Here is a 72089-nt window from a genome sequence, read left to right on the forward strand (position 1 = left end):
AATAACAGATATACAGTAGATTATAGGGTACACAGTACATGTCATATTTAACATTCAAATATGAATAACCTTAAATAGCAGGCACTTTTTACTGGATAGTGACACTTCTCTTACATGTTTATAGGTTATCAAAGCATTAATTATGGTACATGATTATGGCTTATGATGCGTTATTAGAGCTATAAGCATGCAGAGCGTTGTTACCAAGTTATAAAAAGAGTTTATTTACTTTTTATGAATACAGGGTTGATAAAAAGTGTTATCCAAAGTCATATGCTGCTCAGATATTTCTCCCCATCAAAGAACCCCAGTAATCTCACGTGTGTCCTCTTAAGTCACACATTGTGGCGAGATATGTCAAGTTAATAACACTCATATTTATCTGCTAAAGACAAGAACTGTTTAAGTAATGCTGTGATTACTATTATACTTTGACCCTGGCCAGAAATATCTCATGTCTCCTTTTAGTCTAACACCATGTCTCTTAAGGAATTTTAGGATAATCACCATTAAGTCTCCAAAGCCACAAAAGACATTTTGGCAACATTTGAGCAATAAAATTTTTCCAGTGGAGAATGATGTGTTTAATATTTTACTCTTCCTGTTTCCCAAAAGTTTTTTCATATCTTGGCCGTAGGAACTGTAATTATTGTGTGCAATCGACTATTGAAATCAACTCCATCGATTCCCGTTACTTGAAACTGGAATCAGAGTTGACTGTAAATTTTCTAGAATTGAACAGCTCTAGTGTGTGCGTAAGGAGTAAACTCTGAGGCCTGCTGAGCCCTGCATGTGTTTTTATGTGGAAGGCACAGCCGAAGAGATCAGACCCAAACCACAGGATATTTTTGACCTTGGGGGCAGAAAGAGGAGGGGACAGGCAGAGGAAAGAGAAGAGTGTGTGTGTATCTGGGAGCTGCTGTGGGAAAGCAGCTGGACAGCCTCCAGCACCTCCCTCTGTTAACCAGGCATGAAATTCCTGCGGCAGCCTGCAAAGAGACAGTGTGCGTGTTTGTATATGTGTATATCGTGTGTGTGTGTGTGTGTGTGTGTGTGTGTGTGTGTGTGTGTGTGTGTGTGTGTGAGTGAGAGAGAGAGAGAGAGAGAGAGAGAGAGAGAGAGAGAGAGAGAGAGAGAGAGAGAGAGAGAGAGAGAAGGAGAAAGAGAGACAGAAAGTAGGAAGTTCCAGATACAATGACAATGGAGGGTTCATGTCACCAAAAAGACCAAGAACAAGAAAACTAGTGAACAACAATGATGCAACCCATGGAATGTCAAACGGTGACAGGAGAGAGGTAGCAGAAAGGAGAGGAAGAGAAGACACTGCTGGGACTTCCTAATGGCTTTTGCACACTTCGGAAAAGTGCTGACGATGCCCTATTCTAATGATTTCGAGTAGAGTCCGAGCTGGAGCTGTGATAAAATGGTGATAGAGTGGAACTCAGTAAGCATTCCTCACCTGCCTATTCATCTCTGTTTAATTGAAAAACGAATGGCTCTGACCTCTGCTGACCTTACACGTTCATTTTTAACTCATCAGACAGACAAGAGCCAACAACTATTTGCTATAGGCTTTTTTCAGATGCATCAGTGCTCATCTTAACACCACACCAGACATTCATTTTTTTGTACAGAGCAACAAAACAATGGGCCTCATTCAACAACCATTCTTAAGAAGAACTTATTTCTTAAAACACACTTGTACAGTTTTCACAAAGATTCTGACATTCACCAATGTTTTCTTATTTGGGATTTGTTCTTAAATAGAAACTGAATCTACGTACACTCAAGAGCACAAAGGTGTGGACAGTTCTGCGCTTTAAGAAGACGTCATGAATCTGATGTAGACTTTTTCTTAGGACCTTTCTCAAGAACATATTTAAGAAAAAACTTTGGAAGATATTGATGAAAAAGGCTGAATTTTTCTAAAGGCCTGAAGGTCTATGGGACACCTGCATGGCCTTCTAAGCTTTGTGATTTTTTTTAAGACAATTGGCTATCCCACATCCTAGCTAACATTAGTTACCTCACTTGTTGTGTCATTGTTCATGTCATTGTTATATCATGATATAACATTATATCATGATATTTGTCTGTACAACGATTGTGAAGGGTTTTATGGTCACAAAGATCTAAAAAAGTGTGTTTTGGTTTTGATAATGTGCATCTATGAATTTGGGGGGCATAACATCTGTAGGAGCAGTGAAGGGAATAATATATTTGTTTTGCTGTTGAGTTCAAATATCAAGAATCCTTCTCCAAAATCATATAGTGCTCTTTAACCACTGACTTAATTAAGAAGTAACAGTAGAGTCAACTAGTCTCACCAATCTGGTACCAATTCTGTGACCATAAAATTCACTCTAGGCCTTCTGGAAGCCCTACATGTAGAAGCACCAGGTCTATGCCAGGGCTCTTTACTGAAAGAAACAATGTAAAACATCTACCAGGTAAATGTATGTTAATATGTCTGTTACAAGCTTCAGATAAAACATGGAATGTCTTTTGCAGGCCTCAAAGTCCATGTCTTATCTAGAAGAGCTAGTTACTGTTAGCTAGTCACTGTTGGCTTAGTGCTAACTTCCAACAAGAATCTCATGTAGCCATTAGCAGAAATTAGCAGTGTTGTAGACAACTGCTACAGGCCCTCAACATACACAAACAAACCTTGTTATAACTCTATTTTTGTCAGCCAGATTACGTCAGCTAAGTAGACCTGCCCTATTTAGTTATTTTCTCTCCAATCTCGACCTGACTTTGAACGGCTGGGGTGGAGGTGGGTGAGAGGGGCGACCATAAGTGGATTTAGAAAATCCCCAGTGGAAATTACACCTCTGCATCAGTATCATACTGATCAATATCCAACCAAGAGAGGATTTTCAGGCTGATTCATGGGTAAATGTATGCTGAGTATTTTACATACATTAAAAAGGCAACACAAGACTCTCGCTAATGCACAAGCAAATATCTATTTCAGGCTGCTGAAAGCAGGTTTGTTGATGCTATACTTATACTTCATTCACAAAGAGAGCATGACTCATGTCAAAGCAATCTATTCACTTCTGTAGCCTATCCATACCTCCACTCATTCACACAGCAACCACCTCTCATCCTCTGAAGAGAGCTTAAAGCTCACATAACATTTGGGTAATTACTAAAAACAGTCAATAAGTTATCATAATACAAGCATGCCATAAACTGTATACAGATTACAGGAAGTACAGTGTTCCAACAGTGCATAAACCAGAGGTCAACAGTCGCTCAGGTTCATGTAACGCTTACTTCATGTTGCTCAAAATAGCCACAGACGCTGCAAATGATATTTATACACCTATAGACTAATTTCAGTGTCAGCTTTAGTCCTTGAGCATGTACGAGAGTTTCTGAGAGCATTATGGGCTGTATACTGTTACATTAGATATATCACAAGGACGGCTCAAGGAGACATGTCGCTGCACAGGGAATAGGCTGAGTGAGTCAGAAGCCTGGCTGAAAAAAGCAAGATTTTGTTCTGTTATCCCTCAATGCCAGGTATCCTTTCATCAATGGAATAAGATTCCAACAATACACTTCTGGCTGAGGTATGGTGGCTCATTTCAGCGAGCCACTGACTATATTTAGCTGGAAGTGAAAGAGACTGTTGTACTGTTTCATTTATTGACTTGCCTATGTGTCCGTGAAGGGGATCAAGTTTAAAATCATTCACTTTCAATATACAAAAGTGGAGAAATTCAGTTTTCTGCCTACATCTGCAAAAACAATAGCTACTGTGAACAGAGAAATGATGCGATGCATAAGTTATCCACATCTCCAGCAGTAAATACACAAGGCTACAAAAGTTTACTTTTTCCATAACACTATTTGAATAGTTATGTATGTACTGAATTGACAGGGACAATACAGATGAAATCAAAATGCACAAGATGTTTTATAATGACTGAACATTCAATTGTGTCACTACCAGAAGAATCTTATACAACTGAAACTTGGTAGGGACCATTTTAGCTCATTTTAAGCATAAATCAGCACATGACTAGCAAACACAACATCATGATATTTCTCATTAAAACACAAAAGAGTTTATTTATTTGCAGAAAATATGTGTTTCAATAGTGAAAATTATTAATGTCACACCATGATTTTCAGATTTTGGGACACATTTAGTTCAAAACAATGGGATCTAATTGCTCACCATGTGGACATGAGGGCCAGAGATGTAGTCTCACTTCCTGCTCTAAAATGCAAAGGTGTGGCTAAATTAAGGCTCCGCCTATGGACTAAAACTTTTCGTGTTTCAGTAGTGACATGAAAACATGGGACAGCATTTCTTTTGGATTTAAACGTGAAACTCATGATAAATCTAACAACATAAAAAAATTACATTTTTTTTTTATCACAAGTTAAAATTTAGGGGTTAAGGTTTGGTATACCACTTCCCAATAGCAAGAACCCTATAAACAACGACCATGTATATATTTAGCTTACTACTATCTCAATTGATGCCTTGGTTTTAAACAGATCATAACGTAATGCTTGTTAAGTATTTAGACATTAGCTATTTATCTAAGGTCTAAATACTTAACAGTTTTGGTAGAATGGTCCAATGCAGAGTTTATAAAATGCACATAATTTAGAGCAGCGGGCTCTTCCAGAATACATCCATCCATCCATCCATTTTCCAGAATACAATTAATGCCTTCCAGAATACAATTAATGCCTTATCAAATATTGTTTTAAAATATTGGCCATTTCTAAACATGATCCCAACAGTATTTGTAAGCAGTTATCTGCATATACCAACATGAATAATGATATTGATGCACATCTACTTTTAAATTAGCTCAACACTAAACAAAATGTCTAGCGCTTTCCAAATGATGCAAAAAAACAGTATACACACACACACACACACACACACACACACACACACACACACACACACACATATATCATGGCAGAAATCATGGCAAATCTACTGAAATATCCACAGCAAGCAGATGAAGACAGAGCAAACGATAAATGTGAATCTGGGTTTAGCTGGTAGACCTTCCAGCCTGTGCCACCGAGACGTGCTGTGTTTGCTCTCAGTGATGGGCTGTGGCACTGACGGATGCATTGTGTACACTAGCAGTGATGAGCAATGGTGGCCTGCAAAGGGGCTTCAGTCAACACTGGCTACACAACACAAACACAAGCGAGGATCTTCTTACATACTGTACCTTTCAGGAGCAGGGGCCAACGCAAAAGCAAAGAAACACCCCAGCATATGAGTATGATTCAAACAGACATACATATTCATAGCTAAACACTTTAAACCATTACGCTTAACTATAACTTTTTCCAATATTTTTCAGCAGTATGCTTGCATACCATTCAGAGAACAACCGTGACTCATTGTGGCTTGCCAGCATTGGGTTTTGTGAAGCATTTTTAAATGGAATCACATTTTGAAAGAAAAGCAAAAAAAAAAATTATAAAAAAAACCCACCAGAGCAGAAAATTGGCTTGGACAATGGTTTGATTGGAATACTATTAACAGTGTGGTTGAATTCGAGACCAGGCAGAGAACCCTGTTGTTTTGCACTGGAAGTCACCACAATCCAACAGCTCGAACTGAATTCAAAGACATGCATGGTTATTTGAGGACAAAGTCCTCAAATGCACTGAAATTTAACCATCCGCTATGACTAACGCTCATAACCATCGCAAATCGCAAAAGTGCTTGTTTAGCTGCGTCGGTGGCAATTTCTGTCAAAACCCCATGCAAATACTGTGTGTATTTTCAGAGCTCCGGGTTGTTCTGTTTTTTCCTTCAATGAAAGTTTGTTGCTTCGTTTGCATTTCACCATTGCATCACCTGGCATATTTATACTTCTGACCTCCACTGACTGAGTAAACACAATGGATTCATGATTTACTGTTTTGAGGCTCAGTGTGAGTGCTCTCAATTCTGTTAGTACACTGTAATAAATCTCACATGCTTGACTATTATATTACCACGATTTCTTTGAACGCTTGTACCTTAGAGTCACACAACACTGGCCTTTTAGCTATCACCTCATCTATATCACTTTCAACATGCAGGTTTGTAATTGTCCTCTGGGGAAAAGTCTCCACAGTGCTATAACTCCACACTCAGTCAGCCAGCCACCACAACAGCCTTCCGGCAAAGGAACTCTCCCTGATGGCTTGCATGTTTTCATGGATGACCTGGGATTAATAGCTTTGAATTGAGTCGCACTTAGAAAGATGCTGTGACCTTAGCATAGTTCTTGTCACTTCTTGTGTATGAAACGAAACGACGCCTCTAGCCAAACAGTAACACAATGAAGCGGAGCAGACGGGGATCCATTGTTTTGAGCTGGAGGACAGTTTCGTTGGCTGGCCGACTTGAAAGCGTGCAGGGTTACAGCAGTGCAGACTTGCAGACACCGTGGCTGGGGTCCAGTGGTAAATGGAAAACCACAGCCTCCGGTCCACACAAGTGCAGAATGAGTCACAGGAAGGAGCCGTGCACTTGCAGAACTCATTAAGCGAAATGTAAGGCGTATGGATTTCCTATGTCAATAAAAATGGCTTGGCAGCCCCAGCAAGCCCCCCTAGTGAATCCTGGAGTAGCACACAAGCAGCAGAACACCACCGGGACTGCATTGGGAAGCTATGAACTTGCATCTAATTTGCGAGATCAAACATGCCCTGAATAAATGATTTAAGAAAAGTCCAGTTTTCTTCTCCTTCCACAGATCATAAATAACAAAGACAGTGAGCTGGAAAGTACAACATCTTTTCAAAACACTACTTGAAAAAAAGAAAAACATTTGCAGGAATTCCCGGATGGCTGTTTTGCTCAACACACACTGGACCACTTAATCTTTACATGTAGGTAAGTTTTGAAAAATGTTTGTTGTTTAACAGGTTATTGAACTAAATAGGTAGTAATCCAGGAACCCTGTAGTTCAACCTGTCTAAGGAGGATGATGCTTAGTTACTATTATTTGTATTCTCAAGGCATGTTTGGGATAGGGCTGTACTCTGTCCTCAGCTGTTCTCTGTTCCAGAATGGGCGATTCATTTGTGTGCAACAGTGACCTCAAGTGGGCATAGACTCAACTCACTCTTACCCTTCACTAAAGACCTAAGATTATCAGTATTGGCAAAATCATATATCATGAAGCCAAATGTGCAAATCTTACTGCAATTATTTAGTAGGCCTACAAGGCCAGGCAAGCTAAACAATACTGAAGGGGTAAGACAAAGGACTATACAAACTGTGCATACTAAACACTAATTTCAGTTTCAGGCACAATGTGTCCAATCTTAATCATAACTGTAATAACAGTGTAAAAAATATCCAGTGATAATGGATTAGTACTACTTTTCTGACAATCAGTCTGTTTATTTAGGTTTCATTTATCTCATGACAACACTTTCCAATATTGGGAGATATGGTGCTGCTCAGTCTTGCTGTTTTTTTTTTTTAATGCATCTCACTGCACTGACCTAATGCAGTGCACAAACAAATTAAACCTCAATGTTTTGAAGCCCATTCCTGCAAAGTACAAGAGGAAATGTCACCTATATTTTTTTCTTCTGTTTCTAACAGCTATATGTCACAATATTAATACTGACTTCTAAAATGATTGACTTAATATGTCAAAGAATATGTTGTTTTGTCAGATAAATGACAATATCTTGAAATAATGATGTATTGCCTTAAAATGTTGACTTTTTAAAGTAATTATTTCAGAATAATGTTATTTTTATGAGATAATAAATCACTATTTCAACATAGCAAGTCTGTAATTTTATACAGTATGTAAATATTTTGAGAGAATAAGTAATTGTTAAGATATATAAGATTAAACTAATACAAATGAGAAGCAGTTATATTATTCACCTGACAACAACAGGCTTTCATGGTGAAGGGGGAATCACTGGTTGTTAGATACAATAATTTGGAACGGAAAAATAACCCCAGTAGTAAAATCCCATCACAACCTTTAGGGGCAGGCCATTACGGGTGTCCACAGAGATAGTGAAGTGTGTTGATAGTTTCCATCTCTACCTGATCTGGAAACACTACAGTGTATTAAACATTTAGGGAAAATTGCCACTTCTAAAATGAAAGGACACAATCTTTCATCTTTTGCTCTATACCTTTCAGTATACTTCAGTACAATGCTTACAAACTTCTAACTGACATGTTTGCCAAAAAGCTTCTCTAACCATTTCCCTTTATTAAGAGACAGATAAATATTCAACGTTTATATGTCATGTCTACTCAGCGGCCCCCCCTTTGGGCATGTAGCACTTTAACCCAATAAGAGTTGCCTCAACAAATAATGACTAGACTTGTGTACTTTTCGATCTGTTATTGTGCATTTCATTCTGGTACAGCATTTAGATTACAGTGAACCTTTGCAACTGCAATGACAAGGACTGCACATGAAGTGCTTTTTGTACGTTGTACAGCTGCGTAAGATTATATGGGTCATGTCCTGTTCTCTTCTGAGATTTACTCTTTTGAGATTTACTGCATCGAATTGCTCTCAGTATGTACTGATAATGAACTTCCACTTCAATCACGGCATCATCTTCTTTATTTCCGCTAATAGCTATACTGACCACGCCTATTACGTAATCAGAGATATTCAGAATCGAACTGCGCACTGCCCCTCCCTGCATGTTTCTGAAGTCAGGCTTATGGTAAGGATGTTCAAGCTTTAAGAGCATTAAAGCTCAGAGTCATGTAAACATATCAGAGAAAGATCAATTCTGTGGCCAACACATTATGACCCTGTCTCTGAATAACTTCTGCCTTTAACAGACCCGCATCCTACATTTTTCTTGTATTCTATTCTTGTACGCTGTGGTCCACCTATGTTTGCTTGCCTTTATGGACCAAAAATTCATCATTCATGTATATATTACCTTGTTCTCTTTATCTCTCTGTATAACTCTCTTAGAATTAAACAGATTGTCTTTGTTATTGTGCCTTTAAGACTGATATATGTAAATGCCCTCAGCTTCCATTGCCCTGCATTGTTCTTCATTGAAAAGGCAGTCCAGGCTGAAACGCTCCATATTACTTCAGCGTGAATAAGTGGCTGTGGGCTGTAGTTTTCATATACCAGCTGTATGGACTGAGGAGTGTACAATATGTTTGAAACGTCACAGTGTTTTATATTACATCAAACTGTTTTTGTATTTCTAAAAAGAGATTATGTGCTCCATGATATGGGCCCTTAAATAATTCATCCTCATTTCTGACTGCTGTCAGGAAAAAGGGTCAAAAAAATTCCAAGTGTGCATTAGGCAGCTGTTGTTCAGTTGATTCACTACAAGATTCACACCTACTAATATTACTAACAGGTTAGTCAAACTATGCCTGCGCCTTAACCTGGCTGAAAAAAAAATGTCTACGGTGGTCTATGCTGCTTTGGCTGGTCACCCATCATGGTCATGCTGGTTGACCAGTATATCAGCATCCAAAACAATGTGCTGGTTTCCATTGTGACCAGCCATTCTGTTTTTTTCCTAGCAAGGAAGCCATGGAAATATATATGGAATGTGTTCTGATCTTTTCATTTTATTGAGGTCCTGTTGGTCGTAAATGAGGTTTGTTAGTGTAAAACAAAAAAAAAAAGAATGAGACTGTTATCTTAGGAAAGTGAATAAGATGTGTGAAGGCATGAAATCATTACAACTTACATGGTCACCATTCGTTTTTTTTCACCCTGTAAAAGAAGGAAAATTAAAATGTCAAAGTCAGTTGTAGAAAGTCCAGTCAAAACTCACGGCAGCAGAAGACTCTTAGGAACAACCGCGTGAGGAAATAATAGTCTTTGTGTAATGCAATGAAAAACGACAGTTTAATTCCTGTTCACATTAAAGGCTTGGGCTTTAATTTTCCTGGGGGCTGGAATCCCGCTGGCCAACACTTCAAATCCCTTGATTCATTTCCAACATGGCTGTCTGAGCGCTGGGTGCGATTTCTACAGGAAATACTTTTTACATGGCAGTGAATTTGTGAAGGGCTGCAATTTTACCGAGGTTACGGTAAGACATTACTAACAACCGTGTAAACCATCCATTCGGTGCATTGCCGCACACTGCGCTACACAAGCCAAGCAAACTTGCGACTTGAGTTTATTTATTTGATGCCTGGTGCTCTTCTCGGTCTCCCTCACACTGACTACAGCGAAGCTCTGCATGCTAACGTTCACTGTTTGGCTAGCTTCAGGTTGTGTTTCGGTAGTGTCTGAGTTGTTTGCGGCTAATCGTGAAGCCCTTAATAACATAAAAGAATCGAAATTCTTGCCAGTAACCGATTCGTTTCTCACCCGACCCATCACCGAGCACTTCAGCAGGATAATAAATCATTTTCACAAAACTTCACCGTGTGTTCTCTGAGCTGCTGCGCTAGCATGGCCTTTAGCTGACCTAGCTAGCTAACTAACTAGCTAGGTTTTAGGTTAGAAAACGTCGTTTGCAGGCGACACAGTCATGATTACCTGTCAGTAATGTTTGTTGTTCAGATATCATTGTAACTGACCAGCTACTTAATAACACAACACAGTGGTTACGTAAACACTTGAGTGATCTGACCGGCTGGTTAACGTTAGCTACAAAAGTAGTTAGCAACACTTTGAGCATCTGTTGTTCATTTGATTCATTCGAGGTCTAACACTTCATGTCTTTCCTATTACTAACGTAACTGACAAACTGTCCTAGTTATTCTAACTGTCTTAAACTATGGTATCAAAACTATCCTATAGCCTAACATGCCAAATTGTTCTGATTAAAAGAATGCTTTAGCTAGTGTTCAGAGGTTCAGTGTTCTTTTCTAATTTCATTGAGGTCCTATTGGTTGTGCATTATATCAGTTAGAGTAAAATAAAGATGTATTGATATGAAAGTGAATTAATCACATCATCTATTGTTCATTCGATTCATTCAAGGTTTAACAAAAACGCTAATACTTATTGTATTACTACTGACGTAGTTAGTTAGCTGTCACTAACAAACTACCCTAGTGCAATAAGACCTAACAGAATTATTTCCTTGGGAAAATAATACTTTCATGTTGGAGAATGTTTCACGTTTCTCATTTCATGTAAGGTACAATTCATTATGATGTTGTAAATAATATTTGTTAGAGTGAAATAAATAAGGATGATTGAGCAGGAACGTGGATGAAAAGAACATTTAGAGCTGTTCTCTTTCTTTGCTTGTCTTTTTGCAGTTTTCAAAAACAAATAAAGATGAGAGATCAAGAAGTTCAGCTCATATCCAGCCATTATCATGAAAATTTGCTTGAGGCAATGTGGAAATTTAGAGCCACTGGGAACCTGTGTGACATCACAGTGCAAGTCCACTTTCAAGGGGAGCTGGAGGATTTTGAGGCCCACCAAGTAGTACTTGCTGCAACTAGTGGCTATTTTAAGACTCACATTTTGGCCGATAAACAAGTAAAAAAATTGTCTCTGACTGAAATTTCACCCAAAGCCTTTAACAAATTCTTAGAATATGCATATTCTGGAAAAATGGAAGTGGAAAAGAGCTATCTTCTCAACATACTGCAGATGGCAAAGCTGCTGGAATGCCAAAATTTAGTAGATATTTGTGACGCAAAGCTTCTGAATCCTGATATAGAAAGCATGCATGATGGTAAAGTTGAAACACGAGTGAATTTGAAAAGAGGGAGGTCTGAAAAGCACGTAAAGAAAGCATTAGGTCTGAGAAAAAGGTTGAAACTCAAAACCTTGGATACTCAGAGGGACAGAAAGATAGAGGTACAGGGCAGGAGGAGTAGCAGCAGGTTAGCAGGTCGCAGAGTGTCTGTGAATTTCAACAAGAAAAAGACTGTCCACAAAGCAAGACCTCAGTCTGAGGTTTCTGACCCCTCATTAAGTCCTGATGAAGCAGAGATAACGCAAGAGGCACCACTGCAGATTTGTGAAACAGAATCCACGGGTCCTAGTGATCAGATTTTGCCTGAAAAGGAGGATCTTGCTGAAAGTGGTTCTGAATCAGCCTGCACTTTCAACCGGGATGTGCCAGATGAAGCTCCTGAGGGCCCTGACTTCGTACCAGCTGAACCCATGGAAGAAACCGATGAGGCTGAAAAGGAATGCAACACAGGCAGTGCAAAGTATGACTGTCACAAATGCATTCGTTCATTTCGCTATGAGAAGAGCTACCTGAAGCATGTCAGAGTTAGTCATGGGATCCAGACGGACACTACCTACCGCTGCATCATCTGCCAGCAGACGTTTGCCAACCGCTGCAACTTAAAGATCCATGAGCGGCATGTGCACAGTGATGAGAGGCTCTTTCCGTGTGATGTGTGTGGCAAGGCCTTCAAACGCAAGAAGGATGTGACACGACACAGGCGGCAAGTTCACGAGGGTGGAACTGAGCGCCACTACTGCCCCGTCTGTGGTAAATCTCTAAGTTCCAAAACAGCTCTCACTCTGCACGAGAGAACCCACACAGGTGACAAACCCTACAGCTGCGATGAATGTGGAGCCAGGTTCTCCCAAAGCTCTGCTCTCAAAACACATCAAAGGTAAGAATCCCATCTAAAGCAGTGGTTCTCAGGTGGGCCTGAGGACTGCTTTGAGAACCATTTATCTAAAGCGTAAAGTTGACAGTTCATTAGATACCCCTTAACTCACTTGCCATTTTATCAGCTACTATATGTTACATATACCATATAGGTGCACATTGTAGGCATACAGTTCCTGATTGTATCCCATTTCTTGCTGCACACACTGTGGTTCATGTCCCTATGTCAGGTGTCACTATCGTGTCATTGTCAGTGCTGTGCACAGCACGATCAACTACCCAAATAATATGTGAGTCCTGTAGTGATCGGTTTGCACAGACTGTTGGGATCAGGTGTGGCTGACAAGTTTTCTAGATAGACTACAATCAGTGTATATATGCTCACTGGATACTTTATTAGGAGCACCAGTACACCCATTTTGTCATGCAATAATCCAATCAGCCATCAGTGTGGCAGCACCACAATGCATAAAATCATGCAGACGTGACAGTTTACAATGGAATGGGTAAAGAAGTGGCTCTGGCATGGTTGTTGGTGCAAGATGGGGTGGTTTTGTAATACTGGTTATCAGACATTTTGCCCTCTGAACAGCCAGCCTGAATTCTTTGTGACATGGATTGGAAAAATTCCTTAGAGATGTCCTTAGTGTATTTGAAACATTCCTTAGAGATGTTGACATGACTCCATTATACAGTTGCTGCAGAATTGTCTGCTGCACATTTATGCTCCAATTCTAACACTTCCCAGAGGTGCTGTACTGGCCACTGAAGTGCACTTACCTTAGGGATGCTTTTCTGATCATTATTGCTTTAAAGAATGGTTATTCAAGTTACTGTAAACTTCTTAAACAAGTCTGTCTGCTCATTGGATGTTTTATGTGCATCATTCTGGGAAAAATCTAGAGATTCTGTGTAAAAATCCCAGTGGATCAACATTTTCTGAAATAGTCAAACCACCCCATTTGGCAACCATGCCTTAGTCACTTTCTTCCTCATTCCATTGCATTGCATTGTAAACTAAAGCTGTTGATATGTGTCTGCATGATTTTAATTATTGTGCTACATGATTGGCTGATTGGACAGTTGCCTAATTAAGCAGGTATAATAACTCTTATTAGAGTGGCCGGTGTGTGTAGTGCGGGTCCTGGGGATCTACCACCCTGCAAGTGTAGCTCTCAAACACACCTGATTCAGATAATGAATGCCTTCATGGGCATCTGAGCACTGCATCTGAGCTATCCAGGGTGGTATATCTCCAGGACTGGGCACAGGTGTAGTGTTTATCATTAGTTCTTAAAGTAGTGCACGTGACCCCCCCCACCCCGAGTTGGTCCACATTTTTAGTGTTACCCCTGTGTTTTGAGTTGGGATCGTGGACCATCTAACTTGACCTGAGGACCAGTCTGAAAACCACAGGTATATACAGTAGATGTACCTGACAAACTGACAACTCCATGTAAACAGAAGTCCGAAAGGCTGGAAACTGACCAGTTTTGTAATGCTTCATGGTTTACTGGAACTGTTATACTTCATAGGATCCACACTGGTGAGAAGCCTTTTGCTTGCGACATGTGTGATGCCAGGTTTACTCAGAACCACATGCTGGCTTACCATAAGAGATGCCACACAGGTAAGAGTATCAATAATCTCTACTGAGATCATAGTATTTTACACGGACCTTTCTTAATTAATTATGTTTCTCTTTATAGGAGAAAAGCCTTTCATGTGTGAAAACTGTGGGAAAAGTTTTGCCTCTAAAGAATACCTGAAACACCATGCCAGAATCCACTCTGGTTTCAAGCCTTACAAGTGTGAAAACTGTGGAAGAGCATTTGCTCAACGGAACTCACTTCATCAGCATATGAAAATACATACAGGTATTCCTTTGTGCAGTATATCGCTAACAGCCTCCCTCAGACAATACATAAATCAGATCACTGACTTTTGCTGTCTTACTGTGCTCTGTTCAGGTGAAAGGCCTTACCACTGTAAAGACTGTGATAAGCAGTTCACTCAGCTGAATGCTCTCCAGAGGCATCAGAGAATCCACACAGGAGAGAAGCCATACATGTGCAGCATGTGTGGTCGAACCTTCACAGACAAGTCTACTGTCCGCAGACACACCATGGTAAGCAGGAATCAACTGAGTAGATCATACATAAATCAGTCTCATAACTAAGCATGATGTAAAGCATGGCCACTGAGCTTGGATGATAATGTAAATTTGTGCTAACAATTATCAGCTGCAGAATAATCACCATAAGCAATATTTTCATGATGCAAATTTAGTTTTGAAGTATCATGTGATCATTACAAAGCTTTACCCTGTAGTCTACTATTTATCATATAATTACTGTTTTATTACAAACTGGACTAGCTTCTAATATTAATTTATATTTACAACTATATGGCATGTAACACTGTTTACATCCTTTGGTTCTCTGCATTTGTTTAATTGGACAAGCTTGTACATATGACTCTGTTTCAGAGAGTAGATCTCATGAATTGGAGTGTCTGTTTCATTTGCATGTACCCTGGTTTCTTTGTCAAATCCGTGTTATAAACTTTCTAAGTGGCATTCGATGTGTCTATGTGCAGAGTTAATTAGTTGGTTTTAAGTTTAAAGTGATATTTATTAGTCCCACAAATGGGGAAATTTCACCTCCGCATTTAACCCATCTGTGAAGTGAAACACCACATACACACTGGTGAGCACACACACTAGGGGGCAGTGAGCACACTGGGCAGCCCTATCCATGGTGCCCGGGGAGCAGTTGGGGGTTAGGACACCTCAGTCATGTACTGTCGGCGCTTGGGATCAAACTGGCCACAGGGCCAATTCCCTAACCTCCAGCCCACGACTGCCCTCAAGGGATGACAGATCTCTAAATTGGTACATTGCCTAAAAAGAAGAAAACTTTTAATGAAATTTAAAGTAAATGAATGAAATAAAAAATGTTATTCCCGGTCATTTTGAACCATTTCTAATGGTCCATCCGCTTCCATTTTTCATGAAACATTCACATTATAATGTAACACCTAGATGTGTCAAATTGTGTATAAAAATGTTAATATGACACCAGTGATGTTTGTGTATAAGATAAAAGAAATGCATCTCATTTTTGTTCAAAATATCATTCACAGACTCATGACAAGGACACTCCTTGGAAGAATTATCTGGTTGTGTTGGAGGGTAATGTAGAGGGTCGTGTCAAGAAGCCAAAGGGCACCTCTCTGAAGAAGGACAAGGCAGCAGCGAATGCAGAGGAACATCAGACAGTGGAGAAGCAGGGTGAACCTAAGTCCCAGGAGATAATAACTGTGTCAGAAGAGCCGGTGACCATTGCTGGGGACTGGACTGGTCCTGGCACCATAGCGCTGGTCAGCCATGGAACACTAGGCAGCCTAACAGTTATTCAAACAGAGGTGCCTGCTGGTACGCAACTGCAGCCCATTGTCACGGCTGATGGAGCCAGTGTCATTTCTCTGGATAGTTCTGCTGTTGGTATCCCTGTTACTGTCCCCTTTTCCATTCCTATCTCCGTTGCACATTCCATCTCTGAGTCAACACCGCTGTCTGGCTCAGTCCGTCTCTCCGATCCTGTTACGGTTTCTGATGCCATGCTGGCTCCAGTGGTCACATCCACAACATCGGGAGACACGGTCTCAGAAGCCCTTCTGGCTCCTGCTGAAGTCACTTTATCTGCCTCTACTGAATGCATAACGACACAGTCAGAAGTGGAGCAGGTTCATCAGGTACAAAATTCAGACTCCCATCAGGAATCAACTTAGCATGAGCATACTACATGGCCATGGAGATCTCTACAGGAGACAATGGAGAGTGATTTTGAAGCTTCTGTTGTGGTCAAGGCATTTTCTACACTATATCTATAGGCGCACTAATCTTTTTCCCTACTTTGATGTGTATATACATTAATCACTGCTTTTTGTAGAGAGTGATTAAGGAAGACAAATGATTTGTCACAATTATGATTTTTACATGTATAAAATGTTACAACGTTTCCCTTTGCCTGGTTTGTAACTGTTAAAATCATACTTGATGCCTGATAAGAATGAGGATATCAAAACTAAGCTTTTAAAACATTTAAACCTCTGTCTATTACAACCCCAATTCCAATGATAGATAGATAGATAGATAGATTCAACTTTATTTTCATTACCCAGTACAAGTACATGGCAACGAAATGAAGTTGAGACGTTGTGTAAAACATGAATTAAAAACAGAATAAGATGATTTGCAAATCCTTTTCAACCTATATTCTATTGAATACACTACAAAGACAAGATATTTAATGTTGAAACTGATCAACTTTATTGTTTTTTGCAAATATTCACTCATTTTGAATTTGATGCCTATAACACGTTCCAAAGAAGTTGGGACAGGGGCAACAAAAGACTGGGAAAGTTGAGGAATGCTCAAAAACACCTCTTTGGAACATTCCACAGGTGAGCAGGTTAATTGGAAATAGGTGAGTGTCATGATTGGGTATAAAAGGAGCATTCTTGAAAGGCTCAGTCGTTCACAAGCAAGGATGGGGCGAGATTCACCACTTTGTGAACAACTGTGTGAGCAAATAGTCCAACAGTTTAAGAACAACGTTTCTCAATGTGCATTTCATCATCTACAGTCCAAAATATCATCAAAAGGTTCAGAGAATCTGGAGAAATCTCTGCAAGTAAGCGGCAAGGCAGAAAACCAACATTGAATATCCGTGACCTTCCATCCCTCAGGCAGCACTGCATTAAAAACCAACATCATTCTGTAATGGATATTACCACATGGGCTCAGGAACACTTCAGAAAACCATTGTCAGTGAACACAGTTTGTCGCTCCATCTACAAGTGCAAGTTAAAACTCTGCCATGTAAAGTGAAAGCCATATATCATCACCACCCAGAAACACCGCCGGCTTCTCTGGGCCTGAGCTCTTCTGAGATGGACTGACGCAAAGTGGAAAAGTGTCCTGTGGTCTGACGCGTCCACATTTCAAATTGTTTTTGGAAATCATGGACGTCGTGTCCTCTGGGCCAAAGAGGAAAAGGACTGTCTGGATTGTTATCAGCGCAAAGTTCAAAAGCCAGCATCTCTGATGGTGTGGGGGCGTGTTCGTGCCCATGGCATGGTGTGAAGGCACCATTAATGCTGAAAGGTACATACAGGTTTTGGAGCAACATATGCTGCCATCCAAGCAACGTCTTTTTCAGGGACGTCCTGCTTATTTCAGCAAGACAATGCCAAGCCACATTCTGCATGTGTTACAATAGTGTGGCTTTGTAGTAAAAGAGTGTGGGTACTAGACTGGCCTGCCTGCAGTCCAGACCTGTCTCCCTTTGAATATGTGTGGCGCATTATGAAACACAAAATATGACAATGGAGACCCCGGACTGTTGAGCCACTGAAGTTGTACATCAAGCAAGAATGGAAAAGAATTCCACCTACAAAGCTTCAACAATTAGTGGCCTCAGTCCCCAAACGCTTATTGAGTGTTGTTAAAAGGAAAGGTGATGTAACACAGTGGTAAACATGCCCCTGTCCCAACTTCTTTGGGATGTGTTGCAGGCATCAAATTCAAAATGAGTGAATATTTGCAAAAAACTTTATCAGTTTCAACATTAAATATCTTGTCTTTGTAGTGTATTCAATTGAATATAGCTTGAAAAGGATTCGCAAATCCTCGTATTGTGTTTTTATTTATGTTTTACACAACATCCCAACTTCATTGGAATTGGGGTTGTAGCATTTATGCTGTGTGGACTGAAGATATCCCTCTCATTAGGAAAGCTGTCAACATTTTAAAAAAATTATCTGGATGCAGTTGTTGGGTTATACAGCTTACAATTAACTCCAGAATTATTGGCACCATTTGTGAAAATGAGTTAAAAATATATATGTTTAATAAAGCACACATGCGGTGAGTGATATTTTGGGCTTCAATAAATGGGTGAGATGCATATTTTTATGTTTAGACTGTGTTTTGGAATGAAAGTTTTTCTTTTTTTTGGGAAAACAGCTATCAGAAATTGGCACCCCCATTTTTAATATTTGGTTAAGCCTCCTCTGGTGAGGGTAATACACTGAGCTGCTTTCTGTAATGCTTAACAAAGTTGGAGAATCTTGGACCAGTCTTCCATGCACAACATGTCTAGTCTACTTGTCATGTCTACTTATATTCTTTGGTCTTCACCTGTGGACTGTCCTATTTAAAACCCAACATTTTGTGTTCCCACAACCATTTCAATGTGGATTTTGACATGTGCTTGGGGTCATTAGATCATTGAAATGTCCACCGATGGCCAGGTTTGAGCCTTCTGGCAGAGGCAGATGGATTTTTGGCTTAAATCTGCTGGTATTAATGGAATTCATTACGCCATCATATTTGACAGTGGGTATCAGGTGTTCTCATTATGATGGTTTATATGACCAAACCGTTCATCTGACCACATCTCTCTTGGCTAATTTTCAACTGTTCCATGCTTTTCAAACTTCATTATCACTGTGATTGTGGAGGTTGTTGGTGGAGGACAAAATGATTTTACATGTGTAACCTCATATTTATACCCCAGGGAAACAAGAAATGGTCAGACACTCATGGAGTTTCAGGAACATCTAAACATTTTTGAGGAACAATTGAATTACTGGATAGATTGCTTATTGTGTATGTTTGTTCTTTCCCATATTTTTGACCAGTGACAATAATTCTGGAGTTGATTTCATCACACAGCAGTGTATCTTGCTCTCTCAACATTTTAAAAGTCACCAGGCTTTAATTAAAAATGGATCAGATTAATTACTTCTGGTATTAATCTATATTTTACTGAAATTACATAAGGATGTAATATGATAGTCTTAACAAAAACATAACTTTTAATATTAGACCTTTATTTCTGTACTTTCATACAGACACTCAACAAGAGATCAACTACTCAGTCAGAAAGAACTTGGATAAGTATGTAGTTAGCATCTTTTGATGGCTTTTTAAAAACTGTAAACACAGTGAGATACTACACATCAACAATAATACACAGTGACATGCTCTGCTAAGGACCACAAGAATGGAGAGTGCACTAGCCTAGGTGCAGCGTGAAGGATGAAATCACAACACAACACATAGCACACTGATACAGGTTATACAGGGAGCTCACAAACTTCATAGTTTGAATGTGCTGACAAACAAGGAGTAACATGTTATATTTTAACTGTATAAATACTTGGAGTGCAAACCACTTACTGCAAGCAGAGATAATAGAGATACAGTAAAAATAAGAAAATTACATAAGCTTATGAACACATTAAGAAATAAAGGTTGATATGGAAATTACAGCTCCATTATTCTGACACTTAGTAGAGTTGTATAGACTTCAAAATGATCATGAAAATTAGTTCAAGTCTGACTTACATTCCTGGACTCAGTAGCAGCAGTGTGGCCACTCACGACCAACTGTTCACTCTTTCCAGAGTGAACAACATAAGTGTTCCGAATCAGAGTGCACATAATATAGTTTTAATGAGACATGAGACCTACATACCAGTACACATACTGACAGGAATGGGTTGAGTACAAATTGCACAAATAAAAATAAAGAATAAGTCAATAAAATTACAACCATAACTGTAGTGAAATGTCTGGTCTTCTAACTCCATAATTACATTTGTACATGTCATGCAGCACTAGCAATCCAAACCCCAGTGATTATTTAAACAGCAGGGCCAATGCCAAATTCTCAGGTCCCCAGTTTATCCTTGGCTTTCCTTAAACTGAACTACACCACTTTGTGCATCCAGAACAACATTCATTATAAAAACAGGGAGTCTTGAGATTTAGCAGTCCCAAACTGGTCTGATGTTTGAAAGCTAAATATTACATGTTAAAATAATATCCAAAAATCAAATATAATATGTTTATATATCCTCTATTCTCTATAAATGCTGCAGCAATAAATTTGACATATTGTACTGGGAAACCTGGACTTGGCCATTGCACAAAAATGACATGAAATGTTCTGGGGAGGGGTGGCATGCCTTGGATGGTTTCCCCTAACTCTACATTTCACTTTAAGTCCCCCTCATCGCCCTGGATGGTCTTCTTGATGCGCAGAAGCATGGTGGTCAGCCACTGGTCCAGGCGTGAGATTGAGTCAAACTCCTTCACCTAGTATAGAGAGGAAAAATATAAAGAACACAGACTCCTATTAGCAGTCTTCTTCATCATGTGCATTCCATAATGTGATGTAAATTCCTCTGTACTAAGAAATCAAGCCATGGTGACTTTATCCAATTAAAAAACAACAGCTCCATCTATTAAGACAGATTGAGAAGCACAAGGTAAATATAAGTCTTACTGCTTCTGTGAAAGCCTCTGCGTTCTGTTCTTCATGGGCCTCCAGAAGTTTCTGCAAGGAGAAATATATATGACAGTTCAGTAAAACCATCTTCTATAAATATATGAAAATAAATATAGTCCCAGATGCTGAAGTTACAAACCTTCAGTAGTTTGCACTCCCTTGAATCTGAGAACGCTGGGAACATTTCCTCATACTTCTCAACAGCAAGCTATACGTTTTAAACAAACACAAACCCATTAGAACTGATGCCATTTTTTTTTCATGGTTCTTGACTACTTGATAAAAAGACTAACCTTTGCATTCAGCTCATCCACAATAAAGTGACATAAGGAGGCTTTGAAGAAGTATTCTTTGGCACTATATTTCAGCAAGGGGTTGTCCATGGTGTTTGTTCCAACCTAAAAATATTCAAATAAGTACTTGTAAAGACTCACAGTGGTGATACTTTCATGTTATGTCATTTTTTCAGGTTTCGTAAGTTAGCTACCTGTTCATAGATCTCAATGGCTTTCTGATACTGCTCCAGCTGAGCACTATATGAAGCAACCTTGAGAAGACATTTGTTTGCAGAGCTATCAAATGAAAATGGAATAGCAAAATAGTCAGAAAAACGCAGAATGCATTTTTTGGTCTGTAAAATGCAAATTGAGTCAATGACCGATACTGCTGCATGACTAACCTGTTAGACTCCTCGCCTTTGTAATAATCTGCAGCCTGTTCATAATGTGCAATTGCCTAAAAGAAGGAAACATAATTTTTGTAATGAGTGCCTAATTTAGGCTTTACATTCTCCTAATATTTCAGGCATTTGCTATGATTGCAGGGAAGTGGTTAGATGCAAAGGTCCACAGTACCTTCTCAATGTCAACCAGCTCTGACTCATACACCTCAGCGATTGTGATGTGGTGTTTAGCTGCAATAGTAAATCGTCCCTGGGGGAGAAAAAGATCATATTGATATACTGGCTGGCTGATAATATTGGCTGATGCCGATGTGCTGCGATCCCCGGCAAAAACATCACCAATAAGTACGCAATTCCAGCATTCAAACTCACAATCTCCTCACGGAAAGACAAAACTTTACCCAAATGAGTTCACACATTTTATAACCCTTTTTTATTAAGAGAGCTAAAGAAAAATAATAATTCCGGGTAGTATGTGTGTGTGTGTGTGTGTGTGTGTATGTATATGTATGTGTGTGTGTGTGTGTGTGTGTGTGTGTATATATATATATATATATATATATATATATATATAAACAAACATAAATGTGGTAGCACTGGGGTGGAGCTACCCAGAATTATTATTTTATATATATATATATATATATATATATATATATATATATATATATATATATATATATATATATGTGTGTGTGTGTGTGTGTGTGTGTGTGTGTGTGTGTGTGTGTGTGTGTGTGTGTGTGTGTAAAATTAACAGTACATAAAAATAGAATTTTAGCCACTTTAAATCAGTATCATATAAAATAAGCCCCAGAAAATTCCATAATCGATTGTGACCTAGTAGAAATTAAGCATTTGAAAGAGATATTTTCATACACAGGTACCATGTATAATTGTATATTGATACAAACATATTGGCCTGCACTGAGACAGCAGAGTCTACTTTCACCTTACCATGTCTGTGTAAATATCGATGGCTGCATTTAAGCAGTTGATAGCCTCTATGGTTATGCATTAAAAGAAGGGAAGGAAAAATTAGTCAGTCATAGCAGCACATGCAGGACTTGAATCAAACAGGACACAAATAGGGGGGGATTCACTCAAACTAAACTGATTTAGCTGCAAGACTTTTTACATTTAAAATCAACTCATAAAATTGGTCTTGGTAACCTTGGTTTCTGATTTTTAACTCATGAGGAATAATGATTTTGCCTCATTTTGTTAATGCAGAAACTATTCACACATACATAATGTACAAAATTCCTTAAACTAAGTCATTGTGAAATGTGTTATGTATAGGCAGGTATTAGTGAGAGGTGTGGAGAACTCCAAGAGAACAAGCTGTATTTGCCCTCACCCTGTGGATCAGCTTTCTTGAAGGCATTTCCGGCATCAACAAAGCTGGTGGCGGCATCGTGTTTGTTCTGGAGCTGCATGTGAAGCCTGGCTGCCTGGCAGAACGCATTCCCTGCAGCTAGACGTTAAAGACAACATTATGCACTATATTGTGCTTATACATCAAGACAAGAAGTAGCAATACTAGACTTCCGCTCATTAAACATCCATCTTTGTAAAAAAGTACTTGTAAAATTGTCATCACATGCCCAAACATATCACAGGTACCATTTACATAAGAATTCCATGGATTAAGTAAGTGGATGCTACGTACCACTCCAGTTTTTTGCCATCTTGAACATGTTGGCTGCTCTGGCGTACATCTCACAGGCCTCCTCTACTTTGTGATTACCACTGAAAGTGTAACAGATGACACACAGTTTACATTTTTCAAAATTAGTTTTGTTATTTAAACAATTAAAGGGCATGTCTGCACTGGCTTGCTAGCATCAGCTTTCAAAAGTTTCCATTTTTTAATAGGCCAGCTATGAGGACTGTGTTGGTCTAAATACATTAAGCTTTTTGAGAGTCTGCGCTTGCTGGTGACTGTCGACTGATTGATGCAACTCCCAGACTGGGGCTTGTGGACTCCTGGGAAGACTCAAATAGGCCATCACAAGCTTCAATCAAACCAAAGATGAGGTTTACCACATAAAACTGTATATAATATGTACATAACATGAAGTCATACTGGAAAGGTTTATGACTGGATTTATGCCTTACAAGGACATACAACCAAATGCTGGTCCAGCTGTCCTGATGTTGCATGGGCGGCTGTACGTTGGACAGTAGCCATGAAATGACCATTTAAGCTTTAATTAGAGTATTTATCACTGTGGAATCTCAAGTTAGAGAGCCAGTAACTTGCTGACCAAACGACCTGGTAAGCCGACAGTGAGTTATGGCTATGTGATCGAGAGCCTCATAGCTCTTAGTAATAAGCCCAACTGTCTGTGTAGCTCATTTCTAAGACACGATTATATATACGGTGCAGCTCACAGTGAAACTGCGCCAATACTGCGGAGAGGAGAAAGAGGAGCGCATAGTATATTTAGCTAACTAACTATCCTGCCATTAAAACAGCTCAGATTACTTAACAGTTACAGATGGTTAAATGTGTTATTAACTTGCTAAAAAAATGGTTTAACGTTAGCGTTCGAGTAACGTTACAAAGCAATGCTACTAGCGTTTCAGAAACGATTTATTGTGTTAGTTAAGAGCAAAGTTAGAAGAAGAATATCACACGTGTGGGTCACACTGCCTTTCTTTTATACGAAGTACCTGCCTGATAAATCCTCCCACACAATAACACAGCGGTCTGCTCACGACTCCTCCAGCTGGCTAAAGCAAAACTAGCCTGCAGCACTTTCAACTGTCACCAAAACACTGTCAACACAACCATCTCCACCGATATTAGCTACATCTCCTAAATGTCTTAATGGTAAAGCCATTCGGTCCTGTGAAAGCTTAAGCAATTTCAACCACCGGTAGGCAAGGCTTAGAAATGTAAAAAGCGAAACTTGACTGATCGACCTGACCGGATAACGTTAACCCTGAATCCAGCTCCAGAAATACCCACTCCAGCTAATCTTACCCAAACATTCCTCCTAAGAAAGACCCCGAGGACTTCACTTTCTTGTCAGCATCAGCCATCAGCTGAATGGCCTCTTTCTCCTTGCCGGAATTGTCCATTTTGCACCAACAGACGAGCAGAAAAATGCGACAATAAACTTAATTTTCTGCAGCGCTCCTTTACCCGCTACGTAGCACTACAGTAGCAGGGGATTACTGGCAATGGTTTTACTTTACGTAGGCGTAGAACTCGCGACGAAAGTCATTATGGGAGTTGCAGTTCTCTGAAGCGTCACGCCCCCTCCACCAGCCAGTATGTCACAAATCAAAACGCACTACATCTCCCATATAGGACCAAAACTCCATTACGCAATATTACAGTTGTAGTGTACGAAGAGCTCGTATGTTGTGTTTGAGAGGTTTAATCCCGATGTTAATTTTATGCAATACACTTGATTCCAGCACACGTTGTGCTAGGGATTACCATCATAGAAAGCATGAACAGGAAAAAAAAACAACAACATGGGAATTTTTACAATTTTATTTTGAAGGATGTATGTTTAAACTATATGTCAGAATTGTCGACTTATAAAGTGAAATGTTTTTTTCTCTTCATTTCTGCGCATTGCTAACTATAGCTGCATGCAACACACAGCACTGCAGCAACACCGTAATAAATAAATAAATAAAGTGTACTTGCACTATTGCACGGCAGATGGCAATATATGCCTTATGGTCGGTCAGTGGCGCCTCGAACTGCTACAACAGCGCACAAGTCAAGTCCAGAAAATCCCCCCTAAGCTTTGAACATGTATTGTTTTGCTGTACTGACTACGCCGTTGCCAACGCAGAGAATTATGATTAATTAAATATTAGCAAGGCGAGTAGTTATAATTTTTTTTAAAAACTTTTTTTAAGCACAGAACAACAAGCCTTTTCAGAAGCCTTCATCGTTTTATACTGTGACGAGACTGCCTAAAAATAATCACTTTTTTTTAAACTACTATTGTGCTAGTACCTATATTGGACTATCAGCTGCAGTCAGTTATAAATATAAAGTTTATGACCATCTTGCAATGTGTTTGAGCTGTCTTTTGGTGGATTTCATGTAGATCTCAAATATGGATGGAATTAAAATGAGATCGTTCTAGATAATATGATGGCTGTACTGCAAAGGAGATTGGGGGAGCTTATCGGGGATAATATTTGTCTTCACTTTTTGATGAAGATATACCATCCATCCATCAATATAAATATTCAAACTAAGCCATTGTTGGGTGTATTGATAATTAAAGCCAACCAATATAGTTATGAAAATTCAAATGGAACTTTATTCACCTCTGTAATGTCATGTTCATCTTGTCTTTACTTGAACCCTGTTTTTTCCATCAATGTGTGTTTCTGCAATGAATGATAATAATAAATAATAATACAAAAAACTGCACAAGTCATCTAAAAGAAATCTTGCAGTCATGTAAAACAAAACAAAACAAAAAGCTTCACATAACCCCAAAACCAACGTTAGAGCTTAGTTTTTAGGCATGGAAGCTGAAAGAACAACCAAAGTGAGAATGCAAACAATAGAGCTGCTTACTGTAGACCAAACAGACATGAAAGCAGGTTGTCATGTGAGCATTTCCTCAAAGCACTGCTGACAGAACAACGTAAGCAGACAAGAGAAACTGGTTTGTTCCACCATGACTTTCACCCAGCAACACAATTATGGGTGTATCAAGTACATGCATGAGTAGATACAAACAACTGTTGGATGGATGCATTTGGAGCAGACACCTACCTAAGCACTGATTAAATCACAGGCAGATGACTTGAGGGAGAATGTAGATTGAACATTAATTGTGAACACTGACATCAGACAGACGAGAACATGAGTGCATGAATGTGAGCAGCCACGTGTGATTACAGACCAGCTGTCTGATAAATGGATACACAAACAAGTACTGTAATATTTAATCAGTAGAGAGCATGCTTTGAAAAGGACTTCCTTTCGTAATCCAAAAACAACTGTTTTGCACACAATCTTATATTGGACAAAAGAACACATAACTTGGCTTAAATAATGTTTTTATTTTAGCTTTTCAAGTCTTGTGTTTTCAGTGGTGGTAATGTGAATTACCTACAGTGAACAGTGAGTACATCACTTTGTCATTAAGTTCTACGCAGCACATGTAACACACATGCATGGCCCCTTTGCTCTGCAGAGTGGAAGAAAAATTAAGGCCTCCTCACTTAACACCCGACCACAGAAACACAGCCAAGCTGACATTTAGAGCACACAGAGTTTTACAGAGACAGTGTTCAGAGGCAACTGTACAGTACTGTAGTTTTACAGATGACTTTGTTGAACTTTGTTTTGTGTGACTCTTCAGTTTCTTCCTTAGCCCACAAATGTGCAATTTCAAAGATCACATATGTAATTTAAGGTAAATAGTACATATTAGTTGTCTAAGGTACTGCAAGAGGAACGTGGAGCCAAAACTGCACAGAAAATGTGTTTGTATTATACTAAGCACATTGTCCTCTGCTGCAGTTTAGTATTTAAAATTTGTAAACCTAAAAAGATGGTGAGTTTGGTGCCCTGTGTCTATCTACATTGGTATGCAAATTACATGCTTTGTTGATTTTCTAAGCAAAAACATTTTAACACTGTACAGAGAGCAAATTAAACACAACATTTCCCTGCAAATTTTAGTGCAAAACTATTTTGTTGTAATTATTTGTTGAGTTTAACTTCTTTTAAAAACACAAAGTATGAAATGCCAAAGCATTTGCACAGGCCACATTTTTTCTTTCTATATTAACCAGCATATTAAATCCAGCAAATAAACAAACTACGCATTAAAATGTGCAGAAAATCAACAAAAGCATGTAATGTGATCAGGGGCACCCAAACTTTTGCAAACGACTGTATATTTACATTAAATGCATTGGTTATTTGCATTTAGACAGGGTATTTCACGCCACCATGTGTAATTCATGAAATCCTAAATACATTATAGAGAGGAATGAGAAAGTTAAATAGCTTGAGGAAAACATGTCATTAGTGATGGCAGCCATCAATGTGACGGTGCTATTATACTAAAGTAAAAATCACAAGATGTTATTATATACTGTTTAAAGCACTTCAATTTAAAGTATATTGGCTAAACACAGCGACAAATGTCCAATCAAAAGCTTAGGTATATGTAGTATTTTGTAATTATATTTACCATCTTTCTTGACCTAATCATACACTGAAGCATACACCATTAAATTAAGCTTGTTTTGGCAAAAATGTTGCTTAGGTCAAAACCAGAGATGAGGAGTGCCTGTGCCTGATTTATACTGCTTTATGGAAAAATTTGAGAGATGTTGTGGAAACGTTGCCTGAAGGCTTTGGGCTCAGGATGAGCTGAGGCCTGAGTCTGACTCGCCACTGCCTGCCCGAGCCTTACTCGAACAGGGCACTGAGGAGCAGGGGATACTGTAGGTGGAGCAGGCACAACTCTTCAGTGTCTCCTCAGGAATCACCTCCTTCAGAGACACCTGGTCTTCTACTTTAAAGATGTTGGGCTGCTCGATGTGATCATCACAGATTCTGGGTAAAGACAGAGGGAAAAAAGTGATTTTAGATCTCAGCTATTTAGAGACTGGAAATAAAACAAAAACTCATTATTCTTTGGGAAATCAACAAGTGATGGAACTGTTTTACAACCCCAATTCCAATGAAGTTGGGATGTTGTGTAAAACATAAAAACAGAATACGATGATTTGCAAATCCTTTTCAACCTGTATTCAATTGAATACACTACAAAGACAAGATATTTAATGTTCAAACATATTCACTCATTTTGAATTTGATGCCTGCAACACGTTCCAAAGAAGTTGGGACAGGGCAAGAAAAGAGTGGGAAAGTTGAGGAATGTTCAAAAAAAACATTCCACAGGTGAACAGGTTAACTGGAAACAGGTGAGTGTCATGATTGGGTATAAAGGGAGCATCCCTGAAAGGATCAGTCGTTCACAAGCAAGGATGGGGCGAGGTTCACCACTTTGTGAACAACTGCATGAGCAAATAGTCCAACAGTTTAAGAACAACGTTTCATCATCTACAGTCCATTATATCATCAAAAGATTCAGAGAATCTGGATAAATCTCTGCAAGTAAGCGGCAAGGCAGAAAACCAACACTGAATGCCCGTGACCTTCGATCCCTCAGGCGTTAAAAACCCACATTATTCTGTAACGGATATTACCACATGGGCTCAGGAACACTTAGAAAACCACTGTCAGTGAACACAGTTTGTCGCTCCATCTACAAGTGCAAGTTAAAACTCTGCCATGCAAAGCGAAAGCCATATATCATCAACACCCAGAAACACCGCCGGCTTCTCTGGGCCCGAGCTCATCTGAGATGGACTGATGCAAAGTGGAAAAGTGTCCTGTGGTCTGACGAGTCCACCTTTCAAATTGTTTTTGGAAATCATGGACGTCGTGTCCTCTGGGCCAAAGAGGAAAAGGACTGTCTGGATTGTTATCAGCGCAAAGTTCAAAAGCCAGCATCTCTGATGGTGTGGGGGCGTGTTCGTGCCCATGGCATGGTGTGAAGGCACCATTAATGCTGAAAGGTACATACAGGTTTTGGAGCAACATATGCTGCCATCCAAGCAACGTCTTTTTCAGGGACGTCCTGCTTATTTCAGCAAGACAATGCCAAGCCACATTCTGCACGTGTTACAACAGCGTGGCTTCAAAGTAAAAGAGTGCGGGTACTAGACTGGCCTGCCTGCAGTCCAGACCTGTCTCCCATTGAAAATGTGTGGCACATTATGAAATGCAAAATACGACAATGGAGACCCCGGACTGTTGAGAAACTGAAGTTGTACTTCAAGCAAGAATGGGAAAGAATTCCACCTGCAAAGCTTCAACAATTAGTGTCCTCAGTTCCCAAACGCTTATTGAGTGTTGTTAAAAGGAAAGGTGATGTAACACAGTGGTAAACATGCCCCTGTCCCAACGTTCTTTGGAACGTTCAGGCATCAAATTAAAAATGAGTGAATATTTGCAAAAAACAATAAAGTTTATCCATTTGAACATTAAATATCTTGTCTTTGTAGTGTATTCAACTGAATATAGGTTGGAAAGGATTTGCAAATCATCATATTCTGTTTTTATTTATGTTTCAACTTCATTGAAATTGGGATTGTACAAGTAAGCTAGTTTCAAGGGCAATCACACAAGGATTTCAGATAAAAACTAAACTAAAAACGGCTCTCTCAAAAAGGTTAAATGAGTTTCAATATTGTCTTTACATGTCATTCTTCTTTTTGATGTACAGACAAATGCAAATTTGAGTACCCCTGGTCAAGTGACATTTCATTTATATTTTTAAGTGAAAATTAACTAACACATACCTAATTTTATTGCACAACTTATTTATTTGCTAAATGTATTAAACATATTTGAAAATAATGAAAAAATAAAACTGCCATAATCTTGCACAGACCACATTTGTTTTAAAACAAATGTGCAGAAGTACTTTTTCACTTAGAAACTTAAAACATGTAATTTCACCAGAAGCATTCAAACCGTTGCATAAGACTGTACACTCACAATTATACCACAAAAAAACAGCAACAGCAAGAAGGAGGTAGAACATAATGCATGTACTGTACATCTACCATAAAAATCCTGTGCTGGTAAGGAAAAAGAAACACTGCACACATTCACAAGAGCTATAAGCTTTCCAATATTTTCATGCATTTCCGTTGTAATCATTACAGCACTTTTTATGACAAATATATATATATAGATATATATATATATATATATATAGAGAGAGAGAGAGAGCGAGAGCGAGAGAGATCAATGTCTTAAAGAATGCAAACAAGCTTAATTCACAGGATTATGGTCAGCAGTGCAAATGTGTTTTACCTTCCTATTAATACTAAAAATTTAAGCTATGACTGGTGCATATGAATGGCATGCATGTTTGTAACAGTCTGCCATGGCAGTAGTTTTGAGAGCAGGCAAACAAAGCATTAGAATGTAACATAAAAGGGTGGAACTATCAGTTTCAATAGAAAGGTTAACCACAGTGTAAAAACAAGACAGCATTCATCTACAAGTTCATTCCGCAGACAGCTATAGCTTTATGAACAATGTGTCTGAAAACTGTTGAAAGCTGTGTAATGCTGTGGCAAAGGGAACAAGCATGAGGTAACTTAAATAATGTGGGTTAGGGTAGTTCTCAGAATGATGCATTAGGCAGTGGAACATCTAAAGAAATCCCTTGAAAACTAATTGTAGATGTACACAGTCATCAGCAACCCCTCATTCTACTGTTGTAATTCATTAAATTATTATTTACTTCATTTCGACTGCCTTCGACATCATTGCTATGCAATGCTACATTGCTGTAATAGTGCTGGTCAGTGAGAGAGTTCTTTCAGGCAGCAACCAGAAAGGCCAAAAACTAAACCAAACACAACCATAAACCCGGCAGACTGGCATCAGAGGTAGTTGAGCCATTGAGAAGCACCAAGCATTCAGAAATTCTGAAAGAAAGAGGTAGAGTTATAACCACAGAGGCTTAAAGAGTTGAGAAAGAGATGATAAAGAGAGAATGAGCACAATTTGTAGAAACAGCACCGGAAAGCCCATTGCCTTATTTATAATAATATGAAATGTGTTTCTCATAAGACATTGTATTGTTCTAAAAAACCTGGGAGGGAACTGAATATGTGTCAAAAAATTAAGGGAGAAAGCGTAACCTTTAATGTTATCCGAACTTTTCTCCTGACATTCATCATATTAATTATACGGCCACTGCGACCTGCATACTGTTACACAGAACAAAATCCGCACTAGTGAGCAAAATGCCTGATTAAACAAGCTACTGCAAAAAGAACATTTTTGTGCAACAGACCTACTAATAGTTGCACATAACCTGCTAATGCAATACATAACATTCCTTTTGGTGTTAATGTACGTGGCATTGTTGCATAATGGGAGTTGTGAGAGGGTGTAAAAACCAGCAGAAGGGAGGGGGAAGAGAAAATGCACACACAGCAACGGCCCTGATTGTATAACAGCAGAAGAGCATTGATTACATCAACCTTTACCCTGGCTGACATGGAAAGGCTGTGAAGGAAACGCACTCACTTTCTACAGCCTGCTGCAGTTCATGATCAGTCATTGGCTGCCAAAAAACTACTAGAACACAAAAGTAATGCTTACCTAATATTGAGGCTATGATCACTCATTAATTTATTCTAAGTTCTTACTCTTCTTTTCAGTGTGAGGATCTCTCCAATGTCAGAGGACATTAACCGTAACAATTTTACTGTTAGTATCATTCTTGAAGCATGTGTTTCATGACTACCTGTCATAAATGAGGCCATTGATGCCTTGCTCCCTGAGCCTCCTCCGGTTCTCATGGTCATTGTTGTCATCTCCCCAGCAGAAGACTACCAAGCCTTTAGACTGGGCCACCGTGATACTGTCCATATTGCGCAGGAGGTCTTCAGCGTGAGCACTGATACCCTGTGAGCAGGAAAAAGGTTAAGTTCTTTTTATAAATGAAAGCGCACACTGCCACATACCTTTATTCTTAGTTACCATCTACACTTGTATGCTTACAGATATTAGACACAAACCATAACGTGTGTACAAGGGATTGATACACCTTCCGCACACCAAGTCATTAAACAAAATGAGAGAGCAAGCATTGGTTAACAACCCCTGTGAGATTCTTAAGTTCAGTACAAGTGTTGCAATACCCAGAGCAAAAAATGCACGCTTGGCATGTCATTAAGTGCAGCATTGACAATATTATCCTTTACCCTGGATGACAGGGTCACAAGTGAATGACCGAGCCATGTGCAAAGGGCCGCACTCTACCACCACTCACCAGAATGTCTTCACTTTGAGCAAAGCTCATAGCGATCTGGGTGGTCTGACAGCGGATGTCCATCAGCTGAGGGTAGATGTCCGACACGCCCTGAGTCAAGAACAGGACAGGGTATTTGTTCTGTTTCCGTCGCACCCTGAGGCAGAACACACAAACCGTTTTTTCCATATTTGGTTTAAAAATACAACATTCAAAACTTAATTTTCTCAGATAGAGATTTCTAATGAACACAGTGTGATTATGAATCTATGCAGCACTTATGCAGATAAAGTCTGTTTACTGTTCGGTAAATTGAGATGTCGATTCCAGAGTTTTTCCATTTGTGGCCTGTTTGACCATGCCCGAGTTGTTTGCTTTCTTTATGTGGACTTTAAGAGACATGTTTCAGGAATTTCCAGGTACAAAGTATCTAGATAAGTGGAATCTCAAAGGTGTTTTTATGAATTGTAATGGTGAACCTACATTGCACAAACATCTGGGTCAAAACAAGAGAAGATTATCCTTCTCTTTCCAGCATTCTGGAGTACACATGTGAGGATGACATCAAGGAACTGGTTCATGTTAAAATAAGTAGATAAGTTTGCATCCCAGGAGCCATCCTAATAACAAAAGAAGACAATGGTGAAGAAGCTGCATCTTAAAATCAATGGGTTAAAATCAATGTACACTGTATATATGAGAACACTAACCTTCATCTGAGATATCCACTTCAGTTCAATATTAAATCCCACATGCTCTGGAACGGCCTGAAATATCTGGAGTAAAACATTATTTACAGCTATTAAAGTACAAATATGCTGTAAAGGCCATCCTCCAGCACAATTATATAAAAAAAAAAAAACTAATTCAAGGTTTTTTTAAATACATAATTTTAAGAACTCAAATGAGCAGAAATTATATTATTCCCACTGCATGACAACACAGACATAGCTACATGCTTTGTGACTGCACAATAACCCTGATAACATGAATGGATGGTTGTTTGGAGGGGAGCTGTTTAGCTTCTGGGTCAGTACCTGAGAAAGTGATGGGAAAGGCTGATGTTCATCAACATACTCCTCCTCATCCATTAGATCTAAGTAAAGAATGCACAAAGCAGGTCACATCTGGGCATGTCTCTCATACAACTGGCAAGAACAAGGGCTCTATAGTTGTAAGAGTAGTGGATGAAACATACCCTTGTGATCATGCACTTTCATTGCTGTAGTGTGGGCTAACTGTGAAAGAGACAGAAAAAAAAGTGTTTAGGCAATGTCATCCATATTAGATGCACAAAATGAATGCAGTAAAGACTTGTGGCCAATACAATGTATTTATTAGCATGATAACAATGAGAGGGCAAACAAATCCATAAGTCAAAATTAAATGCTTACCTTAAGAAGCTGAAGTTGGTCAAAGGTCAGATCCTTCACAGGAACTTCAAACAACTCCATAGAATGCTTATCATTTTTCTATGGAAGAAAAGTACCAGGAATCAAAGAGGCTGAGGACAGTAGTCAGTCATTTTATCACTATTTATCACACAGATCTGAAGTGATACAAATAATGGGTTTTACTTCTGGAGGTCACACAGTAGAAAACAAACCTGACAAACGTAAGGCTGAAGGTAGGAGCCATTGAGTTAGTGGAAATAAAATGAAGTGAATAGATAGGGAGTGTTAAGATTTCAGTGACGCCAAATTAGTCACCTTCTTAGTGGAAATGCAGCATGTGAGATCATGGTACACGATTGGAACAAAGTCCTTGGACAGATGAACATCAAACTCCACATATGCAGCTCCCTGTGACCAGGAACAAGGTATTGTATATATTAGTTATAAAAAACTATCAATCAACCTAATGCATACATTAGTTAAGCGACTTTGATAAATTCCCCTTACATGACTAGCGGCACTTAAAAATGAGGCAATTGTGTTTTCCCTGATCTTGTGATGTCTGGAAAAAAGAATAAATAAATAAATAAATAAATAAATAAATAAATAAATAAATAAATAAATAAATAAGGGGGGGGGGGGGGGGGGGGGACAAAAAAAAAAAAACAGCAAAGGTTAGGTCAAGACATGCAAGTAAAATCTATGCATTACTTCCTACATAACAAGGGCAGTAAAGCTCTTTCAGTACAGTGTTTCAGCATAGTCCAATATCTGACCTCCCCCTGAACTTTCCACCAAGTGCAGTCTTTAGTTGAGAATACAGAGAGCTCACAGTGGCACTTACTTTTCCCCATTATAAAAATAAATTTGCTTCTAAGAGAGTTCGAAACCCTACACAACCACTGAATTTGACTATGTACCTGTAATGTCTTTGAAAGTAAAATTGTAAGCTGTGACCTTACTCTTGTGGAAAGTCCCCAGGCAAGTTACACGTATTGCTCAAGCATCAACATAAACAAAGTATAAATAGATGTACTGCTGGATGTCCATTGCTATTACTAGGCTTGGATGGAAGAGAAAACATGCACATCAGGGTACAGGGTCTTTGACGTTTGATTTTTAAGTATGTCACACTGCTATTTTTAAATAGTTCTATTTTTAAATAGGAAAACTTTAAATAAAGACATACATTTTTATGAATATATAGGATTTCCTAGTGTCTCCTTTTTCTAATACTATAATGAAAAGACTGGATTAAATGTTCAATTTCAAGGGTTTTGGCATACACCATCACATGGACTAAAACTAGATCACAGGTCAGATATGAAGACTTCTATAAGACAGATAACAGATAAAGTTTCAAGCTAAAGCATGGGGTGCAGACTCACTTGGCAGCATGTGTGCTCCCTGCTCCTCTGTGGCCCACATCCAGAGGACGCCTCTTCCGCCAGTGCTTACTGAAGGACTGTTGCATGTCACACTGAAAGCCCTGGATGGGTCGGATAACCAGGTAGTCCACTGGTAATTACACAACATGATATTTAACACAATGATGTTGACTGAATAGAACCTAATGAGGATTGCAAAAGACATTAAGATACAGTGACTTTGGTCTGCTGGTCTCCTTTCAGTATTCTCTACTTCACTGCCTTTGTGTTTAATGTTAATCTTAATGTTAAAATACACAAACACAAGTAAAGGACAAATCCATAACAAACGTCACAAACAGAACTGTCCACACACATTACAGCCATATGCTGGGCAAACAAATGTGAGTGAGCTTAGGATACAGGACAGTTTTCCTTCAAGATCATTCCCAGCAGGTCATAGAACAGCATGAATTTGTGCTACCAAAAACATGTGATTCATTAGCTAATTGTTAAGCTGTATATTGCTTCTACTGTTCTGTGAAAAACAAAGTTGCAGTACTGTGAAACTGTATTTGAGGAATACCATAGTGTTTTTAAAATTACCTCTAACTTTGCCAATAGTTTGCCTGGAATTTCTGCTCATGATTGGAAGGGTAACAATTCCATTGTCCTTGCCACTCTCCACAAAGGAGGAAGATAAGAGGCAGGCGGTGCCAACATGACCTGGATGAACATCACCCTGAACAACCTTCTCACTCAGGTCCTCCTTGAAGACAAACATAATAAACTGAGTTAATTACATAACATCGGCACCACACCGGTACACTTTACCCTGGATGACTTCTTTATTAACCCCACTGAACACAGAAAAAGCTAAACAAGATTTTTCAGTGAGATTTACAGTGGAAAAAAGTCTTACTCTCCAAAGTTAGTTCATACTTAATTCTTGTCCTGGTTACTCTTTCCTTTCCCTTGCACCATCTGACAAACTTGTACTGGGCTCTAATTGATTCTGATAGTGACACAGGTGCTAGAAGCTGCTTAGTAGACAAGGCACATGCCTCAAAGAACTCAAAAATGAGCTCCAAGTTGTCAGGGTCCATGGTGTGAATACTGTACTCTGTCCACTGTGTTGGCTCCAGGGCATAGCCACACTCTGGCTGGGAATGACGGGACTTATAGCCACCATCACTGATCATACTGATCTCCAGTGTGGTGGTCATCTTGTGGAAGGATGAAGGGCTCTCCTCATCATCTTCCTCTTCAATGCCCTCCAGCATCAGCTTCAGCCTAGAATATTCATTAACAGCCTTACAAAAACATGCTTTTCAAACAAAGCTCTACAAACAATGTTCTGCCATCAGTCAATAACTAAGCAAACTTGCCAACATTCGCACTCTGGAAAACAGCATTACCTGAAGCGAGATTTCTTGAATTTCATCTTAGTAATAGACACTGGAGGTTTCACAGAGTAATGGAGTCGGAGGCGAATTTCTGTCTGGAAAGTCAACCAGCCAGAATCTACACATTCAATTCCATCTGCAAGGTAACAAATATTTAAGGAAGTGTCTGAATATAATAGACTGAACCAGTATAAACATTAAACTTGCTGAATATCATGAATGTGGTGAACATGGCGACACATATAGCAACTTACTATGAAATCCAAATTGTCTGTCGTCAATCTCTAGGTCTGACTCTGCAAGATAAAACTAGTGTTACTATTGTTGTTCACCTGCATAAACTGCACATCTACAAAAGAAGGGTCACCAGGACAGAGCAATACCATGTATTTATCACTTTTCAGTTTGAATAATTTGTCACTATAATATTTTTCCACCTCAAAGGAAAATGAAGTAACCCAAAGTAACCAAATGCTCTGCACTGGTTATGCCAGATTTGTAGATGACAATTCCACACAAGCAGCACATAAACTATAAACAGGCATATTATGTTCTAAACACACATATTATAGCAGTTACAACTATATTACCTCCTTGACGGCAAAGACTTTTTCTACATTTTCCACAGCCCCAAGATAGTGTTAATAAGGGGACAAAGAAAATTACATGGTGCGGGTAATTAGTGCTGGTAAACATCTCGCAGCACGATCAATGCTAGTACCTTCATAAAAAGAACAGCATGAGCCTACCTTTAGCAAAACATTTTAACTAACAAATCACATAGCACATATCCATAATAAAGAAATTAAAATTGCCTAGCCTATAAAAAAGGGGAAATGTGGTGATCAATATGACCTTTTTTGCTAGTCAATTTAAGAAAACCTGATTCTAAAGAGTAAGTAAACTGATAATTGGTAAATATTTTTACAATTGCTGGTTATATAAATATTTTTAGAATTACATCGGATAGCTGAGTGGCAAAAAGGCAGACGGCGGCAAAAAAAAAAAAAAAAAAAAAAAGCTCATAAGCACTGGCAAACAACCCAGCAATTCCACAGCCATGACTGCTTTGTGCTTGACTATGGGGGACAACAGCAAAGACGACACTATTGTTTCTATGTACTGATACCTTAGTGCCACTGAAATGCCCTTTCAACTAAATTAGCTTTTTTCCTGGGAAAAGAAAAAAGTGATGGGATCAGCTGAACCAAAGTTAGCAGGTCAGTGTATTTGACCAATATGTGGTTAGGAGAAAATAGTGTGTCTTAGGACTTAAGACTAGGCGGAGGAGGGGAAGGCACCTACAGGGTATTGAAACACTGAACCAAATCGTGCACTATTTTGGATTCATATACCTGAAGGGCTCAATGATCGAGGCAGCTGATGGGTCTCCCATTTATTGACTATCACTTGACATGGACCACCTGCATTCTGTAATTCCAATGTTTAACATGATGTTAAGGTTATGAGGGAAAAATTTATTAAAGCCCACTTTGGTCTCAACCAAAGTACACACTCCAAAACAAGTCATTTGAGATGGTATATTCACCACTCTCTCAGCCAGCCAGTCACGGTTGGTTGACATCTGAAAAGTGGATTCATTAGTCAAAAGAAATACATTGGCATCACAATTCTACATGAATAATTTGACTTTTTAAACTGGCTCTCCTGCCTACTTAGATTCTAAAAGCTACTATACTTACCAGTTCTCTACTTACAATTCTGACATTAATTTTCCACAATGCTTTGACCACAATAGTGGGAAATGGTACAAAATCACGCTAACACTTTCTTTACAAATTGAAAGCCAAATATAGATGGGAACATAGCGATTGTGGAAAAGTGCCTGAGAGATTGGTGAAGTCACTTAGCTGGAAGCTAGCTGGCTCTAATCCACTGCACTAAACCTGCATTTTCCAATAACAGAGCTGCACAATTAATCATAAGCATCCATCAATACTGCAATCCTGACATCTGAAAGACTGGAATTGAAGACTTATGTGTAGAACGTCTGCTGCACCATCAACACTAAGTAACCCTAATAACAAAGACAAAAGGTAAAGAGCTGTGTTGTACAACTATACTGAAATTGGCACTCAGCATGCTGACTAATCTCATGGGCTCTGCCATGTGTTCTTTGAGCAGTCTGTGACCCAGAGGTGTCCATCTGTTCACAAAGCACAGGCATTCTCACAAAGACACAAACCTAACGGTCACAGTCTCAGTCAAAATGATTGTTAATTAGCATTTTTCATAATTATGCAGCCCTATTTCATAACACCAAGCTACAAAGATCCAAACAAAGGTCAGCTCTACAGAAATAAAACAACATGAGAAGAGCGACCTGGAATAATCAACCACCTCCCAATAAGACTTTTGAAATGTGATTGCTTTAAAGGAAAACTTTATTTAAAAAGGTATATTTGCAGACAAAAGCGAGAGAGTGGTCTTTTGTGAAATGCCTGCTGCCCAAGGAAACAGAGCTGGACATTTAGGCAAGAAAAACTTATCAGCCACCCTAATAATATAATGGGAAAAACAATTAGCAGTTCTTACAAACAGCTGTATGCTACAACTTATTGTTTTAAACTTTAACAATCTGCTGTTATAACTACTGAGATCATTTACATGACACAATATAAAATCAGAAACATGGACATATTTTATGAAAATTTTAAAAATATAAAACTGTCAGTATATTTAATTTGAATACATAAGACATACTTAATGAAAGAACAACAACAACAATGAAAATAATAATTTAATGTATCAATCTAGTCTGAAACTGGTTTAGTTAAGAATAGCAGTCAATTTGAACAGTTCACAATTTAGTATTGTTTGTGCTATGGGAAAGAATAAGCTCTCACCTTAGATTCCAGAAAGAATCCTGTAAAATAGCGATACTTGGTTTCTACACCAGCGGGGACTGTAATGGTCTTTTTCCAAATCGTGCTGGGGTGAGACAAAACATAATAATCAAGCATCTAATTAAGCTCAACAAGACACAGAATATGACAAGAAAATAAGTGCACACTTACCCATCATCTTCTGATTGTTGTAGGGGCACTGCCTTCTGAGGACACCAGCTGCCAAGAGTCTCACAGCTGCCAACTACCGCTATCACCTCACCTAAAAATCAAAAACAGCACCCTGTTGAAGTTGTAGACAGGATCCAGTGTAAAAAAGTTGTGGGAATTTGTCTTGGATAAAACATAACTACTATGTATTAACTCTGAGCAAACCTACAACCCTTTGCCTCAATACGTGCTGTTAACGGACCTGTTCTTACACTAAACAACATAAGATAAGATAAGATAATCCTTTATTAGTCCCACAGCGGGGAAATTCACAACATGCAGATGTCAGTGCCCTCTGGGCATGAGTCCATCGCCTCCAAGCACTGGTAGGGCATCGGTGTGTCAAACCACAAAACTGTAAACAATCTTTTCATTTACAGGAGCTGAAATTTCAGATCCATCCATTTATCCATCCATTGTCATCCACTTATCCGAGTCCGGGTCGTGGGGGCAGCAGCATAAGCAAAGAGGCCCAGGGCTCCCTCTCCCCCGCCGCTTGGCGACCCTGCAGAGAAAGCTCGTTTCGGCCGCTTGTATCCGTGATCTCGTTCTTTCAGTCACTACCCAAAGCTTGTGACCATAGATGAGAATCGGAAACGTAGATTGACCGGTAAATTGCCAGCTTCGCCTTCTGGCTCAGCTCTCTCTTCACCATGACGGACCTGTATGTTCACTCGGCAACAAAATCCTGAGATATTTAAACTCCTCCACTTGGGGCAAGAATTCACTCCTGACCTGGACAGAGCATTCCACCCTTTTCAGTGCCCTCTGCCTGAGTCCACCACCTCCAAGCACTGGTAGGGCATCAGTGTGTCAAACCACAAAACTGTAAACAATCTTTTCATTTACAGGAGCTGAAATTTCAGATTACAAATTTAAATTACATGATTAATAGAAACTGTTTTATACTCAAGAAGCTTTTGTCACAGAACCCATATTTAAGTATAGTTTCTCTGCACATTTTCCATTCTTTTCAGTGCCACAAACAAGGCTGACTCAAATCATAGTAAAGCTGCATAAACAAGTAGACTATGCGTCCCTGCGGAGCTCAGTGCAGCTGGAATCGAGACTAAAGTTCACGTAGTCCATTTATGTTAAAGGGCCTCGGAAAAGCTGTACATTGTTTTTTTTCTTACAAACACCTTTTGCTAAGTGCCAAAGCTTTCCTAATCTGCACTTGCTGAAATCACACGAAACGTTTCGAATGATTTATTTACTCTACTGAGAATTCTAACGATGCTGAAAAACAAGGGTGGTTAATGACGGTATTACTTCTTGATGACATGTAAAATGAGATCAAGTAGTACTGCATGTTAGCGTTACTTACCAGGCGGTGTCGCTCCCCTAACAGTAAGTGTCACTTGAGCACAGTCCATGGTCGCGGCTGAGGCACGACTGAGGGAGAAGAGAGCACGGAGGACCTAAAATAAATATTAACACACTGTGGTCAAATGTGCAGATGTAGGTTGCCTACACAAAAAAGCATCACCAAGGCGACATGCGACTTGCATCTCCAATAACATCTTGCCGCGTATCTGGCTTCACTAGTTACCGGCTGGTGGATGTTCATCCCACCTGTTTTATCGCCGCATTTAGGTTATTTGTTATTTAATGCACCGACTCGGCCTGAACACAGTTTTGTACTAGATGCAGCAATTACAGCAGTAATCCGAGCGGACTTGCACAGCAAACATAAGCTTGCGTTAGTTAACCCAGATAACTAGGTTACCGAGCTAGCCAACCTTAGCGTTCTTCTGAAACCGCAGTAAAGAGGGTCTAAAATACACCCGTAGACACTCGCACTGCTTTTAAGTGATAAAATGAAAATAGAAAACTTAAGCTTACACGAACCTTGCTGTAAAAAACCGAAACGACACATCTCCTAGTCACCAGCTACTCAAACCGGCACTAACCGGTTTCCCACAGCTAAAAGCAATGTGGCAGTTAGTGTTGCTATGCTGGCACGTTAGCCTTTAGCAGCACGCCCCGAAAGCACTGCATCCCGCTTAGCTGACGGTTCGGTTCGGTTCGGTGGCTTACATTTGGACTCCGACAGACCTCAAATACCATATACGGAAAGCTCGAAAAAAGTTCATGATGTTACCTCAGATCAATATGGACTATTCACAGCCAGACTACAGACAGTCGGCCGAATGCTAGCTGAGTGTTGACATCCCCATGTTTTCATGCAGAATAATGAGCGGAAATCGCAAAAACGCTGATAAGGATGGCTGTAGATAGGCCACTCCCCAAACCCGCTGTAAAACACACAGATCCACAGCTTAAACACCAGAACCGGCAATGGAACTACAGTTTTATTCATTTACTTCTTCAAAACCATTAACTTTAAAATGTAGCGGTCAGACGGGTTAGAGTTAAATTAAGCGGGGTAGCCCCACCAGAGCCGGTTTATGAGGAGCCTAGCCACTTCCTATTACCCCCGTTATAACAAAAGCAGTACTGCTAATCAGCAGAGGGCGCTCGCGAGTGAGTCCTCAATGAATGGGAGTAAATCGAGCCCAACGGCTAAAAACGAAATGTTTAAATAGTTTCTACTCACTTACACAGAACGTTTCTTTAATTTTAGAAATTAGAAGGATGTATTTCACTAAAAAAACAAAGAAAACTCAATTATGTATTTCCTTTTTTTCTACAGCAAACGGGGTTTGGGCAGCAGGAGGCGGGCATTACTGCTAGAGCGTGATGATTGAATGGCGAGCGGAGCAGCTCATTGGCTGTTCGCGCTCACTGACATCATGAACATACATGAGGCGCCGTTTTAAACTCCTATAACTGGAGTTTAAAATCTCTTTAAAAAATAAAAGCGGTGTTAAAATGTTTTATTATAGTAATTGTTCAGGAAATGATTGCATTATTTTACATTAAAAATGTTTAAGCAGTTAACTATGATTTTGGTCAAATGCTCCATATCAACCCATTCATTTTGGACTCACTCGGGAGCGCCCTCTAGCGTTTGAGAAAACCGGAAGACATTGAGGAGTGGGGATTCTCCTCTCTACAAGGTCTCTGGCCTGACACAGAAATCTGTGTCACGTTTGTAAACAAGAGCCTGTTCCCGCCCAGCTGCGTCTGCAGAGGTCAGTCGGCGCAAAGGCTCTCAGACCGAAAAACACGGAACACGTTTTTGTCGAGTTGTGTTCAAGTAGTTTTAAACGCAGCCTCCCTTCCTCTCTCTTCATAAGTTCCCAGATAGCTCAATCAGTCCAGTTTACCTGCAGCCAAAAGCTTCAGAGGGGTGGCCAAAAGCACACTTGTCTTCTAAGTTTGTAATTACATTTTAAAATAAATAAACAAATAAGCCAAAGTTATTTTATTATAATTCAGTGCCGTTTGTGCACATTTCAGGTATTTGCCACTTACAAAATGAAGACTTTAATAAACTATAGAATATCTATAGTTCTGTGTAATGTTATAAAAAGGGTAATATTTGCGTCCCATATAATATTTCTGAAGTACTATTTTATTGTGAACTTCAGCGCAGGTTTCTTTTCTCTTAGTAATCTACAATCACTGAAACAATTTATTAGGAAACTTTTGTAGGAATTGAAATTTCTGTAATTATAATTAGTTTTTCATTTAGGTCAAAACAAATTCATTTATACTCTTGTTGATAATAGTTGCATTCGTTAAGGCTGGTACTGATGATTTGGGTGAAATCTGTCATAAAATAAACAAGCTTGAACTGAGCCTTTCGAGCTGTTTGAACTAGACAGACCCGAGCGAAACCATCGCATTACAGAGCACCGGCTCCCTCTTGTGGTCACAACTGACCCGGTCCGCCCAGGCACTCTTCTACAAGGTAATTATTATACACCGACGCTCTCTGTCATGATACATACACACATGTGTAGTTCTGTCGCCTGATAGCAGCAGGAAAACAAGGCCAAGCAAGTTAGTAAATGCAGATTGTTGGTCTGCCAGTAGATGCAATGGGCCTGCTAATGCTGCAGTGTTATAAATATTTAATACTCTCTCTCTCTCTCTCTCTCTCTCTCTCTCTCTCTCTCTCTCTCTCTCTCTCTCTCTCACACACACACACACACACACACACACACTTTCTCTCTCCCCTCTCTTTCTCCCCCCTCTCTCTCCCCCTCCTCTCTTCTCTGTCCCCCCCCCTCCCCCCTCCTCCTCTCTCTCTCTCTCTCTCTCTCACCCCCCCTCTCTCCCTCTCTCTTCCCCCCCACCTTCTCTCTCTCTACTCTATCTACCATGAGGAGAGATACATGTGATTATCAAGTGCAGTCTGTTGTTGAAAACTAATAACTGAGGGGCCTTTGAAATAGTTTTTGAGCTAACTGCCTAAATTGCCTACGAGATTTCAGACTAGAGGTGGATGATATGGCAAAAACATATTATTGCGATACTTTAAGAAATTTCCATGATACATGATATGTCACAATAATTCTTTTTAAAAAACCTGCAAATACAATTATTTTTATTCAATATTTGCCATACTGCCCTGCGATGGACTGGCAACCTGTCCAGGGTGTATCCTGCCTTCTGCCCGATGACAGGCTCCAGCACCCAGTGACCCTGAGGGAGAAGTAGCGTAGAAAATGTGTGTGTGTGTGTGTGCGTGTGTGCATGCGTGCGCATGTGTGTGTGTATTTGCCATACTGTATTGCACTAAATCCAGTTAGATTGGACTAATTTTGCTCTCTTTATTGTGAAACATGCAGTAGAGAAGCATGTTGTAGAGTTCAGAGAAGCATGTTGTATTGTATTGTGACATAATTTATCATGACAATCACATATTGTAATATTGCCTAATGATGCTAATGCTTAATGTTGCGACATTTACCCACTCACTTCATGATTACTCACTATTCTGACATTAGTGAGCCTCATGAAATAACGTTACAGTGCGTAACATGTTGAAATTGACTCAGCTGCTCATTTGTGGAAGCTTATATTGTCCAAGCTTTATTCAGCCAAGCTTATTAGACCTTGCTTTACTGACACAGTGATTGAAATTTAATTACTCCACAATCAGTAACATGCTGTAAATATTACGCAGCTTACATTTGTCTCATATAAGGGTGCTCGAGTTGGCAAGTGTGCCTCAGTATTTTTGTAATGTGGAGAAAGAAATCAATAAATACATTGGTTGTTATATAAGCCACCTACTGTGGGTAGCTGGAGTCATGATGACCAGCATTAATACTAAATGCCTCGATCTTTCCTGCTCTTTTGATGACCATCCTCAGCGTGTGGTGTATAGATTCTGCTTCTTCTATCAAATATATTGATCAAACATACCAGTGCGGTCCTTCAGAAGTTTTTACTGCATCATATCTAATAGCTCCAACCAGAGGGAACATATAACTGCATACAGCATACAGTTGAGAGATGGCAAGGTGCATTCTCAGTTGCAGTTAGTCAGTTGAAATGCTTCTCTGCGCTGCTCTTTCAGTAGTAGTACTTTTGGTAAGTATGACAAGATGATGATTAATTTAACGTTGAGGTTTCTGCCGCAGTGCAGCTGACTCTTTCAGCCAAACTGTTTGATCTCTTACAGAATGGTGGTTCTTAAAACCTTAAAAAACATTCTGATAAACTCATCATGATGTAGATAAACAGATAAGTAAAAAATTCACTTATTTTAGGGCCGGTATACCCAAAATGGATGAAAACAAAAGGAGGCTTGACTATTAGCTTGATAGCATTTACATGCAGATGTTTGCCTGTTTTGCTTGTTTGCATGAAGATATCTTCTGTTGCTGTTAAAGGGCCCACATCTATTTTTCTTGTATATTATTCTTATTGTTCTTTTCGCTGAGGTCCACTTATAACACATTCATAATTATTTTATTACACAACCATTTTCCGTCTTCTCTTTATTAATTAGGATACTCTTTTTCTTACTGTACCTTAACGACTAACACACTTTAAAGACTATATAGCGCTGAGATATGTCTATATATCTCTCCAAACAGTAACTTTACAGGAAAAGGAAAAAAGCTACTTTATTTTTAATCAATGGAACCATCATTTTTCCCAAGTCATATTGGCACATTTCTTTTGGTCCATTCATCATGAGATTTACACACAATGTCAAGGGCAACAGGCCTTTTCAAATTATGTCAAAAATTGAAAAATCTCAAAAATGGAGATACAAGGTTTTCTTCCCACTGTAGTGAAACACACACACACACACACACACACACACACACACACACACACACACACACACACACACACACACACACATAGATTATCTCTTCTCTGATTGGCTGCCCTTTTTTGTGCCACATTTAAGTAGCTGAACCATTCCATATGAAAGGGGGGCTAACCTACTGTAGGCCCAGCTGGCAGATGTGCTGGTTTTTATGACATCACAAAAACAAAAAATTCAAAACAGGCTGTTTCTGAAGTTTTACTTCCATATATGGACCGTATGTACAGAGAAGTGCGTGATACATTTTAAAACGTTTAACAGTGTTTCCATACTACCTCAAACACTTTTGGTTTTCCATGATATGGGCCCCTAAACATTAACAGTTTGAGGTGACGTATTGCTATAAGGACTTCCAAACAGCAGAATTTTTATTGTATATTGCTGTATATTTTACTGTATATTTCTCTGTGGTCTGCTAAATGACACTGCAGCATACTGACAATAGCTGGCCACATGTTGTCTTTCATTATTACTTTATTATTTATTATTATTGTTCTGGTACTGCAATAGCATGACATTCATTGACACTTTCTCTTTGATCAAATAAATTGAGATACTGTAAGTCATCCTCTGGTAAGGCTCAGGCACAACCCAACACCTTTAAAAGTCACCTGGTCACAGTAACCTGCCATTTGAGCCATGTAATTTCATTTCTAGAGTGATGAGGCAATAAGGTCTCTCAGAATTACACCGGTCTTCACGCTGGTGTTGGCCGCTCTGCTCCTCTAGCAGCCCTAATGAGCAAATTCATGGTTCTCATTGCAAGCCAATGAATCCCTGCAGGCCCAAACAGGATATATAGGTCTGGCTGAGTTTGGCTCACACTAACAAGTCTAATATTGTCCTGTTGTCTCTCGTTGCGCAGTGATATATTCAGCAATATTTCTGTGGATTAACAAATCGGCTTGACGTCCAAAGCTTTTAAACAGTAGTTGTGGGCCTGATTTGCATTTAGAATGTGCTTTATTTTATGATAAAGTCAGGGAGAATTTACTTGCATGCTAAAATGGCTCTGGGTGATTAGACTTTATGTTATCAGGCTCCATGAATCCACACCAGTGTAAAGCAGCTGTGGAGTTGTGGAGCCAATTCAACACTGGATGTTAATCTGCATCCATTATTTCTTCTAAAATCAAGGGTATTAATAAGGTAGCCGTCCCTTTCGTTGCAGTAACAGCCTCTTCTCTACTGTGAAGACTTTACTCTAGACATTGCTGTGAGGATTTGATAGCACCAAGCTGCAAGACCATTAGTGAGGTCAGGTACTGACATTGGATGATTAGTTTTGGATCACAAACATCACTCCAGCTCATCCCATAGGTATCATTCCAGAGAACACAGCTTGACTGCTCCACAGCCCAATGCTGGGGGGTGATATATACATCTAGGTGATGCTTGACATTGGGTATTGTGATCTTAGGCCTGTGTGTGACTGTTCCAGGGCATCCCATTCTGCTGGGACTTAGTATGGAGATTATACAAGCTGTGTGCACACACCTTAAAGCAGCTGAATTTACTAACTAGAAGGGATATCCGGATACTTTTTGACACATAGCATAATTCAATCGTTCGTAAAGATGGCAAATATAGGTTCACAGTCTTATTACAACAGCATAATTACAATATAAGATTACAATGCAAACAATAAAAACAGGGCCCTGCACTAAGTTCGGTGAAAGGTTATGAAGTGTTGGAGGAACTGTGATTACAACTTTGATCACAAAAGACATGTTGATCACTCATATGTTCCAGTAGGAATTATAATGTAGAATCCCAGGAAAATCATGATGTGCATAACAACATAGTTCTTCTTGTGCTAAACAGATGAGCATTAAAAGTGGTCTAGCCTTATTGATAGCTCTCAGGAGTAATTTGCATTTGAAAATGGCTTGCTTACAGAGTACATAGCTGATTTGCACATCAAAAAGTGCATTGTGATGACCGGGCTTTATGTGTGATCATCTCATTTCAATGAGTCAGAGCAGAACACAAGGAAGAGGTTTTTAAGTGTCACATATGCACACACACACACACACACACACACACACACACACACACACACACACACACACACACACACACACACACACACACACACCTACGTAGCCACTTTAGGTACCCATACAATTCGTCTACCTTCCCATTCATAGGTCTCTCTCATAATATTAATTAACAATAAATTAACAACTGCTGTTAATTTATTCAACAATAATGTTTGCAACAAATGTGTGTAGATCGAAATATTCTAAAATATTTTTTAATATGTAAAGTCAAAGTAACAAAAATAGCATAACACTATTAAAATATATAAATATTTGGTATAAAATGTATCTAGCATGACACTTTGGCCTCCAGACAAAACATTTGGGCACTCCTGCACCACTGGAAACACCAAAACGGTATGGAATAATAATTTATACCGTAATATTATCGTTAAAATGCAAGGAATTCTGGATGTTAATTTTAATATATAACTTCATTTTTAAAGGTGTACAGGTTTTCCATGGTTACATAATTATCTAAAGCTCTGCATCAGTCTGAGCAGAGCATCACTGTAGAATAAGTTGATTTTATAAGTAGGAAAGTGGTTCCAAACTTTTGAATGGTAGTGTATGATGATAACAGGTAAGAGGTAGCAAGGTCCACAAACAACCACCACTGCTAAACAACCCACTGCAGCATGTGCATTAGTGAGTTGTGTAATGACATGGATACGTTCATCATCGTTCTTTGGGTTCTTCATGAATTGGGTTCAGGATATCAAATTGTGAACCCATGAAGTATTTTATTTATTATATCTACTATTTGTGAAATATGTGAAATATTCAACAAGATTTCTAGAAACAATGCCTGGTTTGTTCATTCATATAGAATAAAATACCAAACACTATTATTACAAGAAGCGAATGAGTAGTGCTATGTTTTCATACTAGTGTGAGTGGATAGTGTGAGATCGCACAAGGAAGGAAATACCAGGTCAGTCAAGCTAACATGGTAATGAATGACTGGCGGTTGTGCTCTAAGACAATGTCGATGTTCACTGGATCAGAAATAGCCAGACTCCTGCTCTAGATCAGTCAGCTTAGACAGTAATGTGCAGCTGAACATGATAACCCTCTAGGACAGGCACCGTGTCTGATTGGGAAAAACAAATGTCTGTTCCAATCAGTCAGCGCAGGTTTACACAACGACTGCTGAAGGCAAGAGAACAACTTAGAGTGTGCTATCTGTAGCACTGCAGAAAGCTGGCGAGGAAGTTTTAAATAAGAACATGGCAGGAACTATAAACTAGATTTTTTTGCGAAATTCAGTGCTTATACTGTCTAAGTATTAATGAAAACATTGCCTCAAAACTGTGTTGATCTAATCTATACATAATTGAATCACATAAATTAAATAGATCACATTAAATATGATTGCACATTCATTTGGAAGGCCATTAGTTTTTGGCCATAGAGTCCACAATGTACAATATAGACGTAGATATGAATAAAACAAGTATGTTTTGCTCTTCTCACACCACTGAAATGTGCACATCATCAACACAAATGGCTGTGCGCAAAATTATGATTGACATGTCTCTCAGCCAATCACAGTAGTCTCTAAACACCACTTCCTCTGTCAAAAAAAGGAAAAGTTATGACAAAACTCTTCATAACAAACCTGCAGTGAGAACGGTGCTGGAAGTAAATTAGTCCAAATTATACTACGGAATTGTAGTAATATGTTATGGAAATTTTAACACCTGACACTTTATATCCTGATAAACTGGAGGGTGGGGCTTTACTTTATTAATTAAGCTAAAAAGGTTCGAGTACTCACAAAAGTGAGTACACCCCTCACATTTCTGCAAATATTTTACAATACCTTTTTATGGGACAATGCTACGCTCTCAGAAAAAAGGTACGACACTGTCGCTGGGGCAGTACCCTTTTTGTCACTGTGGTGGTACCCTCAGGGGTACATCCCAATACCTTTAGTCATGGAATATAACTGTACCATAATCCACTAAAATTATATTTTCTGAGTTGTACTGAATCCATACACGCCATCTCATCGCCAGGCTTTTTATTAAATGGTTCTGTTTTAAAAAATTATTTTATAAAAAGACACAAATATCTACTTTTCCACTGGGAAAAACTTATTTAAGGTACACAATTGAACCTTAAAACCACTGTTGTACCTTTGAGGGAACATTTACCCTGTTTGTACCTTGATGAACGAATCATGTACCTGCATGGTACCTTTATTTCTAACAGTGTATAAAAATGAAACTTGGTGATAACTTAATGTAGTCAGTGTACAGCTGGTATAGCAGTACAGATTTACTGTCCTCTGAAAATAACTCAACACACAGCTATTAATGTCTAAATAGCTGGCAACACAAGCGAGTACACCTCACAGTGAACGTGTCCAAATTGTGCTCAAAGTGTCAATATTTTGTGTGACCACCTTTATTATGTAGCACTGCCTTAACCCTTGTGGGCATGGAATTCACTAGAGCTGCCAAGGTTGCTACTGGAATCCTCTTCCACTCCTCCATGATGACACCTTACACTCCTCAGCCATCCGCTTGCGGATGCCCCACAGGAGCTCAATTGGGTTTTGGGTTTGGCCAGTCCACCACCTTTACCTTATCATTTTGGAGGTTTGTTTGGGGTCATTATCAAGTTGGAAAACTGCCATGAAAAGTTTCAGAAGGAAGGGGGCGGTCATGCTCTGCTTCAGAATGTCACAGCACATGTTGGAATTCATGTTTCCCTCAATGAACCGCAGCTCCCCAGTGCCAGCAGCACTCATGCAGCTCCAGACCATGATGCTACCACCACCATGCTTGACTGTAGGCAAGAGACAGTTGGTCACTGCCACACATGCTGGACACCATCTGAGCCAAACAAGTTTATCTTGGTCTCGTCAGACAACAGGACATGGTTCCAGTAATCCGTGTTCTTTGACTGCTTGTCTTCAGCAAACTGTTTGCGGGCTTTGTGCTTCAGCTTAAAAAGAGGCTTCCTTCTGGCACAATGGCCATGCAGACTGAGTTGATGCATTGTGTGGCATATGGTCTGAGCACTGACAGGCTGACCTCCCACTTCTTCAACCTCTGCAGTAATGCTGGCAACACTCATGCATCTATTTTTTGAAGCCAACCTCTGGATACAATGCTGAACACGTGGACTAAACTTATTTGGTCAACCCTGGGGAGCTGTTCAGAGTGGAACCTGTCCATCAAAACCACTGTATGACCTTGGCCACCATGCTGTAGCTCAGTTTCAGGGTGTTAGCAATCTTCTTATAGCCCAGGCCATCTTTGTGGTGAGCAACAATTCTATTTCTCACAACAGAGAGTTCTTGCCATGAGGAGCCATGTTGAATATCCAGTGGCCAGCATGAGAGAATTATACCCAAAATACCAAATTTAACAGCCCTGCTCCCCATTCACACCTGGAACCTTGTAACTCTAATGAGGGAGGGACTACGACACAATGGGGCATAGTTTGGACATGTTCACTGTGAGGTGTACTCACTTGTGTTGCCAGCTATTTAGACATTAATGGCTGTGTGTAGAGTTATTTTCAGAGGACAGTAAATCTGTACTGCTATATAAGCTGTACACTGACTACTTTAAGTTATATCCAAGTTTCATTTCTATAGCGTTGCCCCATGAAAAGATATAATAAAATTTTTGCAGAAATGTGAGGGGTGGACAGAAAATGTCCAGGAATCCAAAATTTTGTGTGTTGGTACTTCTTATAAAGCTTAACCTACTCCTTTGTATCCAATCAAACTATTACATATGAAGAATAGGTTTCATTGTTTTGGATTATATAAGGAAAATTGTGATGCAAATTACTGACGATGTGTTTAGGCATCAGGCAGCACTTTAATGCAAAGTTAGGTTCTGTAGCTGAACTGACATTTACCTTAGACAGCTTAGAGAGCACAACTACACATCCACTGAATTAAGCACAAAATTCAAGCTACTGATAGAGTGACTCAGAATTTTACAGGGCTAAGACAGCAAATGACTTGGTGTTATAGCCATCCTCCTCAGCATTCATATTTTAAAAGAGCAAAGTTGGAACATAACAATCTAATTTCTTCTTATTTTTATATGAGCTTCTGCAGCTGCCCTGGGTCATGCAGATACAGCTGCATAATGCTTTGCATACTCACTCCCATATCCAACCTTAATATTGCTAAACATCAGCTCTCTCATAACCTTGTTGCTTTGCTATCTATTTCCATTGAGTTCACTTTGCTTAAAGGTCAGACTCCTCAGTTAAGCACCTTTGTCACTGTGAGTTTTCTTCTCAGACTATTGTTGTTGGTCAATTTCTGGGCAGTCAGGTCAGACAGGTCCACTGGAGCTAATTCCTTAATTAAAATGCTGTCAGCATCAATCTTTACATTTGCGCCATGACCTGTGAAGAATGTGTTCAACATAGACATTGACCTCCTAAACTGACTTTATTGATAGAATTAAAAAGTCTAATGCGATTAAGCTCATAAGGTCAGGTAAGGTCACCAATATTGGTGAATTATTGCCATTAGGTCAATTATTTGTCGGCAAAGTGACAACACATATCAGCCAAAGCTCCATTTAGCCCACAGACTGAACCTGCATTTGTTATCAGTAGGGATGAAACAGACACCATGCAACCTCAATTCATCAGCCTGTCCTTTCTCCTAGCAGCACTGCAAGTGGATTAGATTAGAGAGGAAAAAGGCTCAAGGCTGAGGAACATCTCACTGCTGTGATTGCCTATCTGATGTCTGTCTGCAGCACTTTAAGAGGTAATCAGACCTGATAACCAGGCATGAAGTGAGAGCCATGCAGAATCAGCCTGGTGGCTCAAACTAACATCATTCTAAATAGAAAATGTTTTTTTTGGTGGTGCCTTTCCTATGGTCCAACATATTCTTTAGGCCTGTAAGAGTTTAATAATTCAGTGACTCTAATAGTCTGTGGGTGGCAAACTCTTCAATTCCTTACTCTCATAACTCCATAACATTTGGACACTCGTGAGGTGTGGCCATGCTGATGGCCATTCTGGAAGCTCATGGTAGGCGCATACCATCTGTAAAAGAGAGACTTAAAAGTTGTTGTTTTTTTTGTTGTTGTTTGTGAGTTAAAGGTATATGGAATGTGTTTATTGTGTTGTTCTGAGTGGTTTAGTTAGTGTGAATTGTCAGTCACTGTGAGGATGAAGCCTGTGGCTAGTGGTGGCCTCTCCCATGGGGTTGTGCTTCTATATGTGCCTTTCTGCCCTGGAATTTAATAGAACTTCTCATGGTGGAATCATGGCCTACTTTTTGTCTTGCTCTATCTAACATTTTATAAAATCTGCACATTTTCATCTTCTTGATTTCTTGCTCATTTCTCACTTCATTTCTTAATATTTATATGCTAAACTGACATAACCAACTGGCATAAGCTTTTATTTCAAAAGTGACCTAATTATGACAGACAGTATGCTACAAATAATGTTAGGTTAGCTAAATTCCCTAGGTTAGCCCGCCTGCTCGAATTTGTCCTTGTCCTCCTTATGTGCTGTTATCATTCTTGTCTTCTCGATGCCACCTCGGTTTGTAGGAGTTCTTGTAGATAATGTCCATCTTCACATGATTTATGTAAAAAAAATAATAGGCCCACAGTTTAAGGGGTTAAATAACTAATTAAAACACCTCAAATGTTCAGGTCTCCTGTGCTTTTAGTCTTACTTGCAGATAAAACATTTATGAAATATAATATGTCATATATCGTTTATCACTCCCTCCTTGCAGATGCAGGGCAAAGCAGATCCCAAAAGAATTTGTGTTCACTTATTAATCATCTTTATTAGCTTCAAATTAAAGTGCAATCACCCTTTAAAGAGTTAGAAACTTGCCACACACACTGACATGATTTTTTCCTCTATTACTGTGCTCTAATGGCATTTCATTCCATCATGGCAGTCTTCTAATGGCATAACTTCATTGTAGTGATAAATTGCCCTGCCAGTATGATCTGTTGAAGACTCACTTCTAACACCTACTTAATTAAGAGGGTGCCTGGATGAATGCACTGGGCAATTTTGCATGGTAGCTCATTACATCCTGAACTAAAGACTCATCCATGTTTAAGTCTAACCAGGGAGTGCATTCCTCTGATTCTGTGCCCTTGTTTTAGTTTAGAATCCATGTTTTCATATATGAATGGGATTTTTGAAAGATTGAAACATTGTAAAAATGTTTAGTATAGCGGGTTAACAGCAAGTAAATGGTATAATTTATATGTATTATTTCTAATCTTGTTATTATCATCATTATGATTATTATTAGATCCACTAATTATACATTTTCTTTGATGTTTAGAATCATTTATTTAAAAAATTGAATAATCAATTTGGAAAATACAGTACTGTGCAGAAGTCAGAGATGACCTATCATTTATTTATGTTCTAGCCAAAACAGCCATTAAGTACAAGTACATTGTTCAAGATATGCATGTCTGAGGAGATTTTATATAAAATAATCCATCTACCCAAGGAAGATAAACGTCAAAAGTAAGTAAAAAAATAGCATTTTTCAAACTGTAGTTCAAAAAAATAATAAAAAGCAACCATGCAAGACCTGGTAGACCATCAAAACTGTCACTGTCAGATAAACAAAACTTTAGGCTTTCATCTTTGAGAGAGAGGAGAAAATCAGGTGTTTCTATCCTTCAGTCATTCATGTGAGACATTGACTCCACAATATGGGTCTGAAAGGATGTGTAACTGTCAAGAAGCCCCTATTGAGCAAAGAGAATAAACAAGAAGTGCTCTCTGAATAATAGAATGGGCACTCAAGATTCCAGACCCCAACGTCACTGCATGTGTTTGGGATTACCTGGATCATGACAAGCAGAAAATACAACCAACTTTTAAGACCTAACTTTGGAGGTGTGGAACAATATCTCTTACTGAAAAGAATGAAAGCTGTAATACAGGCGAAGAGTGAACACATCATATATTGAAACATTTGTCATTTTATTTAGTTGAGGCTTCTGTGTAATTCTGAGTATTGAATATTACAGTGACGGGTAGGGAAACATTACAAATGTCCATGAATTTCAAAATATCTTTCTTGGTTGAGCCAAACTGGAAGTTACTTCTGTTCTATTGTCTTGACAAACTATGTCTTGTGGACAGCAGCAGGCCACCTTTTACTGCTTTACTGCTTACTCATGACAATGCTGCTGTAGCTGTACTGTATCCGTAATCATATTCACAGTCCTTTAATGTGTTGTCTCTCTCTCTGTCACTACAGAAAGACAGATGTCAGCTCCTCTGTAAAAAGCCTCGGTGTAACCGGGAGAGTACGGGCAGATTGCTGCTCTCTCTCACGCTTAGGAAGCAGGTCTGAGTGTGACAGCCACTGCACCAGGCTTACAGCTGTTTATCTCAGTGGCTTAGATGCATTATTGAAGTCAGCCTTTGCAGAGCGGAATAGAGAGAATTTCTGCTGTATGAATATCCGTGCAGTGTTCTCCAGGCACTTTCATTCTAACACACTTTCTCTGAGTTTTCATCCCCCTCTCTTGGGCTCTCGTAATGAAAATGCTGCTGGAAAAATTGGGGGGGGCAGATCACACGCTTGGGTGATTCATCTTACAGTGGATGAACGGAGAATGCATACATTTATTTATACACAGTTGTGTATGAAATGTGCATATAATAATTTTAGTGAGCAGTACTCCAGTGGTATTTCATACATAGTGGTTGTTCAGATGGTTCGGGGGGATTAAAAAGAGCTTTAATCAGATTTGAACACTGCCCACAGTCCACTCTGTAAATCCATGGACTAATTAATTAAGGGCTGTCATTCGTGAGCTCTGTGTTGTGGTGGGTGTATCAATAAGTCACACTTTAGTATAAAAGAAAGCTGGGTGGCAGATTCCCACTGTACTCTTAAAAAACAAAGGGTCTTTTGCTTGAATTTGTGGTTCTAGGGAAAAAAATTAAAGGGGCCTCTTTTTTTTTCAAAATTTCTGTATCATTAAACCATTAGAAGTAAACAGCCATTCAGAATGATTTGATATGAAATGCTCTCTTCTAAAGAAACTTACAGAGGCAGCATTTTTCTCACTGCTGGTGATGGGGACCAGATATTTGAAACTTTGAATTATGATGATTTCTAGATTTCTAGAAACATTTTGGCCTAAAATGTATTTTTTAAAATCCATTCATGGCAGAGATGTACATGCAGGGTGCTACAGGGTGATACCTGGTTTATATCGTTACCACTGTAAAGAAATCTGAGTTTGGTAAGTTGCACATCAGTGCACATCAAAACACATCAAAACACATTGAAAAGTCAGTGGAATTCCTCTGAAATTTGTATTAAACCTTTACATTACTGGGAAGATCTTAGGCCTTCAAAGTGTTCTTCACATACATCCTTCTCACTTTCTGTAAGTAAAGGTTATTTAAGGAACCAAGAGTAGTCTATGTCATTGCTCCAAAGAACTCGGCACCTTATTTTAAAGAGAGGGATGGAAGGCAGAAAAGCTGAGGTACAACACAGGCCTACCTACATGAAAAGCCACACACAATGTGTTGTGGCCTTTCTTAGCTCTGAATGCATAAGTTAGCAGACTGCATTCATTGCACACCTGGAAAAGTGTTTGTGTCTGCAACAACAGGCAGTGCCCACCCCTCTCTACTGTCTCAAATCAAAAGAGCTTTATGTACAAAGAGTACACAAAAACACCTCAAAACAACTAGGCATGGACAATTATAGCCCTAAATCATTTCAGCAGTTCATTTAAAACAGCAGAATTAGACTATGTGTTATTGTGCTAATTTGAACCAAAAGTACCACACAGGTAGAATGAACAGAAACAATAGACCTCTCTACAGCTATGTGACAAAACCCAGGATCAAGGTCGGTAATCTTTACAGAAAGTTTCAGATGGTTAGAAAGAAATTTGCACAGCAGTTTGATAATAGATAAAAGCAGAACCACAGTACTGCATCAAATCCACTAAAGAGACCACTCTTTATTTATTTCATTTCCAAAGCAGCACACGTTATTCTTTTGGAGATATTTCTAAGGACACAGTTCAAATATTCGACTTGCATAGTGAAGAGTTAAAGTCAAAGATAGATAAGTGAAAAAAAACTGAAGTTTCCAAAAAAAAAAAAATGCAAAAAGTAGAAAAAAATGGGCCATCCTTTCACTATGAGAAGACAATGCTATGAGGCTGAAATGAGCTGTAGCTGTCAAAATGTTGTTACTGAGAAAAGGAAATAGACAAAAAAGAAATTCGCAAATCTATGGAGCCATGCTGGTGGCATATTGTATAAATAAAAATAATGTGTGGGCATGCCTTATTAAAGTGTGAGAACAAAATCCTAATGTGTGGCCACAACTTAGTAAGGTGTGACAATGAGACGATTAAGCCGTGGCCATGGCTTAGTAAGGCATGGGAACGAGATCATGGCTTACTAAGTATGCCTTATTAAGACGGGCCATGCATTATTTTTTATTTATACAGGATGTCACCAGTGGAGTGAAGCTGGTGATCTTAGAACAATGGACTGACCACATAAGTGTCCAGATCTTGACATCACTGAATGTGTTTGGGAATACTTGGATAGTAAGAAGCAGAAAATCTCTTAAGACTGAATGTCGGATGTGTGCATGTCCATGCTGAGTTCTTATATATAAAATCATATTTAGTTGTTAAGGCCTGTGTGTAAATTTCTGTTAAAAATGTGTCTTTGTGGGCCTTAATTATGGATGTTTTACCTGGAAATTATGTAAATGAAAGCTGGTCTCTGCATTATTGTACTACAAACAGTAAGAATGTAAGTGAAACAGTCATTGTTAAGTATAGTTTTTTCACACTTACACTTTTCTTAAAGTAACTATGACATATGACAGCATAATGTAACATGGAAAAAAAAGTCCATCCCAGCTTCAAGGCTGCCATGGCAACTACCACAAGCTTGTACAGAACAGGCTGTTCATTAGATGGTCATCATCTTCTTCTCTGAGAATAAACACCTAAAGGATACTTTCAACATTTCTGTGCTTTTGAGTGTCAGTATGAATAGAAATAGTGTGTACTCTTTCACACACAGCATCCTCCACAATTACTGGCAAAGACAAACAGTTTTAGTAAAGACTGGTAAAGATGAATATAAAGGGGCTAAAAAAAGAAGAGTTCAAAGACAAAAATCCATTTACAAATCCAATCTCAACCCGTTTTTCAAAAGTACATTTCAAATGATTGGCATATTTGCATTAAGGCTAGCACTGTCTCCTTCACAAAATAACAGCACAAACCCTCACTTATGATGCTGGTTGAAGGGAGAACCCATATAAAAGTTCAAAGACTGTTCCTTCTTACAAAATCTCTCCAGATCCTTCAGACTTCTAGGCATTCATATGCAGCCACCTCTATTCAAAAAGGATTTCAGTCAGGTTTAAGTCAAAGGACTCGTATGGTCCCTGTAAAAGCTTGATTCTGTGGCCAGTGAACAGCTTTTTGTGAATTTGGAGGTGCAGTGCTTTGGGAACAATTAACCACAACCCGGTTCCAATCAAAGTCCTGGCAATGAAATAACATAATTTCATGATCACTTCTGAATTTTTCCATTGAACAAGGATGGGGAATCGACATCTGCAAGTTGTTTACCCATTTAGCAAGTGTTGCCGATATACATTCTGAATTTTGTGGGCTTCTGTAAGACAATATTACACATTATGTGGCAAAACATCATAGAAAGCTTTATGACACATAGACTTTCAATCAGCAGCATCAAAACTTCATATAACATACTCTAAATGTTCATATGTTTGTAGACGTTTGCTCACCCGAGGTCTTTTCTGAAATCAAGGGAATTTATGTTGCATTTTTCTGAGACAATTGTACACTAGATGTTGAAATCACTAACTAGAACATTGCTGTAAGGATGAGAACATTATTGCATGCTGCTAGGTTATTTGACACGGCACGGTGGCGTGGTGGGTAGCGCTGTCGCCTCACAGCAAGGAGGGCCTGGGTTCGATTCCCCGACTGGGGTCCTCTCTGTGTGGAGTTTGCATGTTCTCCCCGTGTCTGCGTGGGTTTCCTCCGGGTTCTCCGGTTTCCTCCCACAGTCCAAAAGACATGCAGTCAGGCCAATTGTGTAAAATGATCAAATTGTAAGTCGCTCTGGATAAGAGCGTCAGCCAAATGCCGTTAATGTAATTTGAGGAAAGCTATTGAAGAACAATTTTTGGTTCCTTAAATAACTATATTTATCACATAATGTGAAGGTTCTACTCCTATTTAAGGGTTCCAGGAGCCAGCTCCTCCAAATTTGGCATGGCAGCTCAATTGTTACTTCTCTGGTATTATACAACCCTGAACAAAACAATAAATGTAACTTAAAATGGCAATTCTGCATAATGAATAAAGGGGATGTTATGAGACACAAAACTGCCATTTCTATTATTGAAGATTCGACAGTACATTGGCTCTCCACGCCAAGAACAAGGCAGCGGGTGCTCTGTGAAGTATACTGAACGAGCTCAGGGACTTCAGACAAGACAACAAGCAACAACTCACAAACATCATCCAAGAACTCAGTAGAACAAATATCAGGCTAGAACAAGCAAAAGAGCAGATTAATGAGGAAGAAATGATGCCCCAAGCAGCAGCAATTCTACATAAATGCTTTCACAAAACAGATATGAAGGCTAAGATAACTGATCGAGGCCAGTCTTGCAGAGACAATATTTGAATTCATGGCATCCCCAAAGAGGCAGTGTGCAATGATATAATAGGCTTCCTAGAGAATTTATTGAACATTTCACAACTCAGAATCAAGAGAACACACAGAGCTATAGCCTCAGAACTACTGGCCCACAAGGCAGGCTGCTGCCTATCGTTGCAAAATTTTCTGTCACAGAAAGAAAAGGTGCTATGGCAGACAAGAAAAGTTTTCCTTTACAAATGTTCATCCTAGAACATTTAACCCCTTAAAGTCCCAGGCTTATTACATACTTAGGCTTATTATTCAGCAACTACTCAGACTTCAATGCAAACTGGCTGAGTTATTCTTAGGGTACAGAAATGTATATTAAAAGTTTGGGCCTGTCTGCGAGCCCTGGCCAGTAAAGGGTTAAAAACGCTGGTCATCAATGGTCCTGGCACTCCACCTTCCTGCAGAGTGGAACCATAATCTGCAACCCCTGCTCCACCTAGTTAACTTCTTCAGAAGTCCCTCATAGGCTGGAGTGTTAGGTAAGGTGGGAGGCAGAATGTTGTACTGTGCAGGAAAGTACATCTGGAAGAGGAGGATTGTTGACCACTGCTATTTGTGGTGCTTTAAACCTTAAAAAAGGTTCTTTACATTCACACACCTCATTTACAGAAATGGATCTCTAATGAACCTCCCACTGAAAAGGTTCTTAGAGAACCAAAAGTAGTTTTCCTATAGCATTGCATAAGGAACCTGTATTTTTAATAGTGTCAGGTTAGGTAAGGTATGATGTTGGATTATTAGCTTTAAATCACAAACAGCACTCCAACTCATATCAGAGATACTGGATAGAGCCCCATCACTTCAGAGAAAACAGATTTAATGCTCACCAGCTGAATGCATTCATTAGAAAGAGTGTCTGGTATACAGGGTGCCTATGTAACTGGAATCTGGCTAGGCAGTATACAATGATATAATTTATAAAAAATGATGCCTCTGCCCCGGCTTAGTACTGTTTTAAGTTGCTGCAAGGATCAAAGACCAAAGACTACTGAGAATTCACTTTTTTCTGTTCTGCGGCTCATCCCTTTGTTCCTGCATGCAAATGACTTTGATTAAAGCCAGCCATGCAATACAATGTCCTGGGGAGCCCTCGAAAGCCAAAAGCCTGCTCATTTTAGTTAGCCAGTCGAAGTACAGTTGGCTTCTCTCACACACACAAACACTCCAGCTCACACACGGTGGTGTTCTAAAACTCTAATCTTTATGACCAGATGAAATATTAATCAAACCCAAGCATCGAAGACGTGATGACTGTATAATTCATTGCATTCCAGTTTTGAAGATGATTGAACAGAGCCAGGCAGTAGCATTTTAGTCTAGGCAGTAACCCTAGATCCAGGCGAGCCCAAATCAGACATCAGAGGTGGGTAGTCATACATTTAATAGGGCAAATGGGTCATAGCAACTGCTATTTATCATACATGTTTTTGGAAGTTGTGCTTTCACAGCATAATGAAAACCATCTATCTGCATTACAAGATGCAGACACACATCAGACTAGCTTATTTATATTCCTCTTCAGCATTATGCAGAACATATGTTACCATTTTTAGCAAACATGAACTGACATTATTCTGCATTTTGTGTCAGAATACTATTTAACCAATAAGGCAATTCTACACAAGACCACAGACAATTGAGCTTAAATATTTATTGAAATATGATACCTGTTTACGCTTGGTTGTAAATCCTCCTTTCTTCAAAAGCTGCAGCTGTGGTAAAACTAGCCCACCTGCTGCTACGTTACCACAGCAACCAATACACCTCCGACACGGCCTACACCTTGAACTTAGTCTAAATATGACCAACAGATATGTTTACAAAATATGCAACTCTGGGCTGTGTGTCATGATTCTGGAGAGACAGCATTTTTACAGTCAGTTGAACCAGTGCATTGTTTCACATAACCCAGTACAGCCTCTGGCAATTATGTAACAGGGATTAATTATACAACACAGTGTCTGAAGCAGCAACTGAAATTAATATTAACTTGACAACCTGAAAACTCGCCAGAAAGGCACAATTAAAAAGTATGGCTTCAATCTCAGCTTGTACCGTTCTAGGAAAAATCTTGAATTTGTACAGAACTCTTACATTATGCAGATGTTCTGTTAACTCTAAAAAGGTTCTTGTGATTCATGTATCTCATTCACATGAACAGTTCTTCGAAGAGCCTTCCACTGAAAGGTGCTTGAGGGATCTGAAAGAGGTTCTTCTATGGCATCACTCCAAACAACCCTTTCTGGCACCTTTATTTTTAGGATGCACACCAAAATATGCTATACACTCACCAGCCACTTTATTAGGTACAATTGTTCAATTGCTTGTTAACACAAATGGCTAATCAGCCAATCACATGGCCGCAACTCAATGCATTTAGGCATGTAGAGGTGGACAAGACAACTTGGTGAAGTGCAAACCGAGCATCAGAATGGGGAAGAAAGGTGATTTAAGTGACTTTGAACGTGGCATGGTTGTTGGTGCCAGACAGGCTGGTCTGAGTATTTCAGAAACTACTGATCTACTGGGATTTTCACACACAACCATCTCTAGGGTTTGCAGAGAATGGTCCAAAAAAGAGAAGATATCCAGTGAGCGTATGTGTATGAAAATGTGTGTACGAAAATGCCTTGTTGATGTGAGAGGTCAGAGGAGAATGGTCAGACTGGTTCGAGATGATAGAAAGGCAACAGTAACTCAGATAACCACCTGTTACAACCAAAGAATGCAGAATCATGCCTGAACGCACAACACGTTGAACCTTGAAGAAGATGGGTGAAGAAGACCACACCAGGTGCCACTCCTGTCAGCTAAGAACAGGAAACTGAGACTACAGTTCACACAGGCTCACAGAAATTGGACAATAGAAGATTGAAAAAGTGTTGCCTGGTCTGATGAGTCTCGATTTCAGCTGCAACATTCAGATAGTAGGGTCAGAATTTGGCGTAAACATGAAAGCATGGATCCATCCTGCATTGTATCAATGGTTCAGGCTGGTGGTGGTGGAGTAATGGTGTGGGAGTTATTTTCTTGGCACACTTTGGGCCCCTTAGCACCAATTGAGCACATTTAAATGCTGCAGCCTACCTGATTATTGTTGCTGACCATATTTATCCCTTTATGACCACAGAGTGCCCATCTTCTGATGGCTACTTCCAGCAGGATAATGCACCATGTCACAAAGCTCATGTCATCTCAAACTGGTTTCTTGAACATGACAATGAGTTCACTGTACTCCAATAGCCTCCACAGTCACCAGATCTCAATCCAAAAGAGCACCTTTGGGATGTGGTGGAACGGGAGATTCACATCACAGATGAGCAGCCGACAAATCTGCAGCAACTTTGTGATGCTATCATATCAATATGGACCAAAATCTCTGAGGAATGTTTCCAACACCTTGTTGAAAGTATGCCATGAAGAATTAAGACAGTTCTGAAGGCAAAAGGGGGTCCAACCTTTTACTAGCAAAGGTGTACCTAATAAAGTGGCCAGTGAGTATATGTCCAAAAGTAACCACCAAGTACACACCTTCTTTAGTAAAGACCATGCATAGAATGCATAACATGTAAATAGTTCTTCTCTATGTTGAAATACCTTCTGTATATTACATATATACAAAAATGGTTCTATATAGTGCTGTTCAATGGCATACACAGCTTATATACTCTCCATAAAGGCATTGTCGATAAAATAAGATTCTCTGGAACAGCCAGACATGAGCCTAAGGTCACCATGTGTAATGCCAAATGTCAACTACACTGTAAAAAATGTCCGTAGATATTACAGTAAAAAACTATGAATTGGCAACAGTAAAAAAAGACCATAAAATGCAAAATAGTATCTCACCGTATAGTGGAAACAATGGCTTACCCTAAATCAAAAAACACTACATTACTTTAGTTGCTCCTGTCATAATATGTAGAAAATGCCCAATTTTACTGTGAAAATATAACATTTTGGTAAAATGAATGGGAAAACACAATAAAGCCACTAGCAAGTAATTACCACAAAATTAACAGTATTACTTTGTATAAACTACAGATTTTGTTGATGTGTACATTTCAATTTACAGTCTAAAGCCCTCTACCATTCAACAAAATTATACCTTAATTGTTAGAGAAACAAGATGTTAAAAATATGGTATTTGTTTGTTAAATAATGTTTATTTCAGGGTAAAACATAGTTTTAAAAATATTGTAATCTACTGTAATTTTAGGTGATATCCTTGTAAATATGGGTTCAATCCGGAAGTAAATGTCTTATTCGCAATGAAAAACATTACCAGAAAGAGGTATTTCTTGAAGAAATTCAACTGATTGCTGTGCAGCAATGCTATGGTAGTTGCCAGGGTTTACTAGGTGGTTGTAAGGGTGCTTTTAGATGGTTGCTAGGGTGTTTGTAGGTGTTTGCTATTGTTGGTCGAGGTGATTGATAAGGTGTTTTAGTTCGTTATGAAGATGCATATGGTGAGGATGTTGTGTTTGATAAGGTGAATAGGTGGTTGTTAGCGTGTACCATGTGGCTAAGGTGTAGGTAGTATCTAAAGTGTAGGTGATTGCTAGAGTGTACTACCCTGATAGCAAGAAGACAGAGGACTACTGTTGGCCCACTGATGGCAAAGCTGTTTTCAGTGGCCCACTGGTGTTTAAGCAGAGTAATAGAAAACAATCCACTCATTATCGCTCATTTTCCACTTGCAGTCTTATTTACTTCATTTTTCCTATTTTACTTTGTAAATTAGTTTAGTAAATAATTTTAATATAGCACAGAGTCAGCAACAACATTTTCCATAAAACCATTTTATATCAGGCTTAGTCATTATTTTTCTCGTAGTTGTTTGTAATATTAGATTCTGATAATAGGCAGTTGCCTTGGTGATAATAGGTAGTTTCTAGGTATACTAGTTTTTAGTTATACTAGTTGTTAAGCTGCTAGGGAGTTGCTGGGATGTTCTTGTTGGTTGCTTGGATCTACCAGGTTGTTGTTGCAGCAATTACCCTAACTAACATAACTAATAAGGCATAACTTTACTGATGTAATAAGAATATAGATATTGTCTTTAATATTGTCATTTAGTAACAACACAGTGATTTCGTTTTTCATACTATTATTTTTTTCTTCTTTATGTCAATTACACGCAATAAAATGTGGTTCCCCAGAATAATCAAAATACATACAGTTTAAACGAAAGGTATAGAAATGATGTGCATTATAATAAAAAAATACCATGTTTTTTACAGAACAAAAACGCCAAAGCACGGGTTTATATTTTATTTTAAAGCCCGTAAACCACTGCTATAAGTGGCTTTAAGAAATATTTGCTCACCAACTGCTCACTACTTCAGAGTACAGGGTAACCTCCTCGTTTAAACGGAGAGGGAGACGAGATACTCTTGTGCAACGCTAACGACAAACGAACTTTTGACCCCATCACCTCGCAGTTACCGCCATTTCAGCGCGCCTGGCTTTGCTGTTCTGTGGGGATTACGCTGGCAGCATTGACGGCACGACGTCCTGTATCTCATGGGCTTAGAAGAATGTGTTCCTGAGGGAAGCACGTCAACATAAATTGTTTCAGTCTGAGAGTAAAAGCTTTCTCGAAAGATCATTTGGGTTTGTAATAACTTTACGTTAATATTACCTTAAGTTTGCTAGCTGGGTCAGGTTAAGTAATTTACCTAACGTTAGCTACGGTTGTCTTAGCTAATTAGCCAGCTGGCAAGTGTTAACGGTGTAACGGTTAACGGTGTAACGGTTAACGGTGTAACGGTAGCCAGGTCTTTTGCATTGAACGTTAGCTAGTTTTGTGCTATGGGGCGTTTAAGGCTCATTTTTACCGGAGGCATGGTGTGTCTGCTTCTGTTATAGACGTGGAAGTAACAACTTGCTATCCTTTGTGGCACCCAGAAAACGAGATTACAATACATTTAAATATCAAAAGCAGGCTGTTTATGATTTTAACTTTTAAAGATGATTTGTTTGGCATTTCTGCTTTATTGGACAGATGCAGTATTAATAGACAGGAAACACAGTTGCTGTAATAACAATGTGTACATGTGTTCTACAAGGTAAGCCACTTGGGAGACCTGGCTGTTTTTGCTGTGTGTTTAGCCATTTGATTGTAATTTGCAACCTGTGAACTGAAAATGGAGAACAGTTCATGGTTGAGATGATTTCATCTTTCACTTAATAGGATGTATGCCATCCTGCCTTTTATCTTCTTACTCTTTCTTTCAGGTCTTATTACGTCTACCTGTGGTTGTACTTGACATGGATTTCGTCAACCTCTTTGCTGTCCTTCTATTCTGCACTTCTCATCAGATACCAGTTTGGCAAGGATAAATAGTAGTAAGTTGTTGTACAGTTCAGTGTACATTAATTTAACTACAGAAGGCTTTAGGCTCATCTCTTTTTGCAAGCAATGTGTATCCATTGTGAGTCTCAGCCTCAGTCACAGTTTTGATCACTGTTTAATAAATATTTTATCTGTAGTGACTTTATTAACTAGCAGAATACACATATTTTGTTCCTTATGGAGACTTGGGTCAAGGTAACCTAAAAAATACATGCTGTATTTTTTAATAGATTGCAACTTTTATGTTGATGATTCATTTCATGAACTTCCTATCCATACATGACAAAATCATTTAACTTTCTCCTCAGCACGGTGCAGCTGGAAAAGGCAAGGCTGTCAGCTTTGCAGGAATGTGTGATGGTGAGCACTTTGATATGTCATCAGCGTTTTCAACACTCAGCATTGAGTGAGTACATTTAATTGAAAGACTTTTAAACTAGTGTCACACTTAAATGTTTGTTTGACACCCCCCCCCCTCCCAAAATGTACTGTACTGTGCAAATGATAAACGATATATTCACTGTATTTCGTCACACCCACTTTCAAGCATGTGTTTCTTCCGCCTTTGTGTTAGAGCTTCCGGTCAACTAACCAAAATTAATACAGTTACTTGGGAGGAGACCAGAGAAGCAGTAAGAAGTTCGAATGGGACAACACTGTCTCATCCCCAAGGTTAATAACACAGTGGGTGGATGATATGACAAGGTGGCCTGAGGTTACTTATAGCGACATTTTTAATTACTTTGTACTGTCGTAAGGTGTAGATGGTGTAGAACAAATTATGCTAGTCATTTTATATGTTTGCTGTAGTTGTGCTTGTAATCACTATCAATGTATCCGCTGTCGCACCGGAAGTTCTAACACAAAGTAAACTAAGATGGCCCTCCCAGTGTTGTCATGGAAAATAGCATGAATAACGTCCCAACTTTTTTGGAAAAGGGTTTGTAGTATTGTTGTTGGTGGTGGTGGTGTTATGTAATGTTTTCTTTCTTGTCTTTTTCTGGCTGCAGAGAGGACCCTTGCCAGTCCACAGCAAACGCCTGACTGAGAAGTTGCTTGCTTGTCTTCAAGCAGAAATTATGACAGAAACTGTTTAAAGTTCCCATTTTCTGAACATCATACCCTTGATTGTATTGGACTCTATCCCACCGCTCTGCATTCATGTCTGAACCCAACGTCTTGGACACCAGTCTTGTCAAGAGTAATTAGAGGTAAGTGGTGATATAGTTCAGTGTAGGGATAGATAGATGCAAGCACAACTCTACATACAAGAAACCAACACTCTGGAATGTAGTTTTGCATGTAGTTAGATGACTTTTATAATTAATAATATAATTAAATAGGGTGGCAGGTAGAAACTGATGCATTTCCACACTAAGTAATCATCAGCATTTGTTTCACCTCATCAACTTATTAGTGTTGGGCTGATGTGCGATGCCATCGTCCATCATTGATGGCTGACAGATGTTAAAATGTTGAGCCTGTGTCAGTTAGGCACAGATTTCAGCACTAAAACTGAGCTTTTTAAAGTCATTATGAAGCCCCCTCCTCTTTCTGTCTCTCTTGCGTCCCCTCTCTTATGCTCTTTCTTTCTCTCTCATCTTCTCTTTCTCTCTCTCTTCCTGTCTCTCTTGACTCCCCTCTTTCTGTCTCTCTTGTCCCCCCCTCTTTCTATCTCTCCCCTCTCTCACCCCTCATCTCTCCCTCTCTCTTGGTTCTCTCTCTCTTTCTCTCTCCTCTTTTTGCCGCTCTTGCACCCCATCCTCTCTTTCTCTCTCGTCCTCCGCGTCTCTCTTTCTGCCTCTCGACCCCCCCCCTTTCTGTCTCTCTCGACCCCCCCTCTCTCTTGGTGTTTGTCTTTAACTGTGAGAGGCTGTGTAGCTGTTTAACTGTCTAATACAACAATAATGTCTGATTCTGTATAAAATGATCACCATGATTACTAGTGAAATATATTATCAGTTAAAATACACAGTTTGAAGGCTGTGAATGTGTTTACTGTGCGAAGAGGTTCACACCTGTTAACATAATCTAGAGTCTAGGGAGCTGATTGGCGGGCAGCAGAACTAAAATGACCTCATTAATGAAGGAATCTACTCATAATTTTGCCTTTTTTCTCTTAAATGAACTCAATTAAACAATAAGAACCTCTGCACAGTGTTTCAGGGATTCTAAAATACTGGAAAGCTTTAGTGTTTTTCTGTACAGATTTTCCAATGATATAACCAAATCAGCTCAGAAATATGTTCAGGTTCTGACAGCCGAAATACCAAAAGGTAGCTAAGTAACTCAGTACTTAAGTAGTTTTTCAACAAATTACTTATTTACTCTTACTCGATTAATTTTGTTTACTAATACTTTTACTTGTACTTGAGTAAATTATCACCATAGTAACACTATGAGTGCAGGTGCTTTTGTTTCTAGCCTTTAGGCTGTTTGTTTTCCTGGCTGTAAATGCTGATTTGCAGACTTGAAATGAAAAGCTTCAGTTATGGACCAGACCAGTGACCCTTTCAGAGAGAACCTAAATAACACAATGTATTGCATTTACCTGCATTATCATTAAATTTAGTAAAGTAAGCCCACACTTTTGAACGTCTTTCCCTTACTGACCAGAATGGAACAGGTAGCAGTTTAATACCAGTTATTGATACCTTTCTCTAGTGTTCACCATAAATAGAAAGAGAAAGGTATGGAGGAAAAGGAAAGACAACATGAGTAGCGGAGGTTGGGCTGTGAATAGGCTCAAATGTGAAATGACATCTGTTTCTACCTTTTGCCCTGATACTCTGTCTACTATAAACTATAATCTAGAATGCTGTGCCATATTACAGAAACTTCCTATCTTTTAGATTTGAGGGTTAAGATTTTTCACAGTCATATTACAGAAACAAATTTTATCTTTATCTCTCAAGTTAGGAAATCTTAACCTACTCAGTTGAAGTTGACAGTCAACTGCTATGCCTATTACCTAGCAACTGACCATGATGTAAAAACGGTCAAACAAATCTTTCTCATTATTTACCATCATTAATGTAATATTTTATCACCAGCATTAACACACGACGGTAATAAAAGGGGATGGTGGAGTTTGAGTCTGCAGTGTCTGAGATTAAGAAAAGAAAAGCATCTCACAGTGAAAGCAGCGTTTTGCAGTATTACATTGTCATGGGGTCTAAAAGATTTCAGAGGTAAGAAGTTTCTGCAATATGGTTCCTGTTTTCTCCTATGTATACATCATGGAAGCTCAGCTTAACAACAGTTAACTGTCGTTTTATCTCTGTGTAGCATCATGCTCAAGAACTACATCAAACTGCTTTTTTCTGTTTTATGGCTGCAGAGACGATGGTGCCAGCCCACAGTGAACAAACACCTGATGGGCAACATGTGAATCCTCAAGCAGAACTGGTGGCAATACATGTTTGAAGTTCCAGTTTCTTGAACATCATGTCCATGTGAGAGTCTATCCCATGTTGAACACCCTCTTCAGTCAAGTCTGGACTCAGTGACGCATTACTTTTGATCAACCAGGGCAAGTGACTGTTTTTCCATGAGGTTTTTTCATTCCACCATGGATTAACCTATATATGGACGTATGCTGTTTTTTCAAGAACTCAACACTAATTTGTGAGTGTACTGGGAGTTATCAGTTTAATTTGATTGTCATAGAGAATCTGTAAATGTAAAAACAGTTTCTTAATATTTGCCTGTAGTAGTCTGTACATTTGTTTACAGTAGACTTTATTTGTTATTTTCTTTGTAGTTTATCATAAACTGTAGTTGACTGTAAATTCTTTGCCAACTAACTGTAACCCTTTATGTGTTGTACCGTTTTTGCGGTGGAATTCTGGCAACCACAGCTGCCGGTAATTTACCGTAAAGTTGAACTTTACAGTAAAGTACTGTAATATATAATACAGTTGTAGTGTGTCCATCACTATGAGATACCATAATTATGTTTACAATATATTTGTTGTTTTTAAAATTGTTTACCATAAACAGATTTATAATATAGCTGTTATGTTTATAGCACATTACCGTAAACAGATTTACAATTTTTAACAAACAAACAATTTAAACAAACAATTTAAACAAACAACAATTTTTAACTGTGAAAGTTACGGTTGCCAAAAAAATATACCATAATGTCTTATACATTATCACCTTACTTTTTATGGTGAAATACTGGCAACCACAGCTGCCAGTATTTTACCGTAAATTACACGGATTATTTTTTACAGTGTAGAGGGGTATTAAGCCCCCAGAACAGGGCTGTGAAGCAATGAAACTGAGTTCTCTGAAGTGATGGATCACCATCCAATATCTTTGGGTTGAGCTGGACTAGCAATTGCGATTCTGAACTGATTATCCAACCGGTACCTGACCACGCTGATGCTCTTGTGGCCGACTGCAAATAGAATCCTCACAGCAATGTTCCAACAATCTAAAGTGAAGACTTCCTAGAAGAGCAGAGGCTGTTACTGCAGCAACAGTGGACAAACTCCCTATTAATACCATTGATTTTAAAGAAATATTGGATGAGATGTCTGCAAAGTTTCTTACATATAATGTATTTCACTTGGTTCCAAAGTTGTGGAATGCACATCAAGACTATGAAGTCAGAAGGCGTCAGATAAACTATCCATAGCCAAATTTGTAGAGTGTGGGACTGAAGAACAGAAGAGTACAGCCAAGATGGGCTTACACCTTACAAAACCCAGTTCCAAAAAAGTTGGGACAGCATATGAAATTCAAATAAAACAAAAAGCAGTGATTTAAATCCACTTTGACCTGTATTTAAACAAAAAACATGTATTATGGTGTTTTATTAGATAATTGAGACTCACATTTAGCCAAAAACTGTCAATAAATAATCCAACCTTTTAAGAAAAATGTTCCTCTAGGAGTAATTGAAAGAATTTTAGGTACTTCACCTTCTGCAGAGCATAGTGTCATCCAAATATTCATGGAATCTGGAGAAATTTCTGTGAATAAAGGGAAAGGCTGAAAATGCAGCTGAATGCCTGTGACCTTCAATATCTCAAGCAGCTCTGCACTAAAGAACACACTTTTTTTGATGTACATCATCACTTGGGCTCAGGAATACTTTACCAAACTGATCTCAATAAACACTTCATTGCAGCAACCACAGATGCAAGTACTTCGTATGTGCAGCTGAAGCCATATGTTAACAATATACAGAAATGCAGATTCTTTTACTTGCAAGCTTGACTGAAATGGACTGAACAATAGTAATGTGTTTTGTGGTCTGAGAAGTCAACCTTTCTGATGTTTATGTAAATAATGGATGTTGTGCTCTCCAGACCAAAGAAAAAATGGACCATCCAGATCATTACCAGTGTAAAGTTAAAAAACTGGGACCTATCACAGCCTGGGTGACTTACAGATCTGTTAAGGTACCATTAATGCAGAAAGATATATTCACACATGAAGTAACATATGCGGCCTTCTGGATGATGTCTCTTTCAGCGATGTCCAAGTTTCTTTCCAAACGTGGCACTTTATGAAGCACAATATACGACAATGAAGACATGCAAAAAAAATTCTGCTTTCAAAACTGAGTGAGTTGGTGTCCTCAGTGCACAAATGCTTATTAATTGTCATTAGGAAAGGTAACAATGGTAAACAGGCTCACTTTGGAACATTTTGATATGAGGGTAGAGTTTCATAAATAAAGTCCACAAAACATCAAATATGGTCTTTTTGCCCTGCAATTTAATACAGGTCAAAAAAGATTACAAATCACTGCCCTCCTTTATTAGCATTTCACACACTGTCCTAACTTTTTTGGTACTGAGGTTTGCACAAAGAGAAACAGACATAATCTGTTCATTGCGAGTGGCTCCCCAGGGCGACACAGCATGCAGTCTTCTCTTCATATTTCTTCTGTTTCTTGTCAGGCTGAGCCCACATGGGGGAAAAGTTATTACATAAGAGATAACTAGTGAATATAAAAGGCGAGAATCTGCAGACTGTATAAGAGAAGTGCTTCAGAAGAGGCATAAAACA

General features: G+C 39.0%; 3 protein-coding genes and 1 long non-coding RNA gene across 7 annotated transcripts; 2 read left to right on the forward strand and 2 right to left on the reverse strand.

The window, feature by feature from the left end:
- Positions 1 to 9927: 9927 nt before the first annotated feature.
- Positions 9928 to 16592, forward strand: gzf1 (GDNF-inducible zinc finger protein 1). Its single transcript, XM_017683666.2, has 6 exons — positions 9928 to 10059; positions 11246 to 12571; positions 14106 to 14200; positions 14280 to 14447; positions 14541 to 14698; positions 15715 to 16592. The coding sequence occupies exons 2-6, from the start codon at positions 11265 to 11267 to the stop codon at positions 16360 to 16362; spliced, it is 2376 nt and encodes a 791-aa protein (XP_017539155.1). The 5' UTR covers positions 9928 to 10059; positions 11246 to 11264; the 3' UTR covers positions 16363 to 16592.
- Positions 16593 to 19449: 2857 nt separating this feature from the next.
- On the reverse strand, positions 19450 to 24816 carry napbb (N-ethylmaleimide-sensitive factor attachment protein, beta b). 2 transcript variants are annotated; one of them, XM_017683655.2, is made up of 11 exons: positions 24608 to 24816; positions 23288 to 23367; positions 22976 to 23092; positions 22573 to 22619; positions 21788 to 21865; positions 21613 to 21668; positions 21421 to 21505; positions 21227 to 21331; positions 21073 to 21141; positions 20931 to 20981; positions 19450 to 20740 (listed from the first exon to the last, which is right to left on the reverse strand). In XM_017683655.2, exons 1-11 carry the CDS (start codon positions 24703 to 24705, stop codon positions 20639 to 20641), a joined length of 888 nt encoding a protein of 295 aa, XP_017539144.1. In that variant the 5' UTR covers positions 24706 to 24816; the 3' UTR covers positions 19450 to 20638. The 2 variants fall into 2 exon arrangements, with proteins under 2 accessions (XP_017539144.1, XP_037394114.1); XM_037538217.1 differs by lacking the exons at positions 22573 to 22619; positions 23288 to 23367; positions 24608 to 24816 and having other exon boundaries at positions 22976 to 23083.
- A 1833-nt stretch (positions 24817 to 26649) lies between these two features.
- Positions 26650 to 42073, reverse strand: gpcpd1 (glycerophosphocholine phosphodiesterase 1). 3 transcript variants are annotated; one of them, XM_017683643.2, is made up of 21 exons: positions 41820 to 42073; positions 41043 to 41136; positions 39677 to 39767; positions 39506 to 39590; positions 37994 to 38069; positions 36893 to 36934; positions 36651 to 36774; positions 36297 to 36525; positions 35839 to 36001; positions 35254 to 35383; positions 34373 to 34427; positions 34181 to 34273; positions 33866 to 33943; positions 33670 to 33709; positions 33509 to 33567; positions 33182 to 33247; positions 32955 to 33091; positions 32493 to 32628; positions 31965 to 32125; positions 31072 to 31137; positions 28042 to 28180 (listed from the first exon to the last, which is right to left on the reverse strand). In XM_017683643.2, coding segments are annotated over exons 2-21 (1881 nt in total). In that variant the 5' UTR covers positions 41092 to 41136; positions 41820 to 42073; the 3' UTR covers positions 28042 to 28179. The 3 variants fall into 3 exon arrangements, with proteins under 3 accessions (XP_017539114.1, XP_017539124.1, XP_017539132.1); XM_017683625.2 differs by lacking the exon at positions 31072 to 31137 and having other exon boundaries at positions 26650 to 28180; positions 41820 to 42069; XM_017683635.2 differs by lacking the exons at positions 31072 to 31137; positions 41820 to 42073 and adding an exon at positions 41567 to 41712 and having other exon boundaries at positions 26650 to 28180.
- Positions 42074 to 65205: 23132 nt separating this feature from the next.
- LOC108410503 lies at positions 65206 to 69789 on the forward strand. The gene is made up of 5 exons (XR_001856488.2): positions 65206 to 65317; positions 65942 to 66052; positions 66368 to 66465; positions 67070 to 67270; positions 69400 to 69789. It is a non-coding gene; the product is annotated as an uncharacterized LOC108410503 (long non-coding RNA).
- Positions 69790 to 72089: the final 2300 nt, after the last annotated feature.

The sequence above is a fragment of the Pygocentrus nattereri genome, chromosome 4 (genome assembly GCF_015220715.1).
Source record: "Pygocentrus nattereri isolate fPygNat1 chromosome 4, fPygNat1.pri, whole genome shotgun sequence".
Classification (NCBI taxonomy): Eukaryota; Metazoa; Chordata; class Actinopteri; order Characiformes; family Serrasalmidae; genus Pygocentrus; species Pygocentrus nattereri.

Coding starts and splice junctions, on each gene's coding strand:
- napbb (XM_017683655.2), bottom strand. CDS start 24,705: ATGGACAATTCCGGCAAGGAGAAAGAGGCCATTCAGCTGATGGCTGAT. Junction 21,866..22,572: donor TCGATATTTACACAGACATG/GTAAGGTGAAAG, acceptor TTTCTCCCCCAG/GGACGATTTACTATTGCAGC. Junction 21,506..21,612: donor AAAGGCGAGGAGTCTAACAG/GTTAGTCATGCA, acceptor TTCATTTGATAG/CTCTGCAAACAAATGTCTTC.
- gzf1 (XM_017683666.2), top strand. CDS start 11,265: ATGAGAGATCAAGAAGTTCAGCTCATATCCAGCCATTATCATGAAAAT. Junction 14,201..14,279: donor CCATAAGAGATGCCACACAG/GTAAGAGTATCA, acceptor TTCTCTTTATAG/GAGAAAAGCCTTTCATGTGT. Junction 14,699..15,714: donor CTGTCCGCAGACACACCATG/GTAAGCAGGAAT, acceptor TATCATTCACAG/ACTCATGACAAGGACACTCC.
- gpcpd1 (XM_017683625.2), bottom strand. CDS start 41,091: ATGGACTGTGCTCAAGTGACACTTACTGTTAGGGGAGCGACACCGCCT. Junction 35,384..35,838: donor AACTATTGGCAAAGTTAGAG/GTAATTTTAAAA, acceptor TGTAATTACCAG/TGGACTACCTGGTTATCCGA. Junction 34,428..35,253: donor GGGAGCACACATGCTGCCAA/GTGAGTCTGCAC, acceptor TCTTTTTTCCAG/ACATCACAAGATCAGGGAAA.